Raw genomic sequence first — 71491 nt, 5'->3', positions numbered from 1 at the left:
AACCATTAAATAAAACACATGCTGCCCTCTTCCAGCTTTAGCTGTGATAGCGTCGTTAGCACGGGAAGGATTGGTTGTGTACTCTCGCCTGCCCTCTCTTGATTTTTTTCTGTAAATTGTCCAGCCTTATGTTTATGGTGTTAGACCCACGGAGCTGGAGAGCAGCCTCCTTTCCACATCCAGCTTAAACCCTTGTGGGTTTAAACAGTTTTCTCGTTTCAAAACCAGTTACATTGTGATCCATGTAGCTGTGTTTAGTTTACCACTTGCAATACAGACACAATGAGGTTAAAGCCTGCCTTATTAACTGCACGCTGCAAAGAGCATCTGGGAATATGGCTCAAGGAGATGGTTGAATAAGGCTTAAATGCAGTCCATATGCCATATGCACACTTCTGAAGCATTTGTCAGAGCATGGTACACACTGTATTTTTGGCTGTGGTGGGAAGGGAGAGACAAGCCGAGAGGGCACGTAGGATGCTCTCAGCAAATGTGGGAGAGAAGGGTTTGCTCCTGCAGAGCCTCCAGCAGACAGCCTGCCCAGCCACTTTGGGCTCACCCACAGCCCAACGTGATCGAGTTACTGCAGCTTCACCATCTGTCCCCCATGCCGCCGTAACACCTTGGACACATATTGTCAGCTCACCTGGCTGTGGGACACACGTGTCTTAAAGCTGAGTGAGAGGTCCAAGGTGGCATGTTCCCACCTCCCAGGGGCAAGAGCAGGCACAGCAAGGGTTTGAAAATTCAGCTGGCAGTTTACTTCAGCTTCAGAAATTGTCACCTGTTTTATTTGATAGCTAAGCCTTTGTCTGTTGTCTGTACCACAGTCATACTGTTTTACCCGAGTGGTGGCACCGTCTGGCAGGAAAGGCAGATGACTGCCCTACACACATACGCAAAACTCACTCAAATTCTGTCTTTTTGCCATTTAATTCCACGTTTTTTATTTTCACAGAATCACAGAATCGCCTAGGTTGGAAAACACCTTGAAGCTCCTCCAGTCCAACCATGAACCTCACTCACCCTGACTGTTCCCAACTCCACCAGATCCTTAAAGCACTAAATCACCCGACTCTTCAACCGCCCCAGGGATGGGGACTCCCCCCTGCCCTGGGCAGCCCATTCCAATGCCCAACAGCCCCTTCTGCACAGAAATCCTTCCTCAGAGCCAGCCTGACCCTGCCCTGGGCAGCTTGAGGCCATTCCCTCGGGGCCTGGCGCTGGCTCCTTGGCTCCAGAGACTCATCCCCCCTCTCTGCCCCCTCCTGGCAGGGAGTTGCAGAGGGCCAGGAGGTCTCCCCTCAGCCTCCTCTTCTCCAGACTGAACCCCCCCAGTTCCCCCAGCCGCTCCCCAGCAGACCTGTGCTTCAGACCCTGCACCAGCTCCGTTGCCCTTCTCTGGACACGCTCGAGTCATTCAATGGCCTTTTTGGGGTGAGGAGCCCAAAACTGAACACAGGAATCGAGGGGCGGCCTCACCAGTGCCGAGTACAGGGGTCAGATCCCTTCCCTGTCCCTGCTGGCCACGCTATTGCTGACACAAGCCAGGATGCCATTGGCCTTCTTGGCCACCTGGGCACACTGCTGGCTCCTGTTCATCCGGCTGTCAATAAACACCCCCAGGTCCCTCTCTGATTTTTTTTTTTCCTGCAAGGATGGCATGTATTTTTCATTCATATGGTAGTGTTATACTTTAAGCAATAAAATGACATCTTTATTGATAATAAATTTCATTTCACAGGGTTTAGGACATGAAGAAATCCACCTGGGACTTGGTGTCTTCTTTTTGGGGCAGATAAACTGTCTTTAATTCTGCTTCCCACTGTGCAAGTTGGAGTGGTGAAGTTTCCCCCTGTGCAAAGTGCAGTGGTGACCACAACTCCATCTATCTTGAAGCCCTTGTGAAGCTCACTCGGAGAATGAAGAAATGAGATCCTTGTGATTAAGGAGCTACAAAGATGCTAATTATTATGATTCAGTGTTCTTTCGAAGGCTGCTTGAAATAGGGACTTGAGTTTTTAAAAATATTTTTATGCTAATGTTTTATTTGATTTTATTTTTCCTAGAGATTTGTTAAGTGTCAAGTGCTATGACTTAAAGTTGAAGCACAACGCTTCTAATGGAGGGTCTGACCTTTCAACAACCTCACTGAACAGCACTGACGAAATTTCCAGGCAAGCTAATTAATACACTGGTACAGCACCAGTCGGGTGTACCTCTAGCAGTTTAACTCTCAGCCAAGAGGATTAAATCCTCTTACCCTCCCCACACCCACATCTCACTAACAATAATGGATTTGGGACCTAATCAGGCATTAAAGCAGAGGATTAGTGAGCTGCAAACTGCAGCGATCGCGAGTCAGTTTACAGTGCATGCAGGGGACTGGCAAAAACGACAAGGCGTGCTTTCAGTAAATTAATGTCTACGCATCCGAAAAACCCATGTGGGCAGCAGAGACTGTTGAACTTATACGAATGTTACGTATATCACGATTTTGAACGATCAGCAGAAAAAGCAACACAGGAGTTTAATGGGAAATGATGACAGAGCAAGGAGCAGGTACGGGTAGGTGACTGAAGCACGACGTACAATTCACTGTGGTACTGCACCTACTGCCATACATTTAAACAAGCACCTTTTTGAAGATGTGGGATATGTAGCATCCTTCTACAAGCTCTAGCAGGTCCAGGGAGTGCAGGGCCCGCTTTCACCTGTGTTCAGAAGGGGCACCGTAAGGAGAAGATATGCTCCTGTTTTTTCTGCTTTGACTATACTCAGGGCAGGGAGAGATTTTAGTAAAGGAAACAACAGTGAGAAGCAGAAGTTGGAGGTTTCAGAGCTCAAGAGATGTGTAACTGTCTGCCTTGAGGAGCCTTTCCTTGGCCAGGTAGATCACGAGAAGCAAGATCTTTAGATGGACACTGGCTATGCCTTCAGTAGAAAATAATTAAGTGCAATAAAACTGTCTCTCCGAGGACTGGACTGGACCATCAGTCACTGGGGGGTGCTGAACTCCCTCCTCCTCTGGCTCCTGCCACAGGCCTGCCTGCAGGCCGGGTGTGTAGCAACTCCCTCCAGAGCCACCGAGACAGTGTTGTGGGGCCCTGTCACCTCTCCAGAACCTCGTTGCTGAGTAGCCAGTCTGGAATAGCTGTCAGCCCTGCTGAATGAACGAAGCAGCTGTTCTACCATTTGTTTTACACACACATTGCAATGTTTGGTGAACGACTTTGAGGCAAAGTCATCCATACTAGGTCAGGACTGGGCAGGCAGTTCTGGCCGTTGTTGATAGTTTCACATAGCTGCTGTGTGAATTATTCCTCCTGCAGCTCACAGCCCCCCTGGAATTGCTTTTAGAGATGTGCCAGCTCTCCGGTGCAGCCTGGTGATATTTGTCACTTCCCTGCAGATCTGAGCCCAAAGCTGTAATCCCATCAGAAGCTTTGTCCCCTCTGACAAGCAACATGTATAGAAAAGTAGTACACTTACGGTGCTGGAAGGGGGAGTGTGCATACAGGGGTGCTGATGACAGCTATGGTGGGGAGGAGGTAAAAAAGGGATCTTAGAGCATGACCTCAAAGGGATCTTCTGTGGAATCCAAGAATAAGCACCCTGGATCCATGTCAAAGCATTGTCATTTCTCCAGGTTCTCCACCATGGTGTCAGAGTCCACGTGAGCAGCTGCTGCTGTGTTGCGCTCACATAGCAGGTGCACCTCTGCCATGCTCTCAGTTAAGCGTAATGGAACTTCAAGAGGATCACCTTTATTCTCCTGAAATCTGCAGACTATCGCTTGCCAGTGCTCTCATACCAAGAGCAACATTAGCAACCTTCTGCTTCTGCCAGCAAATTATTCTGCTACCCAGGAAACCTTTGTCCCTCTCACATCCCTCTCATGGAACAACAACCACTACCATTTCCATAAGGGGCCCAAGCCACAACTCCCTGAGTTTTCAGGAGGCTAAAGGCAGAAGAGAGAAGAGTTGTCAAATGAATAGTAAGAAAAAGATCTGATAAAAGAAATAAGGGGTTCAGGAAGTGGGACTGACAACAGAAGGGAAAGCAGCTGATGACAGGAAAGGATTTCAAACAAGAAGTGTCAGTGGATAACGGAGTGGTGGCAAAGAGTTGAAGGCTGGCAGATGGTGGCAAACAGGAAGGTGCCTGTGGCACTTGGCCCTTTACATATAGCAGAAGAACCATGTCAGGATCTTGTTAGAGCTCTGAACGGTTTGAGAGTTTTCTTTTGGCACATGTGCTACGTAACATGCTGGAGGATCTTAAAGTAGCGCAGCCCACATACGGATTTGGAATGTTTCCATGAAGTGCCAGAGTGGAATGGCATTTCGTTGTCTTTCTTCAGAAGACAACTAGTTTGTGGTCCTCAGAATCACCCTGAGAACCAGACTAGCCATTGAGGCAAAAGCAAGCTGAGCTTCAAAACCACATTACTAGGCGAGACAAAAGCGCTCAAGGCAGCCACTGAATCCAGGACACGTATGTCTCTTGCACATCTATCTTTTTTGAGAGGTGGATTACAGCTCCTTTATGTTCCACACCTGAGAGAAGACAAGAGAGACCTAAAGTATATTTTACACCTCCTGTCAAGGGGTGTTGCTTTGGGTAAGTCTTTCTACATTGACAGCCCATCAATGCAGGGTCCTGTGAAATGGCTTTTTGGTGGTCAGCACATAAAGCAGGAGGTCTAATACCTTTTAAACGCAGTGCACAGAGGGGATGAATTTCTTCCCCTGCTCAAGAAAACGAACAGTATTGCTGTGTGCATGAAAGAGAGACAAGGGAGAGCTGCCATCTGCTGTTGGAAAGATTCTGGTTCATTTTTTAGCCCAGGCACAGCTAGCTGCTGCAGGTGACGCCTGAATGCCGGTGACTCCCACCCCGGTGCTTTAGCACACACAGCTTTATTTTGGAAGTAAAGTTTGCCCTGAAGTGCTGCTGTTCTCATTTCTAACTCAGGAAAAAGGTGGTGGATATGACTGACCTTTCGAACCATCCATGCCAACAACTAAGCAAAGCTGGAAGGTTATGGCAAAACCCACTGTACCTCCAGGAGGGAGTTTAATGGCATAATTGACCACATTTACAAATTTAAGCCATAGCTAGGCAATGAAATCAGGCCTGATTATCTACAATGTTTTTTCAAAAAGCTGAGAACTCACTACGGAAATGAAAGAATTGCTGATATCCTGCGCTTCTAAAATCAGGATACTTACGGTGAAAAATAATATTAATTATCTGCTGAAAAGACAGCTCATTTCATGAAAAGTCATTTCGAATCAATCAAAATTATTCATTGATTTCTGAAAACATGTTTACTCTTACTTTCTAAAGGATACTTTAAGATAGTTTAGCTAAATGTAACCTGTTCTTTTTTTACAAGACATTCAAATCTTTAACATGAATTAAAGAAAATATTTCAGTCATTTAAATAGCAAGTTAATCTTGTTTAACACTTCAATTAAAAAAACCCCCAAAAACTAAACACTGAAAATTCTGCATACAAAGGTACTGCTTGTTTATATCTATTTCCAAGAAAGAAAATTAATGAAGAAGAAAGCCATCCATATCACCCTAATAATTTACAGGGGAGTCACACAATTCAATAATTCAGGACCAAATTGTTCACAAACAAATAAAAATTATTTTACAACAGCGTGGTGCTGATTTGCTCGGAAGGTAAATACTTTTCAGTTACTCTGTTGATTTTTTTTTCATCACAAGTTGTTATTTTTCCAAAGGAAAAATGAAAAAAATAATAATTCTAGAGTATCTGTACTAACCCCAAATAATTTTCCTGTAGGAATGGTGGCAGGAGCAAAACCAGCAGCTCCAGATGAGTGTTCAGTCAATTCAGTTGTTTGCACTAGTGAATTTTTGAGTAGTGAGTTCCTGCTTTAGTAGATACATAAATTTAAGTGCCTAAATATAAGCTTATAGACCATACTTGAAGGTCTTGGCACATTTATCTTTTAAATAAAGACTAGGCTATTTTTAAAAATGAAAGTGATAGTTCAAAAAGAAATTACTGATTTAATGCAGTAATCATGGGGTAAATCCCAAGACCTGGTACATGTCAGACAAAATCATAAGACATCCGTCAAACAGATTATTTTTGTCTCCAGTAGACTTCTGAGACGAAAACTCTTAATCCACCTGTGATAATACTTACAATTTAAACTAGTTAGTCCATGAGAGGGTGTAATTTAAAACAAGAATTAGGGATCTCATCAGCAGCTGTCACACTCAGCTGGGCTGAGTCAAGAGCAGTGAATTCAGACGAGGGCAGGCGAAATGCACTTTGCAGGGTGGCTGTGCCTAACGCTGACTCCTGATTTGAAAACCTGCCCAAAACACACCAGTGCAGACTTTTCTTGGGGTGATTCTATGGCTTTTCAGCTGTGTTTGCCTGAGAACGGAGGCAGCGGTAGATACATCCAGCAGATGGGGCAGCCGATTGCTTCCTCAGCAGGGACTCGGTTAGCAATTGGTTTTCCCAAGGTGGGTTACAGGGTGTGCTGGGAAGTGAAAGAAACAACGCTATTATGTGGCGAGTCCTTAATCAAGTTACTGATGTTACTCTGGGAAGAAGGCACTACAGTTTCTTCTGTTCCTACACTGAGGTTTCTAAGGTTTGTGGCATCTTCTGGTGCTCGCCAGCTCTCCCACCACTCCACCCGCACTGCTGCGAAGACAGCTTGGACATGGCGGGGCAGAGGCAGGTTTGCAGGACCCACGCACCCCTTCCCCTCCAGACGCAAACGGTGGTGTGGAGAAAAGCATCTCGGCCTTTGCGCAGTCCGCTTATAGCCTTTTCCTCTGAGAAGACAAAGGCAAAAATGTAAAGCTATGCAAAGCAATCTCAGTAGCTGAAAAAATGCTGAGCTGCCTTCAAAACCAAAAAGAGAGCTGGAACCCCTGAGGTCTCTGCAGCACCAATTTACTGCAGCGTAGGATGGTGACGCTATCCCAACAAGTGTCAGACGCTTCGGGGCTGAATCACTGTCTCGCTGAGCTGGTCAGATATCCTGAGCTGCCGGCTGGCCACCCAGGGTAAGAAACTGCTCCAACGCAGAAAGAAAACAAATTTTAAAAAACTTTCGGAGGCTTGCCAGTAAAGTTTCTTTGGCTCTGCGTCTGGGCATCGCTCCCAAGTTCAGCCTCTCGCCCTCAGATAAAGCACTGCAGCCTGGAATGGCGTCAGATGTGTGGGAGGGGAGCGCATCTATCTGTGCCTGGGCTGGAAAACATATGTACTGTACTGCCTCAAAAGGCTTTTTACTTTGGGCCTTGCTCCAGAAAACCTTTTTCCTTGCTTTTACAACTGTCCCCTGTCGCTTGGGACTGCCCAGATGTTTAACCCCGTGCCGAGGACAGGGAGGCTGAGCAGTTTTTTTCTTCGGGTCCTTCCTGCCACCAGCCCAGTGTGGGAGCAGTCAGCCTGCAGCCGCTGCTCCTCTGCTCCTCGGGGTGGGGGGACAAGAGATGCTCACCCCAGGCTGCAGTGACCCGTCTGCAGCAACCGGAGCCACAGCTTCGGGCTTTACCTGACAGGACGAGGGGATCAAGTCCTGGCCTCAGCAGAGAGGGAGGACAACTGAATACCTTGGGGGGCCAACGGAGGGAGAGAGGAAGAGGGGATGCTGAGAGGCTGTGGCTGGCCGATTCCTACCATTTTATCATCACGCTGTGTTACCGGGTGGACGGATCGTTACTTTTTTTAAGTCCGTACCTGGAGTTTTGTAATTATGTGAGAATTTTAACGCTTCTCAGATTAAAAGCAAACATGACCCACCACCATCAAACCGTGTCCTTAGCCGGCCAGGCTGCAGAAAGAAGCTGGAAAATTGTAAATGCTTTTTGTTTTCACATCAGGATTCTCAAAGGAGGCAGGCAGCTGACTTGTGGCTGGAAGGCGGGACGGGCGGCTTTAACCCAAGGGAGATGCAGGTGAAGGCCCGAGGGCCAACGCTGCAGAAGCAGGGAAGCGCTCGTCAAAACCGAGGAAGGGGAGAGAAGGCTGAGGGAGGGCTGAGGCTCCGCCGCCCCTTGCTGCTCCCCCGGGCGGGACGGAGGCGCAGGTGGAGGCCGGGCAGGCCCGGGGGGGGGCAGCGCTCCCGCCGTCGGGCCTGGGCCCTGCCCGGCCGCTCCCGCCCGCCCCGGTCGCGGGTCCCGCCCCGCCCGGTAGCGGCCCAGGCCCCGCCCGCGCACACCTAACCCCGCCCCCGGCGACCTGCCGGCCCGGGCCGCGGATGGCGGTAAGGCGGGCAGGCGGGCTCCGCGCGGGGGCCGCGGCCCTAATGGCCGCCTCCCCCCCGCGCCCGCAGCGCGGGGAGCTGAGGCCCGGCCGCGGCCCCGCCGCTCCCGGGGGCTGTGGAGTGAGGCGGCTGGCTGATCCCCCCGCCGCCGCCGCCTCCTCCCGCCGGAGCGCGGCTCCCCGCGGCGGGCAGGTACCGGCGCTCAGCCCGGGGTGCCCGGTCACCGCCGGGGGGGAGCGTGTGGGGGGGAGGCTCCTCCCCGGGTGAAGCACCGGCAGCTGCGGGTCGGGGGGGTCGGGGCCGGGCGCTCGGCCGCCGCCCGCCGGGGTTAGCCCTGCCCCGCTCCGTCCGGGGGCGGCCGGCCCCGCCGAGGCCCAGCGGGGCGGGCGGGGGTCCCGCCGTGCCCCTGGTCCCCGCCCGGCTGGTCCGGGGCCGCCTTCGAGGTGAACTTGGGGGGGGGAAACTCCCAAGGTTTGTTCTGCCCGTTAAGCACAGAAAAATCGCCAGTAGCGGCCAGTCTGAAAGGAGTGGTCTTGGTGTAGCTCCTAACCCGCCCCCCGAACCGACCTGCCAGTCGGAAAAATGCTTGAGGAGAGGGGATTAATCTGAAATGATAAACGCAGCGTTGCCTCCATAATTTACAGATGCCGAACTGAACTTGCTAAATCTGTCTTAATTGCTTAAACAGTTGGAAGCGCTGTGTCTGGCACGGGGTTAAGCAGCCGGTTCCCACGTCGCTGCAAGTCACGTTCGCCTCTTCAGTCACTGCTGGGACAGGGAAAGCCCGTGAAAACAAAAAGGGCACCGGCTGGGTACGCGTGAGGCGCATGGAATAGTTATAGAAAATAGTAAGTGTTGGATATTGTCTATAACTATTTCGTTTTGTCTCTTGTGTACTCAATTGGTACTTGGTTAATGTCCAACAGTGTCTGTGAAATGTTTTCTGAACGTTGTTCACTAATTTAATGGCTGGCTTGTGGTGTGGGCAGATAGCTAAGTGTGAATATTTAGAATCTTGCCTACAGTGATTTTCAGTTGTATAATACTGGAATGTGTTTATTTTAACCTGAGCATTCTTTCTCCTACTTTATCAGCTATCTATCTTTATTCCTACACAGCCCTTATCACAGAAGTATTTATTTATAATTCTTTCTTTGCAGGCTAATATCCTACGCAGAAAGTGAGACTGAATAACATGCACATGCTGATTACTGGAGGAGAGGCTGAAGGACATCCTGTTTTGATTTAGCAGTGTTGTTGTTCTTTGGGGTGAAATGAAGAATTTAATTCTGTTTTGGAAATATTCCGATTTCTAACACAACTGAACTTCAGTAGCCTTTTTTGCAATAGAGATTTCAGCAAATGGAAAAGATGCAGAACCTGTCACTAGTAGAAGGTCTTACTAATACAGACACAGCACACCAGATTTCTCTAAAAGACCTAGCAGTTGAAGTAGGTGGTGTGTCTCCAGATGAAAGTGACTGCAATTTGAATGAAAGGACAAATAATGAAATTATTGATCTTGAAGTAATGCAGGAAAGCCTCTCTGTGGTGAATAGCAAAGAGAGAAGTTTAGAGGGGTTTTCTGAGAGCAGTTACAGTACCTCAGAGCCCAGCAGTTCCTGGGGTGAGTTTGAAGGCTTCGAGGAGTCCTTAGACAGATCAGAGAGATTCAGTCATAATCTTGAAGTGAAGTCAACAAAAGTTTACAGAGTTGATAAGGACTTTAGCAGCGGACATTGTAGCACTTCTGCTGGTCGCTTTTGTTCTGCGCCATCTCTACACAGTGGAATACAGGAGGCTTCCAGCTCTCTAAATGAGGTATGTGGTAATAGTAAACCAAAGACCAGAAATGTTTGTGTTACTGCTTCCTACATCTCAAGATTTGTATCTGAACGTCTTCTCTATAGAGGGTAATGTTGTACAGGGAGAGAAGCTGTCAAGCTACTTTGCAGCTAACTCAAGTGGAACAAAAGCAACTTCTTTACAGTGTTTGACAAATACTTAAGTTATCCTGCTGGAGAGCTTTAAAGAACCTAATGCTCTACTTTGCTTCTAGAGACTAGGAATAAGTAAGCAAGTGAAACTGTGAACCTTGCCCTGAAGCACACGCAATTTAAAAGCTAGAGCAGAATGAGCATAGGAAACAAAAAATCCTGAAGGTGGGTAACAAAACTAGGGTGGACAAAAATTCTGAGTTGCTTGCAAGCTTATTGAAGTATACCAATATTACACTGAGTTAGAAATTGGCAAACCCAATAACTTTTGTTTTACTAATATACTGCCTGAATAATACAACAGTCTTTTTGGAATTTTAGCCTGATTGTGGGTGGAAGTTAACGACACAAAAAGATTAATAGAAACAATTTAATATCATTTGCTTTTTAGCATAGGATGTTTCATTTTCTAATACAATGTTATAACTAATAATCCGAATAAATAATGTGTCATCAGCACAAAAAGAGGTTCAGGTCGAAGGGTTATACCTTGTTGCAATTCATGTGTTTCTATGTTTACCAAACATGCATCACCAAAGCAAAGCAAAGTAACAAAAAGAAAATAAGAATGTACTAATAGCAAACAAATCACCCTCATCCTTACTACTTTTATCCTAAATTAAAACAATTGAAAAAAGAGACCAATCAACTAAAGACTTCCACGAGGTTAATCAGTGGCGCTAATAGCTTACTGCTTGTAGTCTGTTAGTTAAGTTTTAGTATGCGTAGGGAACTGAGGGTTTTCTGGAGACAGACTTTCTTGCCCTTGCCTGGGAACTTCACCTGTTGCAGAGGTGCTACTAGGCAAAGGACAAAGATGCATGTGGGATAAGATGTCCAGATAGAGTGGAGATCACAGGGTATTTGGTTATTGGTATGCATAAACAGAGAATTTAAATTGTTCATAATGCTAGAAATCGGGGACAAAAGTCTTATGTTCAAAAAAAAGAGTATATAATGACTAGAGCCGAAATAGAATATAGCAGATTGTTTGGTTTCTTTCCAAGAGCAGTAGATCTTAGTCTTACTGAAGTCTTTTCTTTATGTTTGCATTTATTAAAGGCAAATGTCCAGTATGAGCTAAATAAGTTAACCATGCCTAGAGTTTCAAGTATTTACTTATCTCAGGGTAGAGAAACAGCTGCAGAGCTGTTGGAGATGTCTTTGGGTGTAGAATATACATGTAGCTTTTCATCCCTGTGCTTTTTATATTGTTTGGCCAAGATAATAAACTCTTCAGGTTGGGGCTCTGTCTTCTGTATGGTCAATAGAAAAAAGTCCAGGTAGGTTGGAAGGGACCTCTAAAGATCATCTGAGGTCAGAGGTTTGACCTTCAATATCTAATGCTTTGGTTAATTAGAAGATGTCAATCTGGAGCAGAATCACATATTTTAAGATTAAAACAATCAGTAATTTCCTTGCAGCAGCTGGATATTTTGCCTACATGCTTGAATAACTTAAAGGATTTTTTAAGGATATTTCCAAATACTGGCCTTTGTGAGAGTAACTAGTGCACTTAAGCATAGAGTATTCTGATATAACAGGATATAGAGGATTTAGTCAAAAAGCATTGATGTGAATTGTGCATTTGTGTTTCTGGAATTAGTACAAAGCCACAAGGTCAAGGGAAATTTAAGCAAATTTTGTTTTAGAAATGCCTACTGAAGCAGACAGTAATAAAGATAATTTTAAAAAAACCTTGCATTTTCATCTGGGTTGTCTGAACTGTAAGCCAGTGACTTGTATGCATGTTGGAGTAATGTCACAAGGCTCCAAGGAGATACTACAAATGAGGCAGACCCGTGTTTCCCTCTGCTCACATTTCTGTGCCTGTAATTTCCCCCCCCCACCCCAGCGCCAAGAGCAGCTGCCTGACTTTTCCTTGGCTCCTGTCCCATTTAGGTTTTGGTACCTGCTTGGAAATTATTTTTTTTTCCTTGACTATGATTCTCCATGTATGCTTCAGCAAGTGTGCTTTCATAAAATTATGCTTCTCGGGCATCTTTCTCCTCCATACAGTATCCACGTTGCAAGTTAAGTCTACTGAAATAATTTACAAATTGATTTAAGTATTATGACACTTTGGGCAAGATTCAAAAGATTTTTCCCAGGAGTCTCTGAATGTCCCAGCAGTCGCCCTTCAGGACAGGCAGTTTAAAAGGACTTCAGGAGGGAGCAGCGTGGGGCACAAATTCTATTTCTAGAAACATGCTCAGAAGTACAGAAGCCCTCTACCAGCTCTGTTGATTTTGCCCACTCATCATTAGATTAAATCTGTACTCTCAGTATTCACTGCACTTGTTGGAGTTCAGTATGATGAAACTATGGAAGTATCTCCATTTATTTCAGCTGTTTGAATTACAATTAAATGAAGCTGTCAAAATATGGAGTGTCCATACTTAATGTTTTTCAGATTAAATTGTTGATTGCTAGGCAAAGAAAACAAACTGCCTAGTTACATTCTCTAGTTTTCACACAGCATTGCTGCTCCTGGATTGCAGTCCTTCTGCAGGGTGTTGAAGTCAGTTAATTTGATTTGATTTAGAAAATTGCAGTAATTCCTTCTTTGCTGGAATGAAAGGACAAAGCTTTGGGTTACGAAATCCCTTTAGGTTACGATGTAAACTATGCACTTTTTTCCTTGTATATGTATTTCTTAGTCTTCAGATAACCCTGTTACTTCCAGTAGGCCTGTTTGGGTCACTCCTGTGGTTATGTTCGTCCTCCAAACTTCCTTGTTACTGCTAGAGGAGGAAGTAATATGTAAATCTGGCTCTGATTTTTAACATAGGCTGGAAAAAGTTTGGTGCAAGGAGATAGAGACATAGTCACCCCGGCTTTTATGCAGACTTACACAGTGCAAGTATTGATTGCTAACTGTAGCATTTGGCTGAATTAGCTGTGCTTGAACACAAAGTTAGCAAAACAAGCTTTTGAGTGGATGTGTACATGAGTTTTGACCTGAACTGAATTAGCTGAGCAGGAGTCTTGAGTGCTAATAGGCAAACCAGTCTAACTTAGTAGCTGGGGAGCTAGAGACTAATCAGAAACTCTTGTACTCTTGCTTCTCGTCCTCTAATTCTAAGTAAATACTCAAAACACTGAACTATGGGCTTAGTCCCTCTGTGCCATTAATATTAACACAAATTTTAAAAACAATCAATAATACAGTCTCTAGAAACATTGTAGTCTTTGTACTAGGTCCTTCATGGGGACCTGGGGATGGCCTGTGTAACGTGTAATAAAACTCTGTTTTTTTCTAGGCAAACCGCAGCTATGAGGATATATTTAAGTTGGGCTTTCCAGAAGTCTTTGTATCACAGTCCAGAGAGAGCGTAAGAAGCTTGGATCAAGTACTTGATACAAATAATGAAGATGTTGGGATTCCTGAATTTAAGAAGAATCAACTTTGGTAATGAGTTTACATTTTTTTTTAAACTGTTGATCTAAAAGTTCCTCAGCAGTTAATGACACCGTTTATTTCATAATTTAAAAATCAGTGGTACTTGCAGTTAAACTTAAAAATGTTGTTAATCACTGTGCTCTTCAGCATATAGATTTTACTAATTTTGTATTGTGTTGTTAAAGGAAATGGACTGTGGTTTAGCCATTGGAAAACAAGGAAGAGAATATATCAAAATTACGAATTCCTGCTCAGGGTTTTTCCTGCTGTTGATGTGCTTTCTTATGACTAAGCCTCTGGAATGCCAGAACACCCAACAGGCAGCCTGCTCTTCCTGTTTGTTTGTCCTCTCTTTACAACACATCCAACTTATTTCTCCATCATCTGAGGCAGGAGGAGCATTGCTGCTGCTGCTTCTACTGACAACCCACTTTCTTATTTTTTTTCCTCCCTCCGTTTTCCCAGGTGGAACTACTTCTCATGTTTAACCAGATATGCTTCAGAATCTGTGGTGCATCTGGCTTCTTTCCTGGGGTTATGTTAAGAGCAATTAGTATCACTAACTTAGCTTTCTCTTTAGACAGCTGGAATGCTTTTAGATTTGTTATGTGGTTTTGAAGGATCAGCAGCTTCTGAGCAGTATTGTAGTTACCGAAAAGTATTGTAGTTATTTTTGCATATATCTGAGGCTTTGTTTCTAGAAAGCTGGGTCAGACCATGCTTTAGAAATGTCATAAGAATCACAAGAAATGTAGTTAAAACATTTAATGCAGGCATCCTTTCATCAGGCTCCTTACAAGTGCATTATATTTTGATCAGCCTCAGACTTGTGGAGAACTGTGATTTATATATAAAAGGGACTGCAATATTATAGCAGAGTACCAACTACAGACAAAAAAACCCTAAACTGCTGTGGTGAATAACTAAAATCAATGATAATTGCATCCTGTACCAAGCAAAAAGCAACTGGATTTATATAGGATGAATACAATGTAAGAACCCAAAGTGCTGCGTAGAGGGAACTCTTTAATTCTCACTGTTTCAGTAGCGTGTGCCTTGGACTTGCTATGTAGTATGTATGTGTACAGAGCAGATGCAGGTCACCCACCTGAGCAGCAGGCTGCTGCAGTGGAGAAGCATGGCTGATAGGAAGGAGAAAGGTTTGAGAGACAGAAAATGCAAAGTGCAGAATTAATAGTGCTGAACTCTACCCATATTTCACAGAAGCAATTGAATAGTGCAAGCTGTTGGCATATAACAATCTCTGAAATATGCTTCTAACGCACTTCTTATCTGAGAAGCTCAAACATACAGTTCTGTTGACGTACTGTTTCCATTGTCTTGCCAGATTATTAGTACATTGGGTTGATAGTTTGAATGAATGTAGAAAGAGTTTTAAGATAAGTTGCTTTTTAGATCAAGGGAGGCTACTACATGAGTGTATGTAGTGACAATAAGTTATAGATGTTCACCGGAGACTTTGTACACCTTCTAACCTCAAATTATGTTTTCTTTCCTAGCATTGATTCTGGAAACATATGGAGAACACTTAGAGACTTTGATAATACCCCCAGTTTAAGACATCACTGGAGTAAATCTCATTGCCAAGAAAACCTCTTGAGTGCTCTTGGAATAGATGCAAATCAGAAGGTAATTGAACAACGGTTTGCTGGTATGCCAGCATAAACACTTGGTCACCAATCTGATTTTCTGTAAGCTACGTGTGCAGATGTATGAGGAACTAGGTCTGGGTGAGTCAGAAGGTTTTTTTTTTAGAGAGAGCCTTTAAAAATGATAAGTCTAGTGTTTTTTCATCGTTATGTGTAAGTAACTGCGAAATTGTGCAGGATTAAATTTTGATTGTCTTTACATTAAAGTCTCCACTCTGTAGTGCCCTGTTGTTAGGTGGTTCGTTCAGCTCCCGTATAAATGTGGAATTAGCTTTCAGATGTGTGTGCAGTAAGATGATTTTCTTTTTTGCTATGAGTATGAGAAAATTGTTAGCCTCTAATATCTTTCCATTAAGTGAAAATCAGATTTGAATCAGAGAGGCTGTTAAAGTAATTACTGGATGTTTTTACTGTATAGGAACTGAAAGTGTGTTCCGCTTCTCTTTTCCTCAGATTATTTGGTCTGTTTTTGCAAGGCTTGAGGGAGAGTATGTTTTAAATCGAATTGAGACCAAACCAACAGTATTGAAAGATCTCAGATGTCTCTGTTTAATCTCTTGTTTTGAGAAGATAAAGGTATCAGAGGTCATTTAGTATTCAACCTGGTTATTTAGTTAGGATGAATGAGTCACATGTGGTTTTCAGAAGTAACTGTTTCAATTGATAATTTGATTGCTTAAGTATGGTGGGGGGGTACAGTGTTCAATTTTGATTTTATGGACATATTTCACCTTTCATGCAAGTTTATATACAAACAGAACAACAGTGTTGAAGGCATAGGACCTGTTCTGCAGTTGAAAGTCACTTTTACAGAACTGACACTTAACAGGAGAGAATGGGAGACATTTCTCCAAAATAGCTGAACTCTTCTTCTGTTCCTTTCTTGTCCATAGATACACTGGCATTAAATCAGTGCCCAGGCAGCTTAAAGTTATGTCATCACATCTTTCTGTTACTGGAAAACTTCATTGTTTTTAACAATACTGATGAAAATGTATTTCTTAGCTATTTTCTGGTGTAGGTTAAGGCTAATTTTAATTGGAAATGGCTTTTTAAATTAATATAAGTCACAGTTAGATTCATGCATGTAGAACTTGTTTTGGCATAAACCTGTTTTAATGCAAGGGACACACATGGTAAATCAGGAAGTGAAATTTAGTGGATATTGTTATTTGAGGGAAACTTCTCTTTAGGTTACATACTTTGAGATCAGATAGAAATTAGTAAAGAAAATGTAAATTATGTTTTATTAGGACTTTTTGGAGAGCCAGGATGATGTTTTTGAGGAATCAAATGTTAAAGATAATGAGGACTTTGGATTTGATGGATTCAGTATTAATGACTGCAAAGCACTGATCCAGACTAAGGTAAGAATTGTTCTGAAAGTAAACACTTCAAAGAACCACGGAGTATATTCTACATGTTCTTCTGTGCTGTAGCCGGCTGTTCCAGCATGTCTCCTAACGTAACTGGAGGTGGAGTTGTTCTTTTCCTCTTTGAAACCTATCTGACGGCTTTAGAAAAGGTACAGTATAATGTACCAAATGCAAAGCAACATAACTGGGGGATACTGAAATACAAGGTTGTTCATTACATAGGCTGGATTTTAGGCCAAATTACTTATTGGTTGAGAGAGTGCAGTGATATATAAAATGTAGTCAGGATGCTCTGATGATGGAGGAAGATTAGCGTGTCTATAGAAGGATCAGCACATCCATCACTGATGATTGTAACTCACTCCTAAAATACGTGGTAAGGGAAAGACCAGATGCAAAGCTGGTAGAGAAGAAACTGCATTCAAACTTGTATTTCAGATATTTAGAATGATTCAGATTTGCGCTGTTCACTCGAGGAGAAAATAGGCCACTTAAGGTGGAAGGCAGAATTGATGTTAAAATTACAAGGATTTGGGAACATCACTGGTTTTAGGCTCTGTTACAAAATATACAGATAAATACTTTGTTGTTAGTGTGCTTATATCTTTGGTCAAATGGGCCTTAATAAGCTCTGTTTGTTTCTTGCTAAAGCAGTGGAAGTTGGAAGGAAAATTCCTCATTGCTTTTAAAAAAAAAATAAAATAAATCAGTTGTGTTCTGTTTTTAATAAAGTATTTTGGATGAATATTCTTAACCCAAGGTCCTCTTCTCAGTGAAGAATAAACTTTGAGCAACTGTTGTTGCTGTGGAGATGCATAGTTTGAGGAATGCTTTCATTGCTCTGTTTTAGTCTTTTTACTGCATTGGACGATGAAGATGTATAATCATTCCGGGAACCTTGTGCTTAAGATATGTTAGGCTGGAGAATTCAGAAAGAAAACCCAGAGAGACTGTCCAGCTTGCTGCTTCATAATTCAGTTCTGCTTTTGTCAGTGGGTACATGGGGGTGGGATCACAGTAGCTGACACGTACTTGGAAATGTGTAAAATACAGAGACAGGGTTTAGGCAAAGTAATGGTTCAAGGCAGATAGAGTAAAAGTAAAAAGAATCATAATACAAAGTTAAGGTAAATGGGCAGTGTTTTTCTGGAGTAGACTCTGAAGGGGAAAAACAAGCTCTGCAGCTTGATGTCTCAAAGTAAAGCTCATTAGGAAATGTATGTTGGCATTTCTAATTTTAAGTAAGTTAAATCATATAGTGGGATGTTTTCCATTTATCTTCCCAGTTATGTCCTTTTTTCTTCTTATGATAATTTAATTTTTAAGAAAACTGTATATTTTATCTAATTTTTATACAAAGTGATTAATTTTTTTTTCATCCTACAGCAAGTTAACTTGTTTTTTTTTTTTCACTCAGCTTTCTGTATCACCGGATTCTGGACATGGTCATCTTTTCACCTGTAACCTCTTTTTGAAAACCACATCACCAAATGGAAACATGCAATACATAACAATCCCAAGGAAGAAGCACATTTTTGCTGCACACAACCTAAAAATGAAATTTTTCAGTAGTGATATATGTTGAATGAAATGCACTTTTTATTTTTTTTTTTTTTTTTTTTCTTTTTTGAACTGACTGCAGTTTACCTTCATTTTGTTACTGGCTTGGTACTATAGACTACATAATGTTCTTTAGGAAAGTGACATATTGCTATGTCAGGTACCTAAAGCCATGCTACTAGAAGATATTTATCCTAATTAGTTTTGAAGTCAAAGGTATAATTTTGTCCTGCTAAGTTCTGCTGCAGGGTCTCTTACAGTAAATCCAGCTGCAGTTGCACCTTAAAGATACTCTGGTGGACTACTCTCCTGAACTACTGACCTTTCAGGCCTTTAATGCCTCTTTGTTCAAAAACCTTGTTCCCCTGCCAAAATCTAAACACACCTCAGGTGTGTTGTAAACTGTGCCTTGTCACCATCTCTCCCCATATTTGGTCCAGTTTGGATCAGCTGAGATCTGTTACTTTGCCACTGCTGAACATGAGAGGAGCCTTCTGCACCTGGTGGCTTTCACTGCAGTTTAGGAAAATAAAACTCTCTTAACTTCTGACAAAGCCTACTGCGGTGGCAGGGGTAGTGTCAGTGAAATGTTTTGTTCTGGCATTAGTTTCTAACTGAAATAAATCACCTCTCTGAAGCTGATTTTAACAGGACTTCTTGGATTCATTCAAGCTACCAAACACTTGTACCACACACAACCGTGCTTGTTAAGGATTAACAGGGGTGTAGTTCAGGACTTACACAATGCTATAAATTGCTGCCCTCTTAAAATTTTATAGTAACTATTGACTATGTTGCCCTTCTTCCTGCATGCTTGAGTGCCAGAGGGGATGCACTTCACTATCATTCACATAATCCATGGTGCTTCCTTGCCAACTGCAACAGCTTCGTTTATTCATTGGTAATAACTTTCATGCAAGTTACTAAACCATTTACTGCTTTAGCCATTCTGAATATGAGAATTTTATATGGCTTTTTATTTTAAAGAGTTTCTAAGCACTGCAACTGATATTTTATGTGTTAAAAGCAGGGAAAAAACTTGGGCTATTCCAAAACTACATCAGTTATTTAATGATGTGCCTTTTCAGTTCTTAGAACTAAGAATACTAAAAAGCACTGGCAGACTCCAACCCTTAATCTAGTAAACTGTTCAGCAGTGAAATTACAGTTACAATGATTTATAACTTCAGCAGGGTTTATGGTACCTCAGTACTGTTAGCATAGGGTGAACTGTGTGTTGGTTACTCAGTAAATGGGAAGAGGCCATTTGGACTAGTGCTGTTTGGAAGTGGCTCAGCAGCTTCCCTGGCCCTGCAGGGAGTTCTGCAGTGCCAGACTGAAAACTCTACGTGAATGCAAGAGCAGGGTTAACTTCTTCACTTAACACTGGATTTGAATTAATTTCCAGTTTCCCTGATAAGTCCTTCAGAACATTTGAACATGTATTACATAGATCATAGTAATACACTCACAAAAATTTGCCAATAAATGATAAAGGGATAGCTGAGGTTGGTTATGAACATTATTGAAATCAATTATAAGAATAAAACCCCCTTTTAATGCTTTTGGACAAGCAGGGCCCTGCAAAGGGGCTCAAGGGGCAATCTGTAGCATGTATAGCACCAGAGGCCCTCTTTTCCTCTGGATGTGCCAGTTTGCTTTTGCTAACATCAGATTAATGTATTTAAGAATGCTTTGCACTGTTACCTCAGGAGAAGGATAAATCCATCATCTTTCTCTCCTAGTAGCAGGTTTTTACAGCCCTGTCCAAGGTACAGATTGGGGGAAAAAAAAAGGTTTCAGCCCTTTATGATTCAGTGGGGAAAAAAACTACTGGTGTTCCAAAGGTGATGGGCTCCACATTTCAGACTCTTCTTTTTTGGACACAGGCTTTGGGTCACCTGAGCCCGACTGCCTGTAACCACGGGCTGCACAAGACAACCAAGAGACCTTTTGACTCCCGTCTCCAGTCAGATGAACAAGTTCCATCTCTTCAAAGACTATCAGCTTTAAAACTACAAAGTAATTCAATTCAGCTTCAAGGTCGTGGCGTCCTGGCAGCCCTCATCAGAATTTGGACACAATTTGGGGGTACTCACAAAGTTGCGCTATTTTTCCTTACTGACAAGAGGGCACACTCGGGGAGACAAATTCAGTTTTAGTTGACTGTTCGCAGGCATATTGCATAGTAGAAAGTAGCCTCGCCTTTGCCTTCTGTTGTTATCCTGGGAAACGAGGGGTGCCGGAAACCCCGCTGGTGTGTTCTGCACAAATAGTGGCTGTTCATTTCCTTTAGTCATTTCCTGGTTCCTGCCTGCCCCAACAACCACTGCCCACCCGCTCCCGCTGCACTGGGGAGCAGCAGGTGCTCCTTCTGTGAGAAGGGGGCACAGAGGAAATAAAACTTTGTATCTTGGTATGTTTTAAGATACAGATTTAATAACTACTTAGTATTTCACAGCTGAGATTAGAACTGAGTTTTGATGAACTAAACATGTTACTGTACTCTGTGTTTGTGGAAAGCAAATAGACTTTTGACATTTGCTTAGGATTTTGAAAAGGTGAAAACTAAAGGTAAGAGTTTTAGACAGCAGAGGCAGTCAGAAATGCCTTTTTCTTCCACTGAGATTAGAGGGAAAATATACCCATTTTTAAAAGTTCAAGCCAGAAATGTAATTACTGAAATGTTTCCTTTGTGGAAGGAACACTGTAAATAGTTTTGCAAAAAAAAAAAAAAAAAACTACATTGTGAAAGACTGTGCATCAATGAAATTTCAGTGCATATTGTTCAAAGCTACAACCTAAGTAAAATTTTAGGGAACTTATTCCAACAATCCTTAAAACTGAACAGAGTAGGAAGGCGAAGCTTTGTGAAGTTTTGTTTTAGAAAAAGCGTATTCCTAGGATTTGTAGACTTACTTTTAAAAGTCCAAAGAACATGTAGAATTTGATTAACAACAAAAATCCCCACCCTAGCATGACTTCTAAGTATACCATAAGCCCACCATTGGTTAAACATATGCAGAAGACTTGGGAGTAAAATATAAAAAAAAAAGTATCTTGGGAAAGCTTGAAAGTTCCTTTCAAAGTGCAGGGTCATTACAGAATTTAAAGTGCTCTGATCTTTTTAATAGTGAAGATCAGTTTTAATAATTCCCCCATTTTTAAACTGGATTTAACTTAAAATCCCATTTTTTTAGTACTCCTACTCCAGCTAGGTTGGCAGAGGGAATTTGGCTAAAAATGAGCTGCATTCAAATTAATTGTTAACCCCCCAAACTCCCCTGTGGATCCCAGTTTAACTTGCCACATCCACTCTGGAGGAGTCAAAGAAAACAAAACCAACCCATGTAGCCAGCAGATGCAAGAGGCTCCCTTCAGTCACATCTGGCAGTTCTCCTTTCCTTCTACCGAAACAGGGGTGGGAGTCCCCAAAACTGCCATCCCACCACACAGCCTGGGTGCCAGCGCAGAGCCAGCCCAGCCCAGCGCTCTGCTGGCAGAGAGGGGTCCTAATGAGGGAAAAATATACGGAAGGAAGTTGCAACACTTTTTTTCTTTTTTCAATCAAGGCAAGATTCCTGTGAATTCTGGGCAAATGCCTAAATGTCAAAAATCTTCCAGGCTCCCTGAACCTCTGCTTTAATAATACATACTGTACAGACAGATTTCTGTATCTTAATAGCTTAACTCTTCACTTCTAATATTGGTTTTTAATGGCTCAAAATCAGTTTTGCAACTAATTATATCTTCCTCACAGAACTAGTCATTTTTTTCTTTTGTACATTTTATTTTGTGTATTTTAGTCTTGCCTGAGCTGAAAAGTTACATCTTTTTAAGTCTCAGTTCCAGTATACAGGATACTGAGCTAGACAGCACTCTGGGTAGTACCTGCACCTCCCCCTGTTTTAAGCCAGCATTGCACTGAGCTGTGCTGCTCAGCATACTTTTAAGTTCTGATCTTTCAGTGTGACAAAAATTGATGAAAGCATATGAAACCCTACACCACCTTTAAAAGGTCTCGACACGACCTGAAATTAATATTTCAAAAGTATTTTTCTTAAAAGACTAAACTGCAGCATATCTTTATAGGGCAGCATTTTCTCTTGCCAAACTTCAGGACCCATCAGTACAAGAGGAGGCCTGGCAGTATCGGTGCTGTCCCGCTCAGCAGTGCAGTCACAGGGTTAACGTCACGATGGGAACCACCTCACAGCCAAAACCAGAGTTCTGCAAAAAAATTATTTCTAGACCTGTGCTTTTTATGCTGTGGTCAGCAGGTTCCAAGACAAAAGGCAGGAGGAATTCCTGGTCTGTAAGTAGCAGGCAGTGCTGTCTCATCAGTAAAATGAAGTTCATCGCAGGAGTCAGGATCTTATTTTAGAGGTCCCCAACAGGAAGAGGATGGAAACCTTTAAACCTGAAGTCACCGGTGTAGTTTGTACCAGCACAGACTAGCAAACAACCTTCCCCTAGCACAGAGTGGCAGTATTTTTGCCCCAGACTGACGAGTATACAAGTCTGACGTGGCAACAAGTATGCACATCAAGGACACTTGTATGTGACACTTGCTTCCAAGCACAGCAACCCCTGAAGCAATGCTTGTGGGGAGGCTAGCTGGGACAAACACCAGAGGACGGCTCAGTGCTAACACACACGTCACCTATTCACAACAGGAATCCCCCACGCCACTGGCCAGAAAAAAATTTTTCTGTGGGCCCTGCCATGTTCTGTGGGTACGGGACGCACAAAGGGGATGCCGTGTTGAAGAAAAAGTCAAAACTGAGAGCTAACAGCTTAAACATTAATAATAGCTAGAGCAGACAAAGCTAGCAGCTTAAATATTAATAGCTGAAGTAGAGCAAGCCTACAGATCGTGGTGTATGAACTGTACCAACTGTATTACAACACAGCTAACGACAGCATCGGCTGAAACCAACCTGGGAGGATGGGATATTGTTTAAGACAACGACCACTTAGCAACCGCTTAGTGACAGAACAGCAAACAAATAAAACCAATAAAAAGCAAGACCCCAGAACTTAATACTATTTTTGGTCCAGAGTACCACACGAGGGGTGGGGAACTGAAGACTGTAAGGGTGTAATTGCCCAGGGATTTCTTTGTTCATGGTCACTCTGTGGAGGCACCCAGCTCAAGCTGTAGCACTATGAATCAAAAGTACTTTCATAAACAAAACCCATCTTTCAGATTATGTGGAAACCTAGAGTCGAACCCTGCTACGGCAGCTGGTGCGTGTAATTTCCGTAACAGCAAAGCTGTTAAGGCATTTAGTATTTCTGGGGAGAAGGTAAGGGGAAAAAGAAAAAACCAAAGAGGGTAAAAAAAGCAACCACCTAAGGAAAATGTTACAACTTTGAGTAAAAGATTAAATGAAGGGTGGCAAGGTACCATGTTTGTTTGTTTTGCTTTCAAAACAGTCAAATACTGAAGGCTTCAAAATATAAATGGTTAAACTGCAAAACTGTGGCTTTATTTCCAAACATACAATAAATAGGTCCACCACAACTAGCCTCTAACTTCATTTTACATGGAAGGATTTTAAAATTAGTTTGTGCATATTTAAAAATTAAACTTCCCTTTGCACATAATTCCATACATAACTGAACTGCATTACATACCAGCTTATGGTCTTGGCACTGTGATGCAAGCAACCAATTAGAAACAGAGCTTTGTAGCAAGCACTCGAGCAAAAACTGCATTTTGAATTGTTGATAAAATATCTACCAACAATTTAGTATTTTTCTGAAGTATACAAAAAAACCTTTAGCATGTAAACGCTGAAAAGCAAGTTATCTTCTCTTACGTTCCTGTAGGGGCTGCAAAGTAAGTGGATTTATTAACTGTTCACTATTTGCTACATGATACAATTTTCATACCAAAATATCTTTACTGCATAGTAACATTCCATATTTTCAAATGCAAAAAGAAATCAGATGCAGACTTTATATTTTATCCCTCATCACTGAATTTAAAGACATTTTTAACCACAACTCTGCTTCATCACAGTGCAGAAGGCCCTTAATATTTCAATGATTTATTCAGTCATACCTTTTAATACAAAAGTAGAGGCTGAGGAAAAGCCAGAGTAGTCTATACACAAAGCACAATCTGTGTACATTCTGAAGCTGTACCTCTTCAAGAACTATTTATACACTCTTCAAACAAATCCCTTTATCCAGCAATTCAAAATACTTTAGATCAGAAGTTTTATATTAGAATCAATACATTATATGCATATAAATACATTTATACCCTTCGGTTGCTAAACAACCCAGATGGCTGCGAGGATGTGACCTGAACTGGTTCTCCATTGGTTTGGGATACCAAATTGTATCGGCAGCTAACTGTTAACCAAAATAGTCACAGTAAAAAAAAAAAAAAAAAAAAAATTAAAAATGGAGATCTTTGCACAAGGTAGGTGTGCCACAGCATCAGTTAAGACTAGAAATATTAGGTGACACCATGGCCCCTGCAATAAGGCCAAGATTTCAACATTTGTGAGATGCAACACACAGGCAACATTTTTTTCCTCTGCCGATGTCCCGTTCATGAAAAATCTCAGCAGAAAAAACAAAAAAAACCAAAAAAAACCAAAACCCCACACCCCAGAAAACCAACAAACCAAAGCAAAGCTTTTACAACTGCAAATTTTCTTACAAGACAGGTGCTGCAGCTTTCAACAACAAAGTCAAAGTTTTATAATTAAAAAATAAAAAACACAACCCGAAAACTAATGTGCAAGTGTGTAGTTCAGAAGACAATAGCAAGGATCAATACAGACCTCAGTTCAAGCTGAAACACAGTATCCAAACTGTCTCACGGAAAAACAGTTCTCACTGCAAATCCCATCTTCAGTTAATGAGTGCGCTTATACGTACTTATATACACACCCGCCAGGCGCACGCACCCCTCCTTCCCCAGCACAATCTGTGGCAGCAGCAGCGACCACCACGAAGCCTCCAAAGCCCCCCAGGCCCCCCAGCCCGGGCGCTGCAGCTGAGCTGTCACAGACCCCGAGCTCTCGGGGCAGAGCTGCACCACGGTGCTCTGGCAGCAGCACTGAGGCACCACAGAGCAGTGAGTATTTCAGGAGTATTCAAAGCAGTAAGCACTGGTGTAGTAAGAAGCGTTCTCAACTTTTGTTTCTGAAAGGATACAGAAATGTTGACTCTCTTGAGTATCCTCCAAAGGTGCTAGAAGTTTTAAGTTTGAAGCGTTTCTTTCCACAATGCCAGGTATACAAATGCGTATCTTTTTAAATAATATTGCACATAAAAATCATCTTAAACTTTGTAGTGAAAGCAGGGTTGAGGGACAGTGTTTTCCAAAACAGATTAAAAAGCTACCTGTACATAGTAAGTTTTAATTTAAAGAACGCCAAGATTACTCAAAATCTAAGCACGTAATACTGACAGAAAAAATGTTAAATTGCACAATCTACATATAAATTACATTTGTAAATACTTAAAAGTTTTTAAACATTGAATACCCTTGATTTCACAAATCAGCTAGGTCACTGTCAAAGGATCAGCTTAATGAGTTAGAAGTACTTTCCCCCAGAAAAAAATAGAAACAGAAATATCTGCAGTCTTAGACGAAGCACTGGAAAGAGTTAAAGCATTTCAGCTCAGAGGTAGTGCTAAACACATCCAACTAGAAGTCCATTATATTTGAACTATGATGAAGTAACATAGTAAAATGTAGAAAGACTATAAAATTTACAAAAATAAATAGTTCTGAATGCTTTAGAAAATGCAAGAGACTTCGTTGATAAGTGTCTTAATCTGCTTTTCTGATCAAAAGAAAGCAAAGCGTGTCTCATTTTTAAAATATACCCATCTCTAGTAATGCGTCTGCAATCCACACAATCCAACTACGCAACTTGACGTATGCCAACCCGGCATAGACTCTGATATTAAAAATAAAGTGGAGGCTTTGTAAAAGATCATCTTATATGAAATTTGTTTTGCATGTAAATTCTTCTGACAAATTAAAAATTGCACATTAAAAAGTTTATTGAAAGAGGCATGAGGGGTGATAAGGGTATGTGCCTATTGTTCCACATACACCCTGGAAGGAAAAAGATGATTGCACAGTTCTGATAAATAAATATTTCTTTTTTTTAAAAAAAACCTGCCACTTTTTTGGTTTATAGGTTTGGAATTATTTAGAAAATCCCACTACGAACAAATTATTTTTAAGTTTGTGTTTTAAAGAATTCTTTACAACTTTTCCAGTGGCTTTTATCCTGAAACCAAACGGAAGTGGCAGTTAAAAAGTATCTTTGGGTAAAACAAGTATCAGGATCCAACAAGAATTTCCATGATGTGGTCCAACTCACTCAGATCCGTTCTACATATCTGAATGTTGCTTGCTGAAGAAGAATTACAAGATGGAAAGGTTTTCAATGGTTCTTCTGTAGCAAGAGATGGTGGTCTGGGCGGCATTAGCGGAGGGCAACAAAAGTCCGAATCGTACATTGACGTGTCGATGTCTTCAAAAATGTCATCTATTGCCAAATCCTTCAAGTAACTAGTTGAATTTGAAATCTCAAAGGAACCGAACACACATTCAGCTCCCTTCAAATCCTGCCTATCATCTTCTAGTTTTAGACTGGTATTTTCTGGAAACTTTGGCTGGTCATCTCCAGTTGGAACCAGACAAGTAGGCGGGCTTATATCTTCTACAAAGTCTAAATCCTTCAGAATAGATGAAATAGCAGATGACATATCATCATCTGAAACTATCAGCAGGCTATTTTCAATTGGGTCTTCTACAGACCTCAAGTCGCAACAGTTAGACTCTTGCTGACTAATACCTGAAGGCAACTGAAGAGAAATCCCAGATGACTCCACCCCTGTGTAGCTCTGAGAACTAGGAGTAATGCCAGGGCAGACATTAATTGGCTGCTGATTACTCTCTTGTCTCATTTCCTCTTGGATTTGCCGAACCGTGTTGGCTATGAGGACAGAGCGGTGCAAGTTCGGTTCCACCAGCATTTTGTATGTCTGTAACTTGGTGAGGCACATATTGAGCACCAACTGCCTCTTAAGTGGATATGGCAGATTTCGACTGGAATCAAAGGCACTCGAGAGACCAGCCATGTTCTCCTCATAGTCACTCAGCTTGCGTTTTAGACCTCTCCCCAACATGAACCTGAAAAGAGAGAAATGATGAATTACCCTTGGGCAAGACTATCACTTCTGCTGCAAGATCTCAACAGACACTTTTGAAAAGCTTATAGCATACAATGCACTGGTCAACTTAAACTCTAGTGCCATAGAACACTGGAAGGTAGAATAAAATCCTACACAAGACACTACTTTCATTGAGAAGATGCACTTTCCGGCTCTATTGTTTCACAACATTTTTAAACAGAAAACATTAAATAATTATAGTAACTGGGTTTTTTAAAATGCCTATATACTTCTAAGTTTTGAAGGTTTGCTTTCAACTTTTAGAATATGAATTTAATTATTTTAAATCTTTAATAGGTGAGCTTTTCAGCCTCTTATCTATTTAAATTCTATAGCACATAATAATTTATTGAGAAATATGAATGTCCACAAGAAATAGATGCTTATACTAAGGACTGTAATAGCTATACAGGATATTCCAACATTTTCATTTTAACATTTATGCCTAGGTACAGTAGGTAAGATTTTAAAGCTAGTTTCAAGACCCATTTTTATTTCATTAAGATATTGTTAATGCCTTGCTCAGTCTCTCTGAGAACTCTCTCAGAACTAATCTCTCTCCCTCTTTTTTGGTGACTTAAAAGTTGGTTTACTACAGTTGAACCACCCAGCAAGACCAACAAAGGGCCTCCCATGGGACCCTTAAATCCATTCCATAGCTTAGTAGTTTAGCTAAATGGTGGGAGGAAATTCAGCCAGGTCACAGAGCTCACAGAATGATGATCGGTATTCATGGCTGCTGGTTCACAACCTGCTATGGACTTAACACTAAGGACATCCAGCAGAAGGCTATCAAATGGCATTTTAAGAGTGACCAGTTTCAGTAAACAGCTGAAAGAAAAGAAACAGAATTTAGTTGCTTTCAGTCTGCTTTGTGTGCTTCTCCATTGAAATATGGTAGGTCTAGAACACTGTGGTACAAAGAACAGTATGCACGCACCCCTCAACTACACGTGATTCAAACAAATAGATGCTTGGATACTTTGCAATTACCATTCAAAATATAAAGTGTTTTATTAGGGACAACAAGCACTCTGTAATCACTTGTATAAGCACAGAAAAGGAATATACCATGCACAGGAAACACTGGGAGAATCTTGATTACACACATCTTGATGTGTCCATGGAATACAGACACCTCACTCCCAAACAATTAAAAAAAAAAAAAGTAAGCAATCATAAATTAGACACCCAGTGGCAGATAAAGGGCAGATCCTTCACACACAATGATCCAGACCCTGCATGCTGCAGAGGGCCTCCCAACTTCCTTTTCATGTGAGCACTAGATACTGCCAGCAATAGCTCAGCTGATTGCCGCAGCTGCCAGCTGCTAGCCTGTTGCTAGACTTTTGGGGACAAGGAGAAGGCAGAAGGATAAAGCTTCTTTTACTTTTGGGATTTCTCCAGATTTGCAGGAAGCACTGCAGGGCTCCATGACTACATTCATCTGCCTAGACAAGACTGTCGGAGAATTCAGCTCCCCTGGAGGAACAGAAAGTAAGCAAGCAGTGCATACTTCTCAGTAAGACACATGAGAAAAAACAGACAGTTGCTATAGCAGTTCAGGTTTAAGGCTTTTTGATCATACCCACTTTTTTTTTTTTTTTTTTTAGGGACATACCTGGATGAAATTAAGTTTGTCATAAGAATGCATTTTACATAACAGGTAGTAGTTTGGCCCATAGTTCAGTTTACTAACACGTTCACTGTTAAGACAACAAAAAACTTTAATTACTTGTAATTTTACCAGTGCTGCTATTTTTTAAACTTTGGAAGTCTCTTTTACTCCAAAGTTTTCTGCTAGACTGCCACAGCACCAGCTGAATCTCTGTAAGACATAAGGTGTCTGGATGTGGTGTGCCTGTTCACGTAGGGGATCATCCCACACTGAACAGGTATCACTCCCCCGTTCCAGCATCCCATTTACAGCAAATAGACCCAGATAATACTGAGCACTCAATTACAAACAAAAGTCAGAAGAAATCTGGATACAAAGTTCAGGTACCAAACGTAATAATAGAAACTATTTGGGGGGGGCTCTGTGTGTGTGTGGCATGCTCGGTCAAACTATCAACAACACTGTCAGCAACCGACAATTTCAGACACAATCTATGGGAAATCATGGTTATACAGGACTTTACAGTGAAACTATTGCTAAATATACCACCTCATAACATACCATGAACAATTAGTGTCTACAAACCATAGGAAACTCACAATAAAATTATTAGCTCTCTATTTTAAGTAGCATTTAAATGTTGTGTACTACCTAAGGCAATAACCCATAGCATTACTATAAAGAATAAAAATATACATCAAAATGGCTATTATTCACTAAGGACCACCCTTCCCATACACTGCACACTAATTTGTTTTTTTTTTTCTTTTTCTTCTCTCTGCTAATTAAAGTAGACCAAAACTCACACTCAAAACGGAACAAAATTAAGACCATAGACGGAACAGTAATTCTCCCATTTTATACATTCAGAATGCTTGGTTTTGACAATTTGCTGGTTTTAATGTATTTTAAAATATACGTTTAGACTTTTAGACACACAGGAAATACTAGACTTATCTATTTGAATTACATAAATAATTTAAATTTCTGACATCTCAAAAACATGCTAGTATTTATATTCTGTAAGCAAGCTCAAAGAGCAAACTATCATATGTGAGGATATATAATTTCACAAAAGCTTAAAACGAAGCATTTTTAAATTCATATAGTCTAAGCAGACTAAATATTTCATGCTCGTATATGCAGACACCCTCCTTTTCATTTCTCAAATTTTCTTCATAAAATTTGTCCCAGAGCATTCTCAAACCACGTTAACAAAGCTTGAGCATGACAGCACTCCGACTATAAAAATGAAGTGCAAGAAACATTATTTGCTCCAACTTCAAATGTTTCTACTTAACAGACCCTCTAGATGTCAAAGATTTTTCTTTTTAAAAATACACAAACATAGTCCTAACATGTTTTAGAAATTTTGCCTGTTTGGTGTGATTTTTGCTTAATTGCAAGGATCCCTAAATCTCCCTCCAGGAGCTAAATGACTTCAGAGGTTACATAAAAATTTGAAAAAGCTAATGAAAACCAGAGTACCACTGGTACAGTGGATTTAAAAATGACTAGTGTCATGGTTGCTACAGGAGACATTAAATTTCAGTTCTTGTCAAACACACTCAGCTGCTGACCTACAAAAGATACAAAGCCCCTTTGTTACCAGCTAATCTACATTTTATCAGGCCTTTTGCTTTACTTGCTAGCACAAGAATTTCTGACAGGGTCATATCCTTAACAAACTACTCCATAGTTTCTAAGTAACTCGTCCTTTTGTAGCACTGCATATTAATGCAGACATCCCAAACCCAAAATTCACACCAGTCCAATGCTCTCTTTTGATATTACTTTGCAATATAAGATGTTGATCCCATTGTTTAATTATGCAGTGCTCTCCCCACTTCAGTTTTTGGTACTAAGGAAAACAAACAATAGTCCACCCAAAAAGCCACACTACCACGCCCAGACAGTCCCATGTCATGGAGTGACCGCCACACAGTTGTCAGCCCTTTCCATCAGCTGGCAGCATGGCACAGCCCGCTCGAAGAAGCACAAGTTGGGCATACTAAAACACAATGAGTGTCTAGAGACTGCACTCTCCTTACTCCAGCCTAGCTCCAGGAACCTACTCACATCTCAAAAAAAATGGATCAAGTAACACGACTTTGGAACGTGCCAATCTGATAACTCTATAATTTGTAAGTAAATAAGCTGAAAAATTTTAAAAAATTAAAGTTTATGCCAACTTCAACTGAGGCTTGTACAGTTGTTCAATAAGAAAAGAGAAACAGCTGTAAGTCACCCTTCTCTTGAACTAAGAAAAAGTTCAACAACCAAATTTTTTGGAGTTCAGATGCTCTATTTTAGAATCTTTTGTCATAAAAAACCCAAGAACAATAAGCAACACCACTTCTCAATATTTTTTTTCTGGTATTTTCTCATCTTCTCTCATTATAGTAATGCAAACTGAGCCACGAGCTATTTATGGCAGAATGCTTTTTTAATTAGAATTATTCCGCAGATAAAGGGAAGCAAAGTGAACTCAATGTTTTGCCGTGCCAGACTCTCCATCCATGTCACTGAACTACAAAGGAGTCTGTATGTAGAAATTCTGTCCCTGACTGCTTGTTTCTCAGTTCCTTCCAGTTCCATGGAGGACATTTCATAGAAACTCCTCCCTGCTAAGATGGGAAGAAGCATCCATGAACTGTAATCCTACACCATACCAGGGTTTGAAAAAACTTGGAGGGAAGAGGCACGTCCCTGGTTGGCAAATCCACGCAGAATACTAAACAAACAGGCCTGGTCAGAGAGTGCAGCTACTCAGAAGGAACATTCCAGGCTACCAAGAAAAATTCACGTTGCGATGTGTTGTGGACAATACAGGACTCGTGCCACCATTTCAGAAGAAAAACACAGCTCCATCTGTCACAGGGTCTGATAGTGCAGTGCAGCTGCCACTGACACATGGTTAGGAAGTACAGCTGGAAACAGTCACAAAGAAAAATGCAGCATGTGAAAACCCTCAATTACTTCTATCTGGGCAAACTACTTCTTAATTTCCTCTTCCTCACCTTCCAAAAAAGGTTTCAAGAGCAAGTTAAACAATGTTTAGAACTCAGAACTGCACAGAGCTTTAATTTTCAGCAGAGAAAAACTTCAAAAAACATGAGTATATAAAACATGACTGCCACAGTTAGTATTGTCTGAACAAGAACTTTTCATGCACAAAACAAGCACTATAGTCAACTACACAAGAGTTACTCATTTACCATTAAAGAATATGTTTAAATAGCAAGACCACCAATAAAGTACTTGGCCTGCACTATGCAGATCAAAATAATTTCATTGACAGTGGTCCCTTCTGGCTTTTCATTTTAAATTCAGACTTGCTTTATCCTTTTCCTACAGCCACAGTGTTGCATTTTTCAGCCTAAGACTGTCCCAAAGTGAAAAAATACTTCTTCTCATAGGACAGAAATATCAGATTGAACAGGTGTGAGGACCTCATGAGTGAAAGCTGCCTGTCTAGTTTTCAGTAACGCAACTTAATTATTAAAATAAAAATTAGGGACTCCTTGCTATTGCAATTTGGGTAACTCCCTTTCAAAGTCTCCTTTGGCTCATAACTGTAGGAAGCACGTAACAGTAAAAACAGACAGAAGCTTCTCTGGATTATAAACTTGTGTTAGTGATGGACTGAATCTGACTGATAACCTGATTTCCTCTCTCCTCTCTTCCATGGACACACATTTCACTAGCACAGATCTATCTGCAGAAAGTGTGAAGGAAGACAAACATCCCTACAGTTATGGGTATTTCCCAGAATTACTTGACGTATGCTGCATACTATTTTAAATTATGATTCTTCCCCTATCTGACATATGTTTTAATTAAAACTATTAATGAAGTTGTGTGGTCTAAGTTAAGTGGTGGACTGGCTCTTGACTAGTATTCCATGTTTAAGAAGCTGCACAAGAAAAAGGTAAGGCTGAAGGTACAGTTAACAGACACGGTGCAAATCCTCTCTCCCATCTGGACTTAACACTGATCACTTAAACATGATTTACGTAACACAGTAAGCTGTCAGACTACACAGAACACTGTATCTGATCTGGTGTCCTCAGCAAGTGTTGGAGATCCCCGTAACATCACATCTTGGCTGTTAGCAAAAATTAAGAGGAAGTGAGGGAAGGAGGATTAAATACCTTAGAAAGCACCGAAGTAAAAAGTAATTTGGACCTGAAGACACTTTAAAATAAACAAAAATGCATTTAAGTCCATTGCTTCCCCACCCCCGCCCCAGTTTAGCGAAGATGAGTAACTGTTGGGGAAGGCACAAGTGGCTAAAAGTGTGCACACAGGGAGGAGCACAGTCCTACCAGCTTACTCCCATACCTAAACTGCTATGTAACAACTTCTTTACAGGAGTGAGAAATGACCAAAAAACAGCTGCTCAAAGAAGGCAGAATTAATGCCAACATTTAGGTGTATTATAGGTCAGGATTTGGTAACCAAAGTCTGCTGCTACTAAAGCAACTGGAACACAGAACCAAGATATGCTACTGTTCAGACTTAAAAAAAAAAAAAAAAAAAAAAAAAAAAAATCAAGCACCACCCACCCCCACAAACCAAACCCCAAAACCACACAGAAAAAAACCCCACACCTATGGATGTGCCTAACATCCTTTCGTGCATTTTGAAAATAAGAGTAGGCTGAATAGTATTCATTAAGTAAAGGAAAGGAATGAGAGGAAGACTGAGCCTAGCACAGAATTAGTCTGGAATTCATAACGTTCCCACTGTCCCTTCACTATTTGTGGAAGTAGAGAATAAATATGTATCATACACTAGTATTTTAGGAGCTGAAATGGTGTTTACAAAACACTTAGAACTAACTTTTAAATCAAGGTGAAACTTCCATATCCCCACACAAAACCTGTTTATGTTACGTCTAACAGGATCTGAAAAATTCCTGCTCTTAAAAGGACATTTTCCTAAGTTCCTTACTCCCATTTTACTTCATAAAGCACTGGTAAGAGCTTTGCTTTACAAACTACCACAGCTAAGCTTTAGAGCATAGCATTTTACTCTGGAGAAGAAACTCCTCTGTTAGGATGTGTACCTTCCACAAGCTAAAACAAGTGGATCTGGGCTGTTTACAACAGTAAATGAACCATATTCTCAGCACCTGACATCTATCACCAGAGGCTAATACAGAAAGCTGCTGAGGCAGTACCAGTGTTGAATAGAGAAAAACTTCCATCCTTAAAAGAAAACAAACTAAACCACTATCACTTTTCTCCTTCCTCTGCCCCTCTACACTTGTATATTTCGTTCCACATTCACAAATAAAGCTCACAGGTGTATATTTTTAATGAAAGTGTGCTTCGCAGATTTTTTTTTTTTTTAGCAGAAGGGCCTAGAATCATTTGAACTAAGGATCAATAGTAGTTACCAAAAGCTAACACGTGGGCAAGAGTTACTAAATCTAGAAACTCCCATAGTAAAACTATGTTCTCAGTTAATTACAGTTTAAAGGAATCCAAACAAGAACAAACCACCACTGTTTCACCAAAGTATCTCACTGGAGAGACAAATGATCATTAGAACTACAAATGTGATGACATACCTCTTCACAGCTTGTTCTTATCAACTGAACAGTTCTCGATCCGTTTTCTTTATGGTATCTATTTACTTCAAATACAGAGATACAGGATGTATTCACCTACCTAACACTGACATGTATTTTAGAGTTACAGTGATCTATATAAAGATCCATTAATAACAAAAGTCATAGCTTATTACCTATCTCGAATCAGCATGCCCATACTTTAACAGAAAAAACAGACCATTAACAGTAAAAACAACCAAGGAAAAAAAAAAAGTTATCTTTTCCCAATAGAGGATCATGCCTTTACTCCAGCTCTCTGCATGGGATATTTAAGTAAGTAATTTTCAATAACAAAACCAGAAATCACTTTAAATCTTCTCTAGCAAAGTAGCACACAACAACTTTTCTTCAGTAACTGAAGTGCCTTCTCCTCACAAGACAAGACTGTAACACAATTTCAGCAGCTGAACAGTGGACCTCACTATAAGATTGAGGCCTTAGTTAACAAAATTCCAAGAAATGTGAATTATGGCAATATTAAATTCTCTGTTACATGATAATACTTCCTCATTTTACAGGAAAAAAAAAAAAGTAACGACAATGCAGAATATTCAGAAAGCTTATTATACTGTTCAGTAAGCCTAAAGCACTTCACTTTATATAGCCCATTTTTAAAAATAATTTTTCAGTTTACCATTCTAACCCACAAAAGTAACACCTACAGCTCATTATAAGAACATGCGCTATGCGCATAAGCTATGATTTCATAAAAACATACAAGTAGTTACCCTTAGAAAACAGAAAGGAGTTCAGGCAGGAAGATTCCAGATTTTGCATAAAGTGTGGTCATCCAAGAGTCTTGAGCTATTCAAGAGGCCAAGCCATCCACCGAGGTAGGATGATGTGACTTAAGGAGAAAAACAAAACAAACAGAGTATTTCATTACTATGTGGGGTTTTCTTTAACCAGAAGCATTAAGCACACAATTCAATACAACTTTTTAAGTGATTTGTGCTAAATCCTTCTGAAACAGTTAAACTGAATAATAAAAACTGAAGTTCATGAATACACTGAAGTAAGAGGACCTACTAGTTCCACCTATGAATGCATAAACCGTGGAAGTTATCTTTCAGAAATGAATACTGCAGAATAGAATGTTGATCCTCTAAGTGTTAGGCTTTAGGATAAGGACTTGCATTGATACTTCTCCAGGTTACTGAACGCTGATTTACAGTTGTAATCACCTCACAAATTGCTTATCAGGAGAGACAATACCATGAACTGTAAAGAAGTACATTTCAGAATCACCCCCTAACAGTTTTAGGCTGCAAAAGGAGTTAGCTTTTTATTAAATTCCCCAGCTTTCCTCATTTTCAGTATACACAAAACCAGTCTGAAGAGATAGCTGGCAGGATGTCCTATGACTGCATATACTATTCAGTGTGGCACCATTTTTATCAAAACCTTGATAAAACAACATCTGCAATTTGGCAAGAGACCACATGGATTAAATCGTGGATTAGATCAAGGCACTGGAACCTCTGGGAAATGTGGAAAGGCTGAAGTGACAGTAAACTATGGACTAGGCTAGGAGACATGGAGGGAATTGCACGATCCATGCTCTTGAGGTCTCAACTCGTACCTGAAGAATCAAAGTTTTTTAATTCCAAGAGTTAAAGCCCTTATACATGCTAACAGCCTACTGTCTCGATTGTATTTAACATGTTTGTGTACAATATACATACACAGAGACATCTGCCTGACTACTACAGCAAACCAAATACTTCACAAATATACCACAAGAGCAAGGATCAGTACTTATCCAGATAAATACAGCCCTTCACCATCAAGGATCAAGAGTTCATGTGCTATTTTACAAATCTTAAAATAATACATAGTGAAAGGCAGTCTTATATGTAGACAGACGGACAAGTAAACTAATACAGTTCATCCTACATAGCAACTCATAGCCTGATGCTAGCAAAGGGCTCCTCCGTCTACAGAATCTTGGAACTGTAAAGATGCAGTAAAACAGCAGTAAAATGCCCATCACCTAAGAACGAAAAATCTAACCCACAGCAATAAACACATTAGTATTTCCTTCCTCCTCTAGAAGCTGACTTATTTCCCATCATAAGGGGATCCATGCTATTTGTGAATAAATGAAAAGCAAGCAAACAGACAAATGAAGATTCATAACCTATTTGCTTTGAAACAGCAGGTCTTCAGAAGGTCACCGTTGAGGTTTATAATAGTGTACACCTCCCCCTGTGACCTAACATGTACATTAACTGCATTTTCTACACGATGAATATAAAAGAATATTTTAGAATGTGACTTTTTTTTTTTAGTGTTAATAGAATCCTAAAAAAAGCTAACAAGTGTACTGAAATATGTTGAGGAGTTTGACTTCAGCACCTTAGTTAAAAAAAAAAGCTAAAGACATTCGATAAAAAAATAACACTCTTAATCATACTTTGTAAGTCCAACATTTTGCTATAAGCTGAGGTTCAAGAAGTTATCTAATTTAATTCCTGTATTATGTACTTTAAAGGACTCCTGCAAAATTAACTGTTGAGGTTATGATTTTTCTCCCATATGATTTTACACTGGGACGAGTGTCGGTAAGAAGTACAGGGGTAAGGTTACTAGGTTTAGTTTTTACAATCTGTTAAAAAAACCCAACCCACACTACGGAATACACAGTAGCTGAAAATCAATTACAAGTCCAGCAGATTATTTTTTTCTTTCATTTTCTCTGTCTTCCTTTGCAGTTTCCTAGTACCTGTTCAGAGGCCACTTTAGAAATTTGTAATTAGAGCATTTATTTCGATGTTAATGGTATTTTCCATATTGCAGTTAACTGCCTGAACTGAAGAATCTCATCTGAAGCAAAAACGAAGTAGCGAAGTACTGTCCAGGGCTCCTACCTCTGTTTTTGGAAATGAACTGTTCCAACATAGTTTGAAAGAATTTCTGCCCTAGATAGGCTTGGAATATTAACTGCATCGATTAGATGAATTTACGAGACGCACAGAAGAGACCAGGCTCATGCTTCTTTCTCCAGCCTTACCCACCTACTTGTGGTTCAGGCTAACATACACGTTTATTGAGGAAAACAAAACCTGCTATTAAAAACGTAACTGCAGCAAATACCCAAGCCGTAACTCTCAAGAGGCAGCGATCACGAGTGGCAGAATTAAAAAGCTGCGATTCAGTGAAAGCCTCTTTCCTGCCACCCTCCCTGCAGCCACTCCTGCGAGAGCACAAGTACTAATAAAGCCCAAGGGAGCCTGCCACCATTTGGCCTTTGTGGAAGGAGACTAGTTGGTACTTCCTGCAGGCGGCCGCCCGCGCCCCCCCCGCAGCAGCGGGCAGCAGTAACCAGAGACAACCTTGGGCTTCCCGAGCTGCGAAAAGTTACACTCCTCCCCCTTCCTCCTCCCCAGCTTACCAGAGACCCCGGCCAAGCTAATTATAACTGCGCTAACAACTTCCACCGCAGTCCCCGCTCCTGACGCCCTGCTCGCCGGCCTCCCCAGCCCCGGCCGCGCTCCCCGCCCCTCCCCGCACCCCCGGACCCAGCCGTAACTCCTCAGGGCCCGCCGTGCCCGCACTCCCCGCTACCGCCACCCCCCCACACCTGTCTCCGCCACCCGCCGGGCCCCGGCCCTGCGCTCGCCCGGCCGCCGTGCCCTGCCCACCCCCCCCACCTCCCGCCGGGGCCCCCGGCCCCCTCAGGTGGCTCCCGACCGCCCCCGCCGGCCGCCCCTGCCCAACCGTCTCCGCGCGGCCGCCGCTGCCCTCCCTCTCCCCGTGCCGTGTCATCTCCCTGCCCTCAGGCTCGCCAGCCCCACGCCCGCGGAGGGTGGGGGCTGCCCTCCCGCCCCCCGCCACAGCCGCCACCCGGCCCGGCCCGGCCCAGCCCTGCCCGCCGCCCCACCTGGGAGCGGAGGGGTCCCCCCGTTCCTTCGCAGCCTGCCGTGCCCTCCCTCGCCAGCCGGCCGGGCTCCCTTCGGCGGGGCTGGGACTCCGACCGGGAGGAGGCGGAGGCGAGCGCCACCCCCGCCGGGCCCCGGCAGCCTCCGCTCCGCCCTTCCCTCCGCCCGCAGCGCCCACAGCAGCCGGGGGGAGCGCTGCGTGCACCGCGCCCGCCAGCTGGCCGCCTCCCCATTGGCCAGACGCCCTTTCAACCTGCCCAGCAACCATTTTCTCACTGGTCGGCGAGCCTGAGGGGAGGGTTTGATCACCGCCTTGCCCCGCGTCACCGCCCAACGAGAAAGCCGGGAGAGATACGGTGGGCGGTGCCTCGCGACTGCTTCGCCCAATCGGCAGACGGGCGCCGGCGCGGCGCTCCGGGAGGCGGCCCCGCCCGCGCGGCCGCGGGTGCCGCTGACAACGGCGGACAGGAGGGAGGGGGGGGAGCGGGCGGGGCGGGAGCGCGCGGGCGGGCAGGCACGGGGCGGCACGCGGCACGGCCGCACGCGCCGCCGCCCGCGGGCCCGGCGGGGAACGGCCCCGCCCCGCGACCGGCGGGGGCGGGAAGGGGGGGGGGGGGGCAGGCGCTGCTGCCGCGTGTTGGGGCTTGAAACCGCCCGCGGATCCCCGACCCCAGCCCGGCACACTCCTCCTTTTTTTTTTTTATTTTTTTATTTTTTTTTATTTTTTCTCTTTCTTTTGGTTTAAACTCGCCGTCAGTTTCTGACCGAAATTGCCAAATTTTAAGTATGAGGAATCGCAAGGGCCGCCATAAAGCGTTCCTACAACTCCCGTCTCCGGGGCAGTTCGGAAAGAAGGCGCACGCATCTCTCAACCGGTGATAAAGCTACATCAAACATTGCACAATTCTTCCATAAATATTCACTTGATTTTTTTTTTTTTCCCCCTTCTAAGATGAGGTGGTTTTAGCCACGCTCAAACCTCTTATATTTGCTTTCCACGGGCATTTGCGTAATCAAGTTATATTGGCACAAGTGTTTGTGCAAACCAGATTTCAAAATCTTGACATCCAAGTATTTGTAAAGATTGATTTTGAGCCTTTGTCAGGCCCTGCCCGCCGTGGGTTACCCGATGAATCCCTAAAAAGCTGCTCGGCTCCCTCAGAGATGGGTTTATATTAATCCGTAGCACTGTAAATGCAAATAAAAATCAAGTACGTTTGTACAGGCAGGTTCTTCCCTGCGCCAAATGTGAGCACAGACCGAATTCACACACGGATTATATGTTGGTCTAATAAATACTACAGAAACACTTGCAGTGGTCCGGTGGGGATAAGCTACAACGTTGATGAAAGATCAGTTGCTTTTTGTGATTATTCAGCTGCAGAAAACTGATGTTTTTCTGAAGCCCCTCGGGTCCAACGGATTTTAACCCTTGTGTCTCCCAGTGGGCATCTGCGAAGGGCCGGTGCCCTGAGGTAAGGGCTGGAGGGCAGAGAGGCGCAGCGAGCCGTAGCTGACCCCGCAGGGTCCATGGCTGGAGGCGAGGGGACCGGCTCCCCAGGCCGCCTTTCTCCCGCAGCGAGCCTCCACCACCGGTTTCTGGGCCACAGCTGTGCTCTGACCTCACTGCCGGGGGTCGGGAGCACAGAAGGGGAGCGAGTGCTGCTGCGAGAAGCATTAATGAATCCTTTTTGACACGCTGCCGGGGCTGCGTCGGAGAGGAAGATGCCGCCCCGAATGGCTGAGGGGTGACACCCTGACCCCCACGGTCCATCTGCTGCACCGAGTATAAGCAGGGGACCGATGGCAGCGCTAAGGAGGAGGAGTGGAACAAATATCCCCCCTGTACTCCTTCCCTTCCCACCACGCACTGTGGTTTTAGTGGAAGAGTAACTTAAAATGTTCAGGATTCTTCTGTCCACTCAAGTCAACCAGGGACAACGCTGAGATCGCACCAGGACCGACCCCTGCCATATGCCAGGGATTATCTCCAAGGAATAGACAGAGGATAGCCGTACAAAAGTAGCTGGTGTAGAAGGAACAGATCTGAAATTATTATGTCTAAGGCAACATATAAAGGGGCAATTTAACCAGCACCATCACCGAAGTGTTTTAGTAACGAGCAAAAATTAGGCTTTCTAGACTTGACCCCCGCTGGTCAAAACGACACATTCTCCGGGCAATCCTGTAGCACTGGTACAGTGAACGATTCATTCCTCTCTACAGCTACAGCAAGTTAATGCAATTCCTGAGCCACCCTGCCATTCTCCTCCCGTTCAGCAGACCACTCAGAAAGACACCAACACTGGTTGTCCTGCTTTCCCCACGCTTTCTTAAGTTATTAATAACCTAATGTGGTCAGCTGTTTTGTAACCAGTTTTTGTTTTGTTTAACAGAAAGGGGCGCGCGTGCCTTCTACAGCAGGCGTTTCTAGAAAGGTCAGTTCTGTTGCATACATGCTCTGACAGGATCTACAGAAAAAAAAAAATTAACATGTAGTTGTTTAAATACACACATCAGAACTTTGGAGTTATAGCCTAATGTTTGGAGAAGTTAATAGAAATGACACAAAATACACTGATTATTTCCAAAGGTTTTTGTCGCTTTTTCGCTTGTGTCAACAGTGGGATTCATGTAAGAGAACTGGAACCTAGTTCAGCTTAGTGATGTTTATGTCCTGTGGAACTCATGGCTTAAGCTAAAGGAGCCACGCTTCTCCCACAGGCTTAAGAATTCAGAGGTCTGATCTCACATACAAGGCCTTTCTTGACAGAAACTTTCTTTAAAAGGCCCTCCTCACTTTCTCAAATGAGGTCACGTTCTAAGAGTCTTTAATGTTCTCCTATTTTGCCTCAAACTAACCTCGAGGCAAACAGAGGACTTCACAACATGATTATTTTATGATTTAAACATGGTCTTTCAGTATGACTATACTCACCGCAGCAGGCCAGGACACCATTCTCACAAACAGCATTTTTGCTTTTGCAGCAAATTTCACATGAACCAGAAAAAACCCCTACCCCAAAACCGATCAGGGTCTCTATATAACTCATCCAGAAGGATTACTGGAGGTCTGCTACTTCTACTTACCTTCGTACTAGGCATCTATTCAAAAACACAGTTCCAGGAACACAGGAACTAATGAAGACTGCTTTCCTATAGATTTATGCCTGTGATTAATTGCCTCTAAGGTACAAGCTCTAATTGAAGCTGGTCTCATGCCTGGAAACTTATAAATGTCTCTCCCTTATCTGGATTACTGGATATCGGTACAGAACATAGTTTTCTTCTGATCTTTCACCTCCATGCTTAAAAAAAAAAAAATCTAAAAATGTAGTGACTGTGAGGTCTGCCAGATTGGTTAAAATTAATTAGCTACTCTGAAGCCGAATGACAGAAGAATCATGTATGCCACACTTCCATAGGGAAGTGAGAAAAGGTAGCGCCTACTGCACTAAAGCCAGGTTAGTTTTACCACCTCTTTTTGGTGGCAAAGCCTCTGTGAAATACTAACTAATCCTATACTTACTCAAGGTTAAGAAAAAAAAGCTATGACTCAAGATGGTATTTTTCTTCAAAACCCTCCACATTATTGAATATTTGTCAGAGTACTAAATAAGCTATTATTCTATTTTGTCAAAAGGATCACAATTTCCAAGAAAAAGCTCTTTCTCCCTATACCTTTCAAACAAAGGAGACACAGAAAAGCAAACCACATTACCGGGCTTCAATTAAAATAAATAACCATTCAACAGTTTTATCTTAAACTTCAGTCAGATTGCTGGACAAAAAAAATCCCACACCCAGTACTTTCCATATCTTGCATTTCTGCATTTCTCTCAGTAATGATCTCAATCACAGAAAAGTGAATGAGTGAATGCGTTACAAGTACCGCTTTTCTCCTCCAAGTATTAAACTTTTTTTTTTTTTAGCAGCATACCCACTCTTCCCTTTAGAAGTCCTGTTTTGGAAGCTTGCACAACCTGAGGTTGAAGTTACATTACATTTTCTTGATCTTCAAAACTTGTCTGTAACTGGCATATAAAAAATACAACATACTACTCCTTTGTTGTAGCACTTTAGTACTGCAGTACATACTTGCCACTTTCCCACATGCTCCTAGAGGACTTCCAAATACAGCGGACATGTGGATACAATTTCATTAGAATTCTGTTTTTGCAAGAAGTCATGTAATCACCTGTATCTTCAATTATTCTTCCCTAAAAAGATGACAGTTGAAATTACTGAATGTTTTCCCTGCAATGGAAAGTTGCCTCTAGCTTTGTATTTTCCTGTTGACATGTTGGTCGTGCATCAACATTTACCACAGTAATTCTTTAGGTCATAAACCACTCATTTTGGTGGGATCTTGGTTAAACAAAGGAATAATTATTTTTTTTAAAAAAGCTACCATACAAACTTAAGAAAATCATGTCAGATAATAAAATTTTAGTATTTTTCACTGAATTTAAGGAAAAAAAATATCAAAGTCACTACAGACATCTGAAGTAAGTCTCTTTCCTAACAACTTGAATTATTCAGGAAGATTTCATACCTTTGTGGAACTCCCTTGATAAAATGGGAAAATATATCTTAACTGTCAACTTTGCATGACACACCAAAAGGAGCTTAGACAATCCTTGTGAAAGCTTACAGTTGAACAAGCCAAATTGACAAAAGTACATATTTTCCTAAGATGTATATTTCTTTTCTTTGGAACTTAGTGTTTTTGTACTTTTAGTATTAGTCAGCATGTGAAATCACACTCATTTAAGAATTGATGAGCAATCAGAATTTGTCATGATCAGTCATGGTTTTTTTACATGAGGGACTATCCATCCTAGGCCTGAGACGTAAACATACTTTCACTTTGAACAAAGCCACTTTTGAAAGCATTTTTATTTGTCTTATCCTAGATGTCAGCAAATAAATGGATATTTTTTTATGCTAACTTTTGACAGTTTGTTTAGTTATATGGGAATATGGAGTAAGTTGCAGAATTGCAAAGGAGTCATACACTCACATCAATATTCTGAGGCATGGGACATCCATAATGTGTCTGGTAATTACAATATAAAACTACACTATCAGTCAATTTACAATAACGCTTTTTAAAATGCCTGCTAAAGCAGTCCAGACATACCTGAGACTTCAAAAACAGTCTAAGGACAGCTCTGAAAACAGGTTATTCCTGGTGAGTGTGAAAACTTGCACGTGAATCCCTAACCTGTTCAAGGCTGAAACCACTCACTGCTGTGCCTCTGAGGCAGTCTGGAGAGGTGCTTTTCATCCAAAGAAAACAATTCCCTCTTCATTTACCAAATTTGTCCTTTAGGCAAATACAGCTACATTCATGGAGACAGGCAACATCTTTTGCTAGATAAACTCACAGAGCTGTGATAAGAGAGAGGGGATTTAAAAAACCCCCAACAAACAGGGAAGCAGTAAGCAGACAAGTGCACAATAAGCAGACAAGCGCACAAGCCACTGTTAAGGCAACTTGGATCCTCATACTTCCTGCCTTTGCTGAATGCCTGAGCTCCAGAAGCTCCATGTGTTCTGGATTTTCAGGCAAGGGAGGAGAAATAAAACCACAGGCAAAGAGGCAGAAGGGGACAGATATTCAAGGTTACCTGAGAAGGAAGCAGATTTGATGTTAGCTATTTGCTTGGAAGTACTTCTCTTGTGCAAGCCTACAGCTGAGTTATGTCCTTCAGACCAACAGCCTAGTTCAACTGCCATGCAAGTTTCAGGACTCTTTTCCCTAGGAATACATAAAAGAAAAAAGGCTGCTAGCAGTGGTAGCAGAATCTGACAGAAGCCTTTCCTAATTTAACAGAATTATTTTCCATTTATATGTAGAAATTAAGCAAATCACCATCAGCAAGTATCATCTTTTGCCATTTGTAGTAACAGTTCACAAGTAATTTAAAAATTCACCGTTTTACAAGCACCCTAACATTTCTGATGTCTCTCACTAAGAGGAATACACAGAGGGGAAATATACTGCATTAACTGCATTAACCTTTAAGTGATGCATATTTAACTATGCTTTGGAGTAGCAAAGAAATGACAAGGTGAGTTAGAAAATAAAGTGGTGCTTTTTTAAAAACAAAAGTGACACTATGCAGCAAGAGCAGCTGAAGTAGACTGAGACACCCCAATAAAGCAGCAGGGAGACAAGCTGATTTTACACTGACTGGTCCTTGCAAAGTCAGACCAGTTCCAGACACACAGCAGCTCTGTAGAGTGACTGTGCAAGTTTCAGCAACACAAATTCTTGTATCTGCTGAAGACCTAAGCCAAGATATCAGGCATGTAAAAGCACAGATTTGGCATGTTTTACGAACAAAATTGATACAGGGAAATCTGTACAGGGTATCTGAACAGGATATATATATTTCTGTTTAAATGCTTAACTACATAAATGCATACTTACCAAATCTCTTTCTGGTTAAGCCAAGTGGTCTCTACAAATTGCTCTCAGGAGGCATAGCTTCCTCTGTAAAAGGAACTCACCCAGCTAATGCTTTGAACAGTGAGATACACAGTTACCACACACGTGCATATGACATAGAATTTGAGAGTTATGAACAAATTATATTAATTCCTACCTGTAACACAGAGACTGATGCACCCTAAGTAGGTGGGGGAGAGCATCTTTTAAAATATCTTAACGTGCACTTGTCCATTTAATGAAAATGGGGGTGGGGGGGGTGGGGGGGGTGTAGAGGAGAACACCCACAGTTGTTCAAACTTGTGGGTTTTCAACCACAGTTCAGAGCAGTTTTGGGGAACTTTCCCAGAGGGACAGAAGATACTTAGTTATTCAACTCAATGCTAATATTCCCTTTATAACGCTTTGAAACTTTCGGGCTTTCTGCTTTACCCTAAGGCATCTGCTGTGCAATTCAGTGGACCAATTCACCCAGAAAAGCATGAAGAAAAATTTCCTGTGGGTTTAAAATTTTGAAGCAATCTTTGATACTACAACAAACACTGCCAAATAAACCAGACTTATTTCACTGTGAGATATGGCAGTTCACATCAGTATTTGTATCCTCCTGAAGCGGGATGTACTATTGAACACCTTTCAGTTACAAGTGATCTCTCCACTAAGACATGTAGTACTGGCTTGTTTCTTTGGTCCAGCTATACCATACAGACTGAACTGGAAAGTGTCAATATGATGCTTCATACTTTAAGATGAAGTTATTAATCAAGCTTTAATTGAGGAAGCAATGTTTACTACAGCAACTATGGATTATCTCATGCAAAGTTTAACACAAGAAACATTTTCAAATTCACTAAAGACTCACACCAACTGCATGGTTTCATGTGACTGCACTAATATACATCCAGCTGTTGAGTTTGAAAAATTGAGTCTTTTTCCTCAAACCAGATGCTTCTAAAGCACCTGAATTCAGAAGCTCTGTGGTCTCCTTTTGTGGAGGTGACACTGAAACGTCTGTAACACCTCCCCCCCCCCCCCCCCCCCCCCCCCCCCCATTTTTGGGGTTTGAGAATCTGCAAAAGATGGTGTGCAATAGGCAAGGTTACTTGTGGGAAGGCAGAGTCTGTCAGACACAGACATGTCCTCTCTTCGTGTTTAGTAACTTGCTTGGTTCAGGTCTACAGAAAACAACTGAGTTACTGGTGGATGTCTTCCCCTAGCACAACTCATCCTAAGGCATTCCAGAAACCAATCAATCTTTTCCCTCTTCTCTACCTCCCTGCTAGTTCAGCGCTCTTTGCCAGTACCAGCTTGTGAAGGTAAACATTTGTCATTTTAATAACAAAATCCTACACTGTACTTGATCTACCCCTTTCCCCTGAAAGTCTCATAGGAATAAGCTTAATTATATACACTCTAAAATGAATGTGAGTACTTGAAGAAAAGAACACCATCCCATGTTGTATTGTCTTTTGTTATTAAAAAAAGCCAAGAGGAAACCCTTGGTAAGAGTGGAGCATATTAATTATGACAAGACATCATGACATACCAGTTGATATTTAAAGGCCGCTAATAACACTTTTTGTAGTAATTAGTGCAAGATAGTTAACCCATATAAACAAATATTTGATGGTAGACTTCAGTGATAAACAATTCACTTGATGACATTTACATATAAATACACATAAATAAAAACCTACGTAATTTAGGTTTGTAGTTAACAAAAAGTATGGTCTGAAATGAATTAAATGTAATTGTATCTAGCTGGATCAAAGCTCTTCCTCTAATGATACTCAAGTATATGGGGTATGAAAAGCATAATTGTACAATTCTCAATTTAGTAAAGTACTACTCTATAAAACAGAATCATGAAAACAGCTCTTACATTTTAATGTAAAGTATAAAATCGTATATTTACATTTACATACACTTTACTGAACTACATTGGGTAGCTCACGGTAAAAAAAACATCCCTTTTTGAAAAATCTTTCAAAAAATACATCAACTGCAGATATGATCAAAAGTTACTAAGTTAGCAGCTGACATAACATCTGTAGTAAAAATATATTTTAGGAAAATACCTGGAAAAATCTAAACACCAATAAACACTTTAAAACTATTTTTGAAGTAAAAATTGTAGGAAAAAAAAAAAAAGAACAAGCTAGCTAGGATAACAGGAACTATTGCATACTGCTCTTTAAGAGCCATGTAGCGACTTAGAATAGAAGCAGCAGATATGAGTTTTGTGGTGTAACAAAGTGGAAACCGGAGGAAAATAGGAAACCAGTTATCCAACTTCTCTCTACGTTTATTACCATTTTTACTGGGAGAAGTATAATAAAAAGATGAGAGATTCCCTCTCACTGAGCATATCCTCCATCAAAGGCTAAACCGAATTAGTAAAAGGAACCCAATTTCAAGAGCCTTGGACCCCAAACTTAAAAAGAATTACCGTATGTACTTACAGTTCAATGGACAATCAGATTATTACACTACAAGTTGCAGGTTAACTTTAAGAGTTAACGCTATTTTGCAATATGAAGTGCTTTTTAATATATATCTATATAATATATAGATATTTGTAAAATACACGTGCAGATTTGATAGAACAAACTGTGGAAATAGCCTTCTAGAGTCTTTTCTTCCCATTAACAGATCTTTATCTCCTACACAAGGAGTTTCAGGATTCAACAAGGATTTCCACAATATGATCAAGCTCATTAAGATCAGATTTACAATTAGAATTAGAAGCTGTAGCTGTTGGAGAAGAAAACGTTTCAAGGCCATCACAGTGTCCCATTTTTGTGTTGCTCATCATGCCTGTTAACATAGTATCAAGATCATAGTAAGAATTGTCAACTTCTGAAAAGAGATCTTCAACAGAATTAGGACTTTTATTCTCCAGTGTCTCAAATATTTGATCTAATGATTTTTGAAAGTTTCCTTTATTTTCTTGTGGATTCTCCATTTCCCACACATTGCTCTGCAGGTTTCTCGGAGCTTGCACTGAAGAGGCTGTTGACATAGTTTCTGAACTATCTTGTGCCTGGTCACCCTCAAAGTCTTTATTGAAAGTACTATAGCCTGGAACATGCTTTCCCTCAGCTTGTTCCCTAGATGAACTGCGACAGAGGATATCTGTTGAAACGAGACGATCCAGGGATGCCTGCCCTGTACTCTGTGTATTTATCATCTGCCAAGTCCCATCTTGAGTCATTTCCTCTTGGATCTGCCGTACCGTGTTGGCTATAAGTACTGAACGACAAAGGTTAGGTTCAACCAGCATGTGACACAGCTGAAGTTTAACCAAGGACATATCTAAAAGTGATTGCCGCTGAATATTGTATGAAGGAATAGCCTTAATACCAGCCAGAGTTCCTTCAATATCTTCTTCACCATCAAAACATTTTCTCTTTAATCCTCGCACAAACATTGTGTCCTGTTTAAAAAAAAAAAAAAAATTCTTGTACAATGTAAACAGCTCAAGAGGGAGGTAAAAAAAAAAAAAAGATTATAAAACAAAACAGAAAACTTTAATCTTAAGTAGCAAATTCTTTTAAGATAGAAACATCAGAATTGTCATACCAGGTTATAGAATGGCCATTGTGGTACAACAGGGGTCAGGAACATATGGACTGGGTCCCAAAGACGGCACTCGGGAACCAGGGGTGAGCAGGTCCACAAGTCATGGCATCGAAGAGAGGCAGGGACTCCCAGCTCCTGGCTCCCATTAAGCTCCACACTTGATGGAAGTCAGGAGCCGCTGCTTCGCACAGAAGCAAACATCTCAACGGCTGTATTTCACCTATTGGAGAGGCAGTTTCTCCTCGCTCCTCCCGAGTTTCTACTGGCATGCTTAACCTCTAATTTTGGAAATAAAAATACAACCTGGCACACCATCTTTAAAAGGTTTGACCCCTCCAGAACATCAACATGGCTAACAGAGTAACATGAAAAATCACCACGGGCAGCATACTTGAAAAGGTTAGCTTATGTTGGCTATGGGGAGAGTACGATCTAGATTTGTTCCACATAACTTGAGACATTCATCTGAGGTTCATATCCTGTTCCCTTACTCATGTGACTAAATGAATTGTGTAATTCCGACGTGAATTGTGCAATTCTAATAAAGATAGGCAGAGTCATCGTCTGCATGGGCTTCTGTACTTCTTTCCCAGATGACTTTTAAAAAAGCAAAATTCCCAAATTCCTAGTTTAGGTTCACCAGCTAAAAATAAATGAGGTGGATCCAGGCTTCTCATTATTTTACATATAAAAATCACTTGCTGAATTTTCCAAGGTTTGACTTTCAACCACTAGCCTCCAAGATCTTCTGAACTGCACTAATTTTGACAACAGTGCCCCATGCAAAAATTGCAGCTGATATCTTGAAATACAAAGTAACTTTTCTAAATGTAGTAGATGTCACTTCTTTTAGTCTTACAAAAATTAGGCTGCAAATGAAAGCTAGTACCTGACTTACACATTTATGCACATTTGTTATGTCCCTTCCAAGTCTTCCGTCCTTAGAATTCCTGTTTGCCCAATATTTGGGTATTTTTTTAACGCAGTGACCCAGACAAAACGGTTTTTCAACTAGAAGTTGATAAAACCAAAAAACTATTGCAGTGTCTTTCTATATCATTTTCCATTTCTCTTGGTAAGCCCTAACCTCTGCTTTGCTTTTCCGGTTGCTATGGTATGTTCCATGTATTTTCAGAGAGCTCTCTCTCAGCTTTTTCAGAGTCACTAAAAATCCACTAAAGTGCAACAACGTTGCTCCTTTCAAAATACATTACATTGTTATCTACTCTGAAAACCTGGGGATAGCACAACAGCTAGATAAACATTTGGTCTGACTCCGTACAACATTTCTTACATTGCTGTACATATCAATAAATTAACCTTTTTTTTGAATTTGCCAACTCTTACAAGATTTCTTTCCATTGAAAGTACAAAACACTTTAGAAATCATAATATACAGAGACTACAATGTAGAATATATGAACGTGGTCTTATGGTCATTTTTCATAGACTTCTTAAAAGCTATCCATGGATTACCAATATATTAAATGCTTTAGAAGTTTTAAAATTTTCTCCTGTAACCTAACATATTTGCATTACTCTCATTAAATACAACCCAAGCTTTTGCTTGATAGTGCCTTTCCCAGATTTTTTAGATATTCCTGAAACTTCCTGTTGGAGGACATCCCATTTAATTTTTCCTACAAAGTTCTATGTACTATTTCTAAACACACATATCCCACATGCAACTTGACCTTTAGAGACATCTTTTGGGACTACTGATCAACTGTGTATGATTATGTCATCAAACATTAAACCCTTTGTGCAAAGTTTGTAACTTCTTTTATTTCAACTTATGTTCTTGTGAGGAATAATTAAAACTTCAATTGAATGTTAACCTGGTTTTCATACATCTACTATTCTAAGACACACTAACAGAACAGAATGCAGCAGAAAACTTGAAAAGCACAATATATTGCACACACTTAGGTGTGTAGAAGCAGAGGAAAAAACATTTCTCATAGAGTTTTAAAGGTAAACCTTTCACAGCATTCATTGGATTTTTTTTTTTTCTATAATTTACTTAAAATTAGTAGCTTACATCTAAGAATAGTTCTTTGTCACCCAGTTCCTGAAAGTGCACAAAATACTAAAGTACGGTTTCATTTAAGAAGCAAAAAATTGCATACCAGTAATTGTGTTTGGTGTAGTCCTTCCTCTTCTCCCATGCTACTGAGCAAGAGTCCATACAGTAAAAGTTAGAGCACCACCTACCAAGTAGGGGGAAGCAAGATGTCAGCCAAGTACAGAAGATGCAGAACAAAACAGTTTCCCATTTCAGACACACACCTCTATATTCTGTCAATTGCTTCAGTATCTCTATCCTTGCAACACTCCTACAAACTTGAATAGTACTGTTAAACCCAATTTACAGCTAGAGCACAAAGGTGATTTGCCCAACAATACACCCAAAATCTGCAGCAGAAGGAAACTGCCAATTGAAGTCCAAGTCTCAGGCTATTGCCCTGACCTTTGGACTAGCCTCTCCCTTATCCCTCCCTACACCTTTGCCATTTAAAGAGCAAACAAAATCTTCAGTGATCATCTGTAAAATTTAAATGCGCACAAAAGCATGCTGAAAGCATGTCTTCATTACTTTTATCACAAAACTATACAGTTTTCACCTTTGTTGTACAAAAAAATGTATCTTTGTAGCAGCTAGAGGAAGAGAGCAGGCACACACAAATACAAAACTGAAACACAGCAAAACCGGGAAGAATTTTCCTTTACCAGCACAGAAAGTTTATGACTAAGATTTACTTTGCAAGATGACAATAATGAAATTAATGACAGTAATTAAATTGTTTTAACTATAAAGGCTGAGTTTTTAAAACACATTTAAGGCAAAACAAGGTTTGATATACCAAATACAACTACCAGACACATGCAACAATGCCTTTAGTTACTGAAACCTAAAAGAATGCTCCATTTCAACAAGCTACAAAAACTTTTACGATAAAATATGAAAACAATTCAGATACTTTTCTAGACATGTCTGTACAATGCAAGACAGTTCGGTGTCTGCAACTGAAGTACATACCTAAAAAAAGAAACAAGCAAAGAGGATGTGTATGGAGATCTATTTTTGTTTTCTATTGTGACTGGCAATAAAAATTTTTTGAAGAGTGCTTGCTCTCAAAATTGAGGGGGGTAGCAGAGGGTTGACAAACGACTTGGGGAGTGGGAGACAGAAAATGTTTGTCTCGAGAGGCTGCATACTTGTTAAAATACAACAAAGAAACCCACCTAAAACACTCTCACGCCAAAATCTTTTAACTTGATCCCAAAATATTCAGACTAAAATACTGTTATGTCATGGAAACTGTATTCCAACCAACTCATAGTCTCACTCTCTTTTACAGACTGAGCTCACAGAAACATTCAATACAGGGTCATGAGGCAACTACAGCTCCAGTGAAACACCGTAACATCAAGTCAATAAAGTTTTTCTTATTTCTGTCAAACACCTTATGATCCTATAAAAGTTCAGAAGTTCTTGCTCCCAGGTATACTTCCAAAACACTCTATAAATGAAGGGCAATCTCTTTGAGAGCCTGTATATGGTAACTATTTGAATCCCCAAATTCCTACTAGATATGCTTCTAGTTTAGGGTAGGTGACAAGGGCATAAACTTTAAAAAGAACACAAACCAAACAAAAATGCACAAAACCCCCCACAACTACAGATAAAGATGATGCAGTCACGAAAAGAACAAAATGAAAATATTGTCTGGTGTTGTTATTTTGGATATCTGACAATTTTAGAGAAAAAGGCTTTGGCCGTTTGCCTCCCAAAATAGCAGACAAGAGGGGACTGTTGATGGGAAGGCAGGAGTTTTTGGTAAAAGAGCCGTTATCACCTCCACAAATGAAAAGACATAGGGGACCTCGGCAGACTATTCCAGTCTATAATCTATTAGCATACTAAAGAAGGAAACTGTTTTCTGATGCAATATAAAATGCATACGACCTGCTGCATGTGATTCCAGGTTATTCCCTAGAACAATAAACAAACCATGTGGACCTCTGTTACCATAAATGTAAAAGAATATACCAATCAGAGCAATTATTTATTCAGATTCCATTAACTGGCATACAAGAGTGCCTCAAAACCTAAGTTCTCAGGAAAAAAAATATACAAATAAATTAACTTCATAGCCATTATCAGATGTATTTAAAACCTTGCAAATAAACAACCTTCCCTGGACTTCCCTGCACTATCTCCAACAAGCACTCATCTCAAGAGAATACTAAATTCAAAACCTAACTAATTAAAATGTAAGTATGTTTCTCTATTGATTTGCATATTAACATACTCAGAAAGGTATTAGCTATTGCGTAAAACCTCTTGGTACATGACAGTAAGACTGCTGCTGCTTTAGTCAAGGTGTTCAAAATTCTGTGATAATTTCAAGCAGCATCTGTCTCTGTCCAAGAGCCAATATCTAGACTAGCCAATATCTAGATCTCTCTTCCACTACTCTCCAAGTGTCAAGAGCCCAGATTTAGTGTGTTAAACTTAACCACCGTTGGAAATAGCTGTATAAAAAAAAAAAAAGCTGTCAAGGAGACATCAGCTATCTGCAGCATAAATAGTAGAAAAAAAAAAAAAAAGAGGTTTTGTGGGTTTTGGCGTTTTTTTCTTTTTTTAATAGTAGCAGAGGGAGCACAGCATATAATTCATTAAAAGTTTTGCTTTTGGGATTGACGAATTCCCAGTCTGCTTTATAAATAAGGCGCTTGATATTTGATCTAATTCTTACTAGAGCATCAACTCAAAACATTCCAGATTCATGCTCAGTTCAGATTCATGTAGTAATATGCTCCCAAAGATTTAAGTACTTAAAGGAAAAAGTCACTTCCAAAGAGTCTGGGTAACAAGATGGGAAATTTTAGCACTGTTCATCTTTACGAAAAAGCAGACAAGAACTACCCAGGTTCACATAAGCAGGGTGCTTTTCTTTTTGTACAGAGGGAAGTATAGTGATGATAGTTAGGGAAGGTAAGATGATACTATATCTCCCCTCTACCACTCTAATCCCCCCACTCCAAAATTGTCCTTTATAACAGCTGTGGGAAGAAATCTAAGCTATGTGTGATGTGAAAAGAAGATGGAAAGGCAGGTACTGCTCTTTAGGCATCCATGTGTGCGTACGGTGGTGCTGAGTTCTAAGGTGGGTTGCAGACACAGCAAAGGGCTGGTAGGGCCAGAAACATCCCTATTCGGACCGGGACAAAGGCACTGGGGTTTGGTCCACCCCCCGGGCGTCGAGGGCTGGCAGGCACCTCTCCAGGACACGAGGGCTTCGGGAAGGCGCTCTAGCTCCGAGGAGGGGCAGGCTGGGAAGCTGGGGCAGCCGCACGCCCAGGGCAGCCGGTCCGAGGAGCAGGAATCTCGTGGAAACGCAGACGACGGAGACTGGGGGCGGAGGGGGGGCTGAGCCGGGCAGGGGGGCGGCCCGCCAGAGCCGGAGGGGGAGAGAGGCGTGACCGGCGGGCGCGGCCGGGGCGGGGAGGGGGCCCCGGCGTACGCAGGCTGGGGAGGGAGCGCGGCGGGGGCCGAGGCGGGGTTGAGCCGCGATGCGTGCGCTGGGGTAGCCGGGGGAGGTCGCACGGCACGGCACGGCACGGCACGGCACGGCACGGCACGGCACGGCACGGCACGGCGGCGGGCAGCGGCCCCACGGCGTGCGACGGCGCCAGATGGGTGCCCGGGGGTGGCGGGGCGGGCGATGGGGCTGCGCGGCTGGGCAAGGCGCCGAGCGGAGGAGAGGAGCGGCCGGCGCCGACGGGTAAACGGGCTCGCTCGCACCCCGGCCCTCCACCACTCCAGGGGCGCGCGCGCGGCCGCGAACGGCGCCGGGCGGCGGTCACGCATCGTCCCGCGCTCCCAGCAAACGGCCCGCCGCCATTTTGAATCTGCTCCCTCCTCCGCGGGCCCCACCGGCACCGGCTCCCCGCCCGCGCCGTCCCCACGCGGGAGCCCCGGGGGAGGCGGGCGGGCCCGAGGCCCCGCGCCGCGCCCGGCCCAGCCCAGCCCAGCCTACCATACTCACCACCTCTCCGCGGCTGCTGTCGCCACCGCCTGCCAGCGTCGGAGCCCCCGCTCCCGCCTCACCGACCGCTCCGCGCTTGGGGGACGGGGCGGGGCCAACCGTAGCGGGCGGCCCCGCCTCCCCCCGCCCGCCATCTTATTGTCAAAGCCCACAAAGGAACTCGCGGCCTCCCCCCGCCCTCGTCTTCCCGCTGGGGGCGGGCCCTTCCCGACAGCCACGCCTACACGGGAACGGCGGCTGCTATTGGCTGTCGCCGAACCGCGCAGGCGCCGCTCGCCACTGCGATTGGCGGCGCCGTTGCCGTGGCGCCCGGCCGCTCCCGCCCCCGGGCGCCGCCCACGGGAGGCCGCGCGGTTGCCATGGCGCCCGAGCCCTTCCCCTCGGCCCTGAGAGGCTGGCGGGGGGCGGAGGCGGGGGGGCGAGGCGGAGCCCCGATTTCAAACGGCAGCCAAGGGCCCGCGGCGCGGCTGGGCTCCGGGCCACGGGCTCCGGCGGGAACAGGTTCAGACCTGGCCCCGCTGCAAGCCCGCGGGGGCACGGGGAGCCGCGAGTGGCGGGGGGGCAACAACCGCCACCCCCGCTGGGCCCGGCCGCTCGCTGCCGTCGGGCGCCGCTTCCCTCAGGGCTGGGGAGTCACCGGCGCCAACCGCTGCCGGCCCGCCCTCGCCGCCGCTTCCCCCCCTGCCCCCGGTGCTCTCCCCGCGGGGGGTGCCAGGCCTCATGACTCCATTAGCCAGGCTTGTGGCATTTCCTGTTCGGGCCTGGCCTCCCAGCCCCGGGGCTCCGAGTCACAGGACGGGGAAGCCGCTTCCTCGGGGCGAGGGGAGAGGGCGAAGCTTCGCACCCCTCAGGAAGCCGCAGCCCTAAAAGCTTCAACGCTCTGCTGAGCGAAAATAAAAACCAACCAACAACCCCACAAACGAGAGCTTTGATCGCGGCTGTGACTTCCAGCTCGATGCTGCTGCACATCTGCAAGTACTTAGGCCGGCCGAGCGTTTCTCGGTCGCTTTCCCGGTCTTGCAGCTACGTGCCGGCTGTCTCCAAAGCAGCCAGGAGGAGGGCGGGGGGGGAGCCGGGCTTGGCCTGGCTGCGGCTGCCGGGAGAGCCACAGAGGCACGGCAGCTGCTGCCTGCGGCCCGGGAGGGGGGAGGATCAGCTGCCCCCGGAGCCGCCGTGGGGCGGGGAGAGGCAGAAAATGGAGAGAGGGGGGGCTGGACAGCGGGAGCGGGGTGGGGGAGGATCAGCTGGGCTTGGAGCTGAGGTGCGGTCGAAAAGACTGTAAAACAACAGAGCTGTAGAGAAAGCAGGAGGAAATAACATTTCCATAGCAAAGCAAGATCTGCTTTGGGGACAAGACAGGTTACAAAGTGCAGTATTGCCCCTCGGTTTTTTTTTAGTTTCTTGCACCGTGCTTACGGCAACATGGTGCAAAAATACGAGTCAAAACCTTGAAATAATGATACCACAAAGATATTTTTATGATCTGTTAAGCTTGACTTTGGCTTCTAGTTTTGTTGCAAAGAATTTAAATAGGTAATCCCACAACAAATACTGCAAGAACCTTTGAGCCTCTCTGGACTTTTCTTTAGAGACAGTGTGGCTGCTGTTCCCTGGAGGATCACTGCTAGAAGAGTTCATTGGTATTGTTCTTTCTAGTGATAGCGTCATCTGTGTCGTAAGGTTCATAGTCCCCTCTTCTTATCTTCCCCCCCCCCCCCCCCCCTTTTAGATACAATGAGAGGGTCTTGACATTTTTTTGTGTGCTTTTTTTTCCCCTCAATAAATTCTCCAGTGAAATGAGAGGATGTCTGATGACTTAAAAACTACATCATCAACGTTTCTCATAAAGCCACTGACAGAAAACTTGTGAAAGGTTCTCAGCATTATGTCTTCTTTGAAAAGCTGAGAAACTATCTATGTCTCATCGAGGTATGACAAGATTTGATTATTCTCAGGAGAAAACAACTCTCATCTCACATGTGAGAAACAAAACTTGAAAAGTCAAAATGGAAAAATCTGGACAGACCTGTCAAAACAATACAGCTCAAAATATTTACTAGAAAGCAAACAATCTCTGATAGGACTAAAATAGTGTTATAAAGAATTAAATTGTGACCACGATGTGGTAAAGAGAATGATAAAATTTTAGCTACGCGCTGAAGTTTTGCATCCTCCTACTAGTTTCAGTAAAAGAAATTTTAACACCAGAGTTAAAAAGAATGGGTGAAAACATGGTAATTTCCTTAACAAATAATTTATATATTGAGAAAGCTACCTCAGCCCATGAAACTTTCTCAGCTGAGATAACCTGCAAGCAAAAGCAGAACTGATGCCTAAGTTAAAGTGGAAGTTCTAGAGAAAAAGCATGGAGTAGAACTGGAAAGAAACGTCTGCAAAGCAACCTGATAGGGGAAACTGATATGAAGACAAAGACAATAACCGCATACAAAAAAAAAGAAAAGGAGCAAAAAATTACTGGTCAGAAATGGCAGGAGACTTTTAAATCAAAAGGTCATTCAGAGCATGCACTCAAGGCTTCCAGACAATTGAGAGGCCTTGCACCTGGTGAGATGCTGCAGAGCAACCTGCTTGCTGATGAAATGACTAACACGGGTGACGGGAGAAAATGATGCAAACCAGGTCAGCAGATCTCTCCTAGGAAGATGGGTCACCACTGGCACCCATCAAAGTCTTCAGAGCAAGTGGCAGCCGGGAGGGGATTTGAAAGCACTGGCAGCCTTTATAAAAGTGCGGTCGCCAAAGAAGGGTGAATGGGATACACTTTCTGTGTGAAAACTAGAGGTACAGGGCTGGTTTAACAGGAGCAGGCATTGCCTCGACCTCTCCAAGCATGTCCAAGGTGCAGATCCATGCTTAGAACGTGGTGGGGCTCACCTGAGCTGGAGCCCCAGCCCCAGGGGATGAGGGCTGAGCCCAGTGGAGCTGCTACCCCGAACCCTTTCCCTTGGCTGGGCCGTGGTTAGCTTGTACTCAGCGTGGATGAAGGATGGGCCCGGCTTCAACCTGCGAGAGCTTCATACGCACATGGGCTCCAGCCGTGCCGCTGCCCCCGCGGCAGAGCAGCAGCGGCTGCAGGAGCTGTGCTGGCAGCCAGCTTCGGCTCTCTCCATCCCACAGCCCGCCTGCTCTCCCGGGAGCCTCGGCCTGCCTCTTCCTCCGGCGGTGGCTGGTACCGGGTGGTGTGACCTGCGTTACCATGCTCGCTGGAAAGCAGCCACTGCTCCCTCCCTCCCAGCCCCCTTCCTTCCCTTCTGGAGCAAGCCTGTGCTGGGCTGTGCTTGATGCCTCAGGAGCTTTGCTGCTCCTTTCTCAGAGCTGCTCAGCCCCTGCTGAGCTGGCCAGACTTTCACACATCAGCGGTGACGGGAAGGCTGCTTTAGACTTGGACACTGTTTATAAAACCGCAGAAATTAATAGGAACCCAGTGGCGGGGAGCAGGGCTGAAACTGCGCTTTTAAAAGACAAAAAAAAGAAAAAATTCCATTTTATTTCTGCAGTTTCAAGCTGCACAAAGGATCTCCCGTCTCTGGCATTTCCACATTACAAATGATTATAATAGTAGTGGGTTATAATAGTTTTGAAGGGCTAATGCAGATAATCTTTCTGTAAGTGAATAAGAAACAAATACATGGAGAGTGAAGTTCCACACTTTCCACTGGATCCCCGTACTGATATTTCTAACTTGTGGAAAGGTCTCTCTGAGGGAGTGTTTCTTGGGCTGTGACAGGCACTGTCTCTTAGTCAGTGTTTGTACGAGGCTCAGCACAGAGTTTCACAACTGGTGGCTTACAAACCCTCAGATAAAGAGGGTAGGAATATTAGTCAGGAGGTTGCTTAAGCTTTGAAACAAACAGTTTCAGCAAGATAGGATGGAGTCTTGTCTAAATACCAATATCCAGCTGACAGTGAAGTGTTTTCCACTCTGCAGTCCTCTGTGGCTGCGGTGTTTTCTGTCTCTGGTCCAGGGGCCCTGGAGTTTTTGTAGCTGGGCGAATAGTTCAGAGCACGGCTGTGCAGTCCGAGGCAGGAAAACGTGTGCTTGCGCTGCCGGCGCTTGGAGCCAACCAGACATGACTCAGCCCTGAACTGGAAGCCGTGAGCTGTCGTCAGTGCAGTGCTGGGCTCTGGCTAGCGAGGCTTATTGAGAGACAAGGTGTGTTAGCTCAAGCTCTGTGCTGTACTGGCACGACTGCGGGAGGTTTGGAAGAGTTTTGGCTGTGATCCCGCCAGTTCAGAACGGGGACAGAGCTTGCTTGCCTCTGCCTGCTAAAGAGAACGTGGACTTGCTCTGAATCTGTATTGTTTCTCTCATAATTACCGTTTGATTAAAGCGTTTAAGATATGTTTGTCTTTCTAATTTGGCTCCAGTAGGGCAGGAGGCCCACTTGTAATGTACCATTTCCTTTAAGCCCAACCTGGCAAATTCTGATTACCTCTGAGATAGGCAGCATTATGAAACTGTCCTGAGTGCTTCTGCAGACAAGCACATTCCTGCAGCAGAGCTAGCCTGAAAAAATCCAGGAGCAGATGGAAGAAAGGCTAAGGAAGGTAATTAAATGTGGCTGTTCCCTAAGAAGTAAGCCTGTTGTAGCAGCTCAGCTGGGTCCTGTAAGCCAGGTACAGGATACAGCTTCATTGCGTGTGGTCTGCAGTCACAGCACACGGTTTTAGAGAAAGTGTTTTCATATCATTACACCGTGTTAATGTGTGGACCACCAAAGGCAGCTGAAGGTTCTGCTCAGCTGTCAGCGAGGGTAAGCTTCTGCTTTGCTGCTCTGAGCCCAGAAAGGCTGTCACTCTACCTGTAGGAGGGGATTGGACAAAGAACAGCTGGCATCTGATGCCTGTAAAACAAACCAAAGCTCCCATAGTAAATGAGTGAGCATTTGTGGGCTAACTGTAGCTTGATGTTGGACGATAATGATGCTGGCATCAAACGTTAGTGGCTTACAAAATGAGAATAGCATAGTCGTAGCACTCATCGCTCCAACTAATCCATGCACCAGCTAATACATGTCTGAATATGGCAACAGTTGGCTGCCTGTATTAGCTCAGCTGGGTGTTTGTGCTGGAGAAAACTGAAGAGTGGTGGTAGACAGGTGATGGGAGGGCGGGTGTATGCCTGTCGGTGCAACAGTGGCAAAGCAAATCCCTTTTTAGGTAGAAATCTGTCTGCCTCAGGACAGCAGCCTCAGGCCTTAGGTTTTATGGCTGTGAGTATCTGATCTACCTACTAGGAGGCCAGGGGGATTAGGGGTGACAGTGAGCTAAGAAAGTGCTTTTTAAGAACTTGTACAGACTAAGAAACTGTGAGCTAAAAAGAGTAACAACTGTGTTTATCCAAGTCAGCTACTAACTTTATGGACCTGATAATAAATTGCTAAGAAGAGGTATTAATATGTTTTGACTGTAGGAAATACAGTGGAAACAGGACACAGAAAAGCTGTTAGGCTTGTACTAGTCTGCAAACTCTTTTAGCCTGCCTGGCTAAAGTGAGTGTGTTGGAGTTAAGGACCTTTCACAGGCAGCTGTAGAAGTTACTGACCATCATTGTCTTCTTATGGTGAAAAGGGCCTGAAAAAAAGAGTGCCCTCATATTACAATATTTATGCCCCCCAACCACTAGGATGAGGCAAAATATAAAGGAAATAAATGTTTTCAGCAAGATTTACAGTTGCCAGCCAATGCAGAGAAAGTGTTCTCTCCATGGTGGGTGACAGGCAAAACTACAAAAGCCAAAAGGGCTACAAAGCACGCTTAAAAAATTCCCACCATGAAACCACAAATTATGTGGCTGCACACTGGCAGGCAGGGGCCAGTACGTGGCTTTGTGTTGGTAGTGGACATCTGTGGTAGTAAGGAAGCCTGGATGATACAAAGTGAAGACTTTCAAAGTGATACCTAGTGAGATACTAAAACTACAGTAAAAACCTCTAGTGGCAAAGCACCATGCGCTGTACCAAACAGCAGAAATCTCCAGATTATGCAGTAGCAGTCAGCAAAGATGGATTTTAAAGTGCTGAATGTTGTTTGCAGCTTTATTTTAAGGCTTCTAAGCCCTCTTCTGGATCATCATGGTAGTTCTGTTCTGTGTTTGTGAGGGACAGGACTGTTTTGTTGTTACAAAAGTGTTGCGTTATAAAGGTTTTCTAATAACCAGAGGAACACACTTACCTCCTTCATAACAGGGATTTTCTTTTAAACATACGTTTTGGACACTTGAATGCCATGTTGTCTGGTGCTGCTTAAAATATGTGTTCCGTATCTAAGCATAAATACCATAGGGTATGACAGTTGCTATAGCAACTAAGCATCTACTATTAAATAGCACCCACAAGCTCAGAAAACATGTGCAGCCTGTCACTACACAAGGTATTCTTTTCTTCGCAGCAAGCGAAGTACCATATTTTCATCTTGGGAGTTTGTCTGTTCCTGATGAATGTGTTTGTGCTGTGCCTGTGAAGATCTTTTTTCCTCCACCAGCTCTACCTTCCTTTGAAAACTGCAGATACTATAAGAACAAAATAGCCTGAAGCGGTTGCAAGCTGGAGAAGTTAATGAATAATTCCTTTTTCATATATCCTTGAACATTTATTAGAGTGTGGCTTTCAGATCTTTTAGGCCAGATTTGAGGCTTACACTTTTGCTGTTCTGCATCTTTTGATATTACAGTGTTTTGCTCTTGAAACCAGCCTTTTGGAAGGCACTGTGCTGTTTCTAGAAGTGATGTCCCCAAAACTAAACAATACCAATGGGAAACTAATTTCAGCAGTAGTGGCAGACTGGAGCATCATAATTCAAAATCACGGCTAAAGCTAACAAAACTTTTAAGAATATGTAGGTCAGTTATTTACTTTTAAAATTGCCTTAAAGTTATTAAGCATTTGGACCATGAAAACGAGGGGAAAAAAGTAGAAAAATAAGAGCATTGAGTTTCTTATGCAGAAAGTTAATTATGGTGATTGAGACTTTAGACATTGACACCTTTAGTTGTTTTACATTTTCTGAAAGAGAAATTTTATTTTCCTGAGATCCATCATAAATAATGAAAATAATAAAATTAAGCATCAGTAAGAGAGATATGCTGGTTATAGAAGTTGACAGTTTATCTGCAAGTTAAAATGACTCTCTGTGCTCATTGGAAGAGTAGACAAAGACTGTGATGACTTGGAGTATTTGGATTGTTTCCAAATTTTGTTTTAGAGTCTGGTGAATTGATAGGTTAAACTGGAAAATGTACTGTATCCACAAATTATTGCTTGTGTTGCTTTGATGGTGACTTACCTGAATTACACAGTCTATAAGAAAAAATAAATCAGACCTTATAGTAGGAACATAACAATTTAATGAGGGTATTGAAAAAGGAGCATAAGAAGTAAATTAAGGTGTGAAAAGTCATATTAATGATGTGATATTTTTACCTTATTTTTTCCTGAGAGAATGATTGCTAATGCCTGTCTGCCTTATCTGGTTAAAGGGTTAACCCAATTAGAAGCATGACTGTGAACGCAGGTAACAGGCTGGTCTCTGCTCTGGTCCTGTTCCTTGATGGGAATGACAGCTGTGACTTTCGTAGCAATAAAGGAATGTTAACTCATGTCTCCTGGTGCTCTGTCAGAAGCCGGTGGTTTCCCGGCAGTCATTTCAACACGTCTAATGTTAACGGAATAATAAATCTTTAATTGGCCTTACTTAATCTGACTAACAAATCACACCAAATGCCAATAGATGTGGGATAAGGTCGCCAGAGCTGCACTGAGCAGTGGTGCGGGACGGTGTGGAGAGTGGTTTGCCATGGCAGGGGGGTGAAGCGGGGCTCCTGAAAGAGGTGTTTAGAATTTGCTGGGTGTTTAGATGCCGCAGGGGGCTGGACACCCTACATGTTATGTTTGCCTCCTGGCACTTAGACCCTCTCCAGGGAATCGTGGACAGATCCTGGCAAGTTCTATCATCCTCCGTTTTTTATTGTGTGATGCAAAGGAATTGTCTCACTCTTTTCCTCCTCATGGTTTTTCTTGCTTGTTTTCAGTTCTGCTTTGTTGTTTTGTTTTGTTTTGTTTTGTTTTTTTTTCTTCTTGTTTTTCTGCCTGTTTGTAGCCACCATTTGAAAAAAGTTGTGTGTTTCCGCTATAGCTGGGTAAACACTGTAACCCAACCTTGTGTCTGCCTCAGCAGCTATCTCTGTGGTAAGCATCAGTGCACATACACACATCTCTACGGACTGCTTTACCTGGCAGCACGAAGTCTTACAAATTTATGATCACAGGCTGCGAATTTTAGAGATATAAGCGATACTACTTTATTTTCTTCCACTGTGAAGTCCACCATGGCCAGCAGGAGAAATAGGCTAGAGTCTGGTGCCCTCTTGTGACTACATTAAACTCCTCCGCAAAACATCATCCCGTGACTTAAAAGGGATCAGGGCTTGAATTACACTGGAAAACACAAATTTATCCAAAGCAAAAGCTGCAAGTATAGAAAAGGGGAATTAACTTCTCAGTGTCATTTCTGAAATGAAACTTCTGCTGCGTGGTTCAGAATAGGGGAAGTAGACTCACGACTCTTAGCTGACTGATGTGTTCAATAATTCAATTATATCTTGTTGCTTTCATAAAAGCTTTTCTTCATGTCAGTTAATTAGACATACTGAAGCACAGACAACCAGGATTATACATTAATATTGCTTTACATCATGGAAGAATATGACCAAGCTACATAAAAAAAAAAAAAAGTTTTTTTCTCCAAATTCTGGAGGTTTGAAGTCATTATGATCTGAAACTGTGGGCCAGCAAAAAAGGTTCAGATTCACACTCGATTTCCCACAGTCTTCAGGGGAGGAGGTCTGGTTTCACAGCTTTGGTTTAATTTCATGTTGATTGATTTGTACTGCTTTTCAGTATCTCCAGAGGGGAAAAAAAAAAATTCTGGGATTTTTCCTTGTACAATGTTATTTCCCATCTTGGAATTTGTCTAAGAAATGGTTCTAGTATGTGAAACTGAATGCTAAGAAAACAAAAAGACAAATACTTCATATAATTTCCAGCTTCTTCCCTCTCATGAGAGGGGAACATTTCTGGTCAGAAGAGGGAGTGACTCGTCCTTGAATAAATCAAGCAGGGTCCGCTCAGCCTCTCATTAAGGAAAGCCCCTTGCTGAGTTGTAAAATCACACACGCCTTTGAACTCTGCTTTCGTGGAGTACTGACATTACCTGCTGACCTTTCGTTTCCCATCGAATCTTATCTATTATTACGTTACAGTCTGTCTGTATCCGCTTCACACCTCTGTGTGCAAAGGAAGTTCCCCGCTTGCCCCCTTTCTCTTGTTTCTGATAGAAACTTCAGATTTGTACTTGGCCTGGCTAGAAAGTCATACTCTTGAGTTCTCTTGTTATTTTACTTCTTTTTTTTTTTTTTTTTTTTTTTTTCCCTTTTGCATATTACTGCATGCAGTCCTGAGTTTAGTTTGGGGCTTGTGAATTTGTTATCTTCAGGACACAGCTGTTACCGCAAGCAGTGCAGCTAAGTGCTCCATTCCATTGAGAGCTCTGGACTGTTCATTTTTGTAAGCCTTATTCTGAACAAAGATTTGAACAAAAGGATTAGAGGTAGACAGGAACCGTACATGCAGCTAAATGGGAAATTACAGGATGCTTAAAAAATACCTTATCAAATGTCCTTTATCCAACATATTGTCAAGTCACCTATAAATGTCAAACATAGCATAATAAAAACTACCTGTAGTGGGTAGTGTGAGCCTGGTCTTCTCAACTATATTTAAGAAAGGCAAAAAACCCCACTAAATTAATCAAACAGGTGAGCAATAGTGCTGTTGCCTCAAGCATATCAGGCTCACGCTGTCAGAGACCAGTTCCAGAAATCTGGTGCTAAGAAAGTGCTTCCCAACCCGCAGAAATAGTGCCAGGAAGGGAAGAGCTTGTGAGGCAGTGTCCACATGGGTAAATCTGAAAGCACTGAGGATTTTAGAGATTATTACTGGTGGCCTACTGTGTACAGAAGTTGCAACAGCAAATCCTATTAGTGTTATTAGTGATTAGTGATTGTTTTCAGTCCTGTACCCGGAGAGGTACTATGAACTTTGCTTAGCCCTGAGTATTTCCAGTCTGGAAGTCAACTCTGGATTGATATTACTCTTACCTTTTGGAAGCAAGAAAACACCTCCAAACACCAAAATATCCCCGTGAGAAAAAGTCCCCAAGGGTCTAGTGCCCATGGTACCAGAAGGAGACCCAAAGTTAAAATGAAAGTCTGCATTTTTATTTTTTTTTCTGATGCCCCAGCATAAATAGAAGCAAATAAAGTGCTTTGAATCTGACCCTGAAAGTGCTGACTCATTAGAATTTGTGCTTTAGTACCTCATATTTGCCTCCATGCCATTCACTGCCCTGTTGCAGTAAGCTCTGAACATGCAGACGACACACCCGATCACTCTTTCTAGTATCTCCTGCAAGGGCTTGTATTTTAAACCGAGAAGACAGACAATGCTCAAGGGAAGAAGTGTCCCGTTTTACAGATGGGGAACTGTGATACAGGCTGATGCATTTCTAAGTAGCTTTCTGAACACTCGGGTATTTGCATGCTTGTTGAGAACATCTGTGACTTTAGGTTTGCAAGGCTTTTCAGGACATTGTACAACACCCTTTCCCACAGTATCTCTCTTCTCTTTGATTCTTCACTTACCACAAGAAAATATTTCACGACAGACCTTTGAACATACAGGAGATGCTCTGTGATCATGGGCTGAAAGGTATGGGCCCTGTCACAGGGGGGTACTGAGAAGGCTTCTTTTGAGGTTGCTCGTGTAGGTGATACTCATGTGATGTTTGGTGAAATTCTTACCACATACCTTATCATGTCTCCTCAGCAGACTTTCCATCTGTCTGCAAGGCGGGTTTTGCTTCGTTATCTCTGAGCATTTCTTACAGGATGGAGCAAGAGAGTAAAACCCTAGAAGCTGTCAGTCATCTGAATTACAGTGATGAGATATCATGAGTTTAGAGTCCTACTCTTTCTTACCAGTAGCTCATGATGGCACCAACTAACATCTATTACCAGGATATTAGTATTAGTCTAATTTGGGATAAGATTTCTCTTTTTATGGTTCACATTCCTTTCACTGGAAGATTGCATCATGAGGCCATGCTGCATCCCTGGTGCAAATATCCAATATCATACATCCTATCCAATAGAAATTTGACATTGGGTTGTACAGGATAGCAGGGACTAAATCAGACCAACTACAGGGTCACCATCTCCAGATGAAACTTTGTCAGGCATAGAGAGTCTGAGCTCACTTATATCTGGTTTTGGCTGTTCTAGTTTTGTCTGGGATAGACCTAATTTTTTTTCCCCTTAGTAGCTAGAATAGTGCTGTGTTTTGGATTCAGTATGGCATTTGATATGAGAAGAATGTTGATAAAGTACTGATGTTTTCAGCTGTTACTAAGAAATCATGGACTTTTCAACTTCTCATGTCCTGCTAGTGCAGACACAAGAAATTGTGTGGGAGCATAACTGAAACAACAGACCGAAACTGGCCAGTGGAATATTCCATATCATCTAACATCATGCTCAGTATATAGATAAGGGTTGATAGGGAAGCTCTCTCTGGCTTTTGGAATTGTGGGTTTAGGATTCTCTCTTCTCTGGGATCACTAGCTGGGAATGGGCTGGGCATTGGTCAGCAGGTGGTGAGCAATCACATTGTGCATTACTCGTACTTCTATTATTATTTTATTTTATTTTATTTTATTTTATTTTATTTTATTTTATTTTATTTTATTTCAATTATTAAATTCTTTTATCTCAACCTATGACTCTTCTTACCCTTACCCCTCCAACTCCTCCATTCCCTGGGGGTGGGGGAGGATGAGCTAGCGGCTGGGTGGTGTTTGGCTGCCGGCCGAGTTTAAACCATGACACCTGTTTTGTATAACTATCCTCCTGAAGCAAAACTTAATACCGAACATGAAAGCATTTCTTAGATAGGAATAGAGTTTTGTAAGTGAGCTACGCCAAACAATTACTTAAAACATGCAGTCTTTAGAAATAACTTAAAATTTATGAATAAACAAACAAATCAGATATATTTCTGCCAAAACTAGTTTGGCCAGCTGTAGTTCATAGCCAGAAATTATTCACTTCATGCTTCACAGTCATACTTAAAATAATCAGCAATAAACTTATCTCCCAGGTGCATTATGAATGTCTGAGACACATGTAAAAATAAAATCATGTTTTATTTATTCAGTAGCCCACTCCAAATCAAATTATGGACATTACACCTGAGTAAATGCTGAATACAAAAGACAGTGAAATTTTTGAATCTCACCCCTGTTACACTGGTGAGCAGCTCACCTGCCTTGAGCCATACATGTGGAGACCTGGCTTTCTAAAGATTGAATTGGGAAGCACAGTCTAGGTTTGGTTCTGTACTCTCTCCCAAGTCATCTTATAGCTCAAGCTGAGTTGAAGAAGTTGGTTGACAGATCTAAATAGCTGGGCTGAGAACTGCAGATCTGATGTAGTAGGTGAACCCCTCTTCACAGCACGAAACAGTCCCTGCAGGCTCACTGGTAGTGTCCCTGCAGGAGGAAAGGATGGAAAGATCCACACAATCAATTCACCCTTCGGATCTGCTCTGACCTGAGTAGTGTCCTTTGCTGTGTCTCTAGCAAGTGTCCCAGTGCCCAGACCCTTCCTTTGCCTGTATGGCTCAGTCAGATACTGTGTGACAAAACAGATCGCATCCTTCAGTTTATCACACGAGAAACAGTCGGTTTATCGGATGGGATAGTTTAACAACGTGGAAATAGCATTTCTTGATGTCCTCACTCAGATGTGAAGCTGCTTTTCCATTTATCCAAAGAAGTCAGGATTTGCAGTTTTGCCCTGTGGATACATTGCTTCGTACCCTGGTCCTTAATCCCTCTTATGGAATATTTTAGTTTGGAAAGCACCTCTGGAGATCATCTAAGTCATCTTCAAAGTTGGATCGGGATGTACAGGGCCTTATTGCCCCTAAGGCTTTTATTTCAGAGTGCATCTGAACAAAGAAGCTCCAAGGATTTTCCTTAAGAGAAGATGCATAATGATATAGTAATTCAGAATGGCGTGTAAATTAGGCAAGGCAAAAGAATGACATATGTTGCATCAGACCCTGCTAATCCCTGTCCCCTGCACCTATGGAACTGGGCTCCAGTATTGGCTGCTCTAAAGATACTCACTTTTTATCAGAGGAAAAACATCAGATTTCTAAGTTCATTGAGATACCTAATTTGCATCCATTTCAATCAGTTTAGAAGTCTCTATCTTTGGTTTCTTCTAAATTTACTGCTGTTATTCATCAGAGTTTTACATTTAGACTATGAAAATCCTGAGGTTGGGGCAGTTTGCATACATGTTCAGAGATTAATCACCATTCCTCTGGCTGACTGGGCTGTTGCGAGCAATGCCTGCTGCTGGTGTTTTTAGTAATGGAAAGTTTGATTTTCAGCAGAGTTACAGATATTCAGCACTTTGCAGGTCTTTCCTTGATACCTTAGAGAGTTTGATCTCTGGGATGCATGTGAAAATACAAACCCACAGTTTGTTAATTAGCATCACGACAGAATTTCACATTTTTCCAAGAAACAATCTGCTATTTGGTATTTTGTGAACTACTTTTGAGGACACAAACATTTCATTGGGAGATGCCAGAGGAGTCATTAAATAATACAAAAATTAAATATGTCATAAATACAATAAATTGAGGAAATGCCATTTTGGCACAATTCTGCTTTGCAGAATTGTATAAGAACAAAGCATAATATGCAGAAGTACTTATGACAATTTTAAAACATTTGAAGTATTTACATTAACACTGACTAATGTGAGTTCAATTCCTAAATGGGAACATTAATAACAATTTAAAAATATTACAGAAATACAACACTGCAGATGAAATAGAATGACTCCATGAAACACTTTACGATCTTGTACTCAGATAAACATCCAATTGATTCATGATCTTTGTCTGTTTTACTTTGATCACATAAAAATATGAAGAAGCTGTTTAGATAAATATTGCCAGATTTGTATCATTCTTTTTTTTTTTTTTTTATAAATTCTGGTTTCAAGGCACAGGAAGCTGCTATCAATAATTTATTCATAGCAAAAGTGGCAGCAGCAACAATGAAATCTGCCCCAGCATAGTCTCATGTACGCACCACCCGCATGTCCGAGGGAGCCCCTCCTTGTCAGTGAGGCACTCAACTCTTGCACAGACCCCTACACACCAAAAGTTGGATCAATACCAAAAGGGAAGTGTTAGCGTAGTCAGAAATGAAACACAAGTTCAACAAACGTTCAGAAATGGCATAAAACCAGTCCATGACACCACTCAGAAATATATAAATTTTCTATATACTTCAGTGCATTCCAGATTCAACTGCGAAATAAGTAAAATATACTAGTTGTAAAACACCAAGCATCAGACTTGTACGTTTTAAGAGTTTCAGGGCAGTGTAGGATCCTGACTAATACAGTAGAAGTACCGTTGATATGTGTTATCAGGCCACTGTTTTGTCCTTTAACCCTCCCCAGAATGTGCAAGGTAGATAAAGCTGCATACTGAAGTATTAGGAACATTTTCAAGGCTCTCATTGAAAGACTTCCTCATTTTTAATATTTTCCACTGGTTAACCACAAACGTTAACAACAGAATACGTGTATGAGAATCTGAACATGTACCTCCTCAAGGACTAAAAATTTCAACTATAAGAATGGGCCCTACATTGTTCTCCTCAGCAGGGATTTTTTTTTGTGTCCATCTCTGAAGATAAAACTGGTTCTGAATTATGTGAGGAAAAGAACCAGTCCAAAACCCAAGCTTTTAAGATTTCAATTTGAGTCAAATTACTTAGTTTCTTCCACACATCCTTCACAAAGCAATACTTTCGCCAATGAAACCGGTGGAAAAACTTTACTGTAGGAGACAAACAGAAATATGAAGTATTGCTCCAGCAGTGTCCTCAAGGAGTTGCTGGCCCATGCACTATGACAAAACTTCATACGGACTTCAGCATGTAAATAAATACTTGTGTGCTGCAGTCTGCAGCCCGCAGCTGGCGTTAGGAACTTCTTATTCGTGTCAGCAGCTAACTGCTAGCTACCACCTTCTTCGTCTTGGCCACTATTACAGATCTTTTGAATGTCAGATGAACCTGGTGTTTCTTTGTTTTCTTCTCTTAGTCCTCCTTCCTGTGATTCTTTTGACATTTTCAATTTTATGCTGTCAGTCTTGTGATTAATAGATGAATTTAGCCTGGATGAGTTCAATCTCCATCTTCTCAGACTCCTATAAAAATCTTTTCTGACGTTTTCACTAACCAGCACATAGATGATTGGATCGGCAATGCTGTTTGCAGTGGCTAAACACAGAAACACTGTAAAAATTGAATATATATCCTTTTCAAATGGACATGAGCAATTCTGATGAAACATGAAGTATATGGATCTTATTATGAGTACCACATGGTAGGGAGCAAAGCAGATCAGGAAAATGACAATAATGGCTATAGCCAGATACTTCACTTTGGCTTTTTGGCGACAAGTCAAGCTGCTGCTTGTTTTTGTACTTTGGAAAATTTTGTAGTTTGTGAAAATGAGGATTATGAAAGGTATGGCAAATCCAAATAGGAATCTGGCAAAGCTGAAAGAAGCCAGTTTTATGTCAAGAGGCAAAGTCTCAAAGCAGGTCTTATTTTCTGGTTGATCTTCCATGTAAAATACTGGAGTGTGGATTATTGCAACAACAGCAAAGAGAAAACACACTATTATGATTGCCTTTTTCTGTCCTCTTCTCCCTCTTGACTCCAGAGCGTACACCAGTGCCACGTAACGATCCATAGAAATGCAGCACAAAAGCAGAATGCTGATGTATATGTTGCAGAAAAAGATGAATCCTGTTATTCTGCAAGGCTTTGCACCCATAGTCCATTGATGCTCATTTTGCACGTAGATAATCCAGAGAGGCAAAGTACTTAAATACATCAACTCACACAATGATAAACTGAAAATGTAGATGGCGATTACTTTATTCCTTTGGATTTGTACAAATGTAAGAAGGGAAGTTAAGCAATTTGCTGGAAGGCCTATGGCAAAAACGATGCTGTAAACAGCAACCAGAAGTGTCTTGCTGTCTTTGTAGGGAATTTCTGTGCAGGTGGAGCTATTATTTGTGTCTGTACAATTTTCCATTATTCTTTTTCCAGCTGGTGTTTCCTGAGAATCAGAAGACAAGGTGGAAAGTTAGCGTTTGCATCACCTAAAAATGTGTCAGTAAAGGTTATGGTTCCATAGGTGCCAACAGGACATGTCAGGGGAACAAGTTGGACACTTGTCTTGGGAAAGCATCTAAAACAAGTTTTCCCAGACCTGCTGGTCTTCTGTACTTCCCTGGGAGTCAAGTGTGATTTACTTCCAGGAAAAAGTACCTTTCTTCACAAGGAATTTCTTGACTTCAGCATGCCAATTCATTAAGACCGAGTATTGGAGACTGTCCCTACACCAGGCTGCCTCATCAATAAGACAGAGCTGCTGATCACTTTACTGAAATCACTTCCCAGAGGAAATTGAGGGCATTGGTCTTCAATTCATCTTTTTTTTCAAACTGAATAACAAAAAATGCCATTAGTAGAGATTTCATAGGCATACTTCCAAAAGAAACTATCATTTATGGTCAGTCAGGTGGG

At 42.2% G+C, this 71491-nt stretch overlaps 4 protein-coding genes across 6 annotated transcripts in view; 1 reads left to right on the top strand and 3 right to left on the bottom strand.

Moving 5' to 3' along the window:
- Window positions 1–8254: 8254 nt before the first annotated feature.
- CLBA1 (clathrin binding box of aftiphilin containing 1) lies at window positions 8255–18927 on the top strand. 3 transcript variants are annotated; one of them, XM_074909338.1, is made up of 7 exons: window positions 8255–8279; window positions 8968–9127; window positions 9440–10100; window positions 13540–13688; window positions 15200–15329; window positions 16603–16716; window positions 18143–18927. In XM_074909338.1, the coding sequence occupies exons 3-7, from the start codon at window positions 9642–9644 to the stop codon at window positions 18308–18310; spliced, it is 1020 nt and encodes a 339-aa protein (XP_074765439.1). In that variant the 5' UTR covers window positions 8255–8279; window positions 8968–9127; window positions 9440–9641; the 3' UTR covers window positions 18311–18927. The 3 variants fall into 3 exon arrangements, with proteins under 3 accessions (XP_074765439.1, XP_074765438.1, XP_074765440.1); XM_074909337.1 differs by having other exon boundaries at window positions 8263–8471; XM_074909339.1 differs by lacking the exon at window positions 8968–9127 and having other exon boundaries at window positions 8263–8471.
- Window positions 18928–23748: 4821 nt separating this feature from the next.
- LOC141961695 (SERTA domain-containing protein 2-like) lies at window positions 23749–38739 on the bottom strand. The gene is made up of 3 exons (XM_074908865.1): window positions 38626–38739; window positions 35471–35589; window positions 23749–27463 (listed from the first exon to the last, which is right to left on the bottom strand). Exon 3 carries the CDS (start codon window positions 27457–27459, stop codon window positions 26608–26610), a length of 852 nt encoding a protein of 283 aa, XP_074764966.1. The 5' UTR covers window positions 27460–27463; window positions 35471–35589; window positions 38626–38739; the 3' UTR covers window positions 23749–26607.
- An 8207-nt stretch (window positions 38740–46946) lies between these two features.
- On the bottom strand, window positions 46947–54839 carry CDCA4 (cell division cycle associated 4). The gene is given in 5 exon segments (XM_074909336.1): window positions 46947–48516; window positions 48663–48778; window positions 48781–48940; window positions 50792–50872; window positions 54719–54839. Coding segments are annotated over 4 exon segments (1074 nt in total). The 5' UTR covers window positions 50831–50872; window positions 54719–54839; the 3' UTR covers window positions 46947–47757.
- Window positions 54840–69902: 15063 nt separating this feature from the next.
- The window catches only part of GPR132 (G protein-coupled receptor 132), a 4493-nt gene continuing 2904 nt past the window's right edge, over window positions 69903–71491 (bottom strand). Inside the window, exon 2 of the mRNA XM_074909334.1 lies at window positions 69903–71021. Coding sequence (XP_074765435.1) covers window positions 69903–70997 — 1095 coding nt within the window. The 5' untranslated portion in view covers window positions 70998–71021. The remainder of the gene's footprint in view (window positions 71022–71491) is intronic.

This window comes from Athene noctua, chromosome 6 (assembly GCF_965140245.1).
Source record: "Athene noctua chromosome 6, bAthNoc1.hap1.1, whole genome shotgun sequence".
NCBI classification, from domain to species: Eukaryota; Metazoa; Chordata; class Aves; order Strigiformes; family Strigidae; genus Athene; species Athene noctua.
The sequence above is the reverse complement of the archived record's forward strand: the minus strand, read 5'-3'. Positions and strand labels throughout refer to the sequence as shown.

Excerpts from the sequence above, each read along its gene's own strand:
- CLBA1 (XM_074909338.1), top strand. The coding sequence starts at position 9,642 with ATGGAAAAGATGCAGAACCTGTCACTAGTAGAAGGTCTTACTAATACA. Across the intron at positions 13,689-15,199 it reads TTTAAGAAGAATCAACTTTG|CATTGATTCTGGAAACATAT; the intron begins GTAATGAGTTTA and ends TTTCTTTCCTAG. Across the intron at positions 16,717-18,142 it reads AAGCACTGATCCAGACTAAG|CTTTCTGTATCACCGGATTC; the intron begins GTAAGAATTGTT and ends TTTTTCACTCAG.
- LOC141961695 (XM_074908865.1), bottom strand. The coding sequence starts at position 27,459 with ATGTTGGGGAGAGGTCTAAAACGCAAGCTGAGTGACTATGAGGAGAAC.